General features: G+C 39.7%; 1 protein-coding gene across 2 annotated transcripts; it reads left to right on the forward strand.

The window, feature by feature from the left end:
• Positions 1 to 12,232: 12,232 nt before the first annotated feature.
• LOC136883331 (zinc finger protein 2) lies at positions 12,233 to 41,500 on the forward strand. Of its 2 annotated transcripts, none has more exons than XM_068225309.1 (4): positions 12,233 to 12,358; positions 15,656 to 15,733; positions 29,427 to 29,485; positions 40,198 to 41,500. In XM_068225309.1, the coding sequence occupies exons 1-4, from the start codon at positions 12,290 to 12,292 to the stop codon at positions 41,006 to 41,008; spliced, it is 1,017 nt and encodes a 338-aa protein (XP_068081410.1). In that variant the 5' UTR covers positions 12,233 to 12,289; the 3' UTR covers positions 41,009 to 41,500. The 2 variants fall into 2 exon arrangements, with proteins under 2 accessions (XP_068081410.1, XP_068081411.1); XM_068225310.1 differs by lacking the exon at positions 12,233 to 12,358 and adding an exon at positions 14,738 to 14,913.
• The last annotated feature ends 30,589 nt before the right edge of the window (positions 41,501 to 72,089 follow it).

Here is a 72,089-nt window from a genome sequence, read left to right on the forward strand (position 1 = left end):
AAATAATTAGAACCATGTTACGTATGCAAATGCCTTACAAGGTATTTATACAAGTATAATGTTACTGATAGACATGAAAACATTAATTTGTTTCTTAAAACAATAATAATGATGATAATAATAATAATAATAATAATAATAATATAACAAAATAATCTTAACACATTCAGTCGTTTCCTAGCAACTTCTATGCCCTCTATGAAGGTCAACACAACCTGTCAGACACATGTAAAAGTGATGACTTTTTTACATAACAGAGGAAGTATAATAATAATAATAATAATAATAATAATCATGATGATAATAATAATAATAATAATAATAATAATAATAATAAGACAAAATAATCTTAATTATAACACTGAAGGAATAGCACTCAAAATTGTTCGTTAATTTAATGTTCTACAGATTTTCAGAGTTATACCACTTCATCCACGTGACTTTCCTGGGAAAAATTAATATCCTAGTCACAGAAAATGCCAGCATTTTAGCTGGTACAATCAAGGCAGGTCTTTCTTTGGTGCTCTTTGTAAATGGCCTTCCCATATGCACAGTAAGTAGTGGTCATCCTTCTTTTACGCCATCCACAGTAGTGGCACATCTTCTTTGGTCCTTCTTGATTTCCAAATTCAACAGTGGCTTTTTTTCTTTTTTCACGTAAGACTCCCAAGATTGAAGATTTTAATTTACTATTCAACCTGGGAATTTGAAGACACGTTGCCATCGTTCACCAAGTTGCTGATGGAGCTTCAGCATGAAATTTAGTCTCATCAACGGTTTTTGCTGCCTTCTGTACATATTGTGAGCATAGGCAATGAAGGAATTGATGCCCCCAATATTTATCATGTTGTAGAAGTAGCATAGCGGCCATCGTTTGGTTTATCTAGATGTGTCCATGTGTTGACTCATTTGATCTAGACACTCAACTCCACCTTTCGTGTTGTTATGTACTTTCACCATCTCTGGTTTCTTCGTAGCAGGATCGATAGCAGCAGAATGGTGCATTGAGGAAATGAGGATTACTATTTTATTATCCTTTGGCTTGTATGACACCAAAGTTTTATCTTCATCAAAGAGAAATAGGGACGATCCGGTTCTTCGACCTTGAAACTTAAGGTCTGTCGCTTCTTTTGGCAGTTCTCTCTTGTTTCCTTTCATTGTAGCTACAACAGTCAGTTGCTTTTCCGATAGCACGTTTTGAACTAGAGGAACACTGGTGAACCAATTGTCCATAGTGATGTTCCTATTGCTTCCCTTTATACAGTCAGTGAGTTGATCGACAAAAATTAAGCAGCGCTTACATTTGGTGGGGTAGTTCCTTTTCCTAGATACGGTCGAGCATCCATCATGTACTTTGTTCCACTATCACAGATCATAACAATTTTAATGCCATATTTGTTAGGTTTTGAAGGAATAAACATTCTAATAGAGCATTTCCCCCGAAAGCCTACTAGCTGTTCATCAGTTGTGAGGTACGTGCCAGGTTTGTAATTGCTTCTACAGTTTGTTAAAAAATATTTCCCAAATCTTAGAAATAGCTGCAAGTTTGTTTCCTTCTTTGCTTTGTTCCCGCGTATCCTTATCATCAAATCTTAAACAATTAATTAATCAAGAAACATAATCTTCTCTCAGACATTGTTGCCTTGTATCTTTCACCAGAAAATGTTGTGTCAAACATGATTTTTGAGTTTAAATTGTTATCCTTTAGGGCTGCAGTTAGTACCAATAATCCGAGTAGAGCTTCAAGTTCGTTCATAGTGACATCTTCAAGACTGGCATCAGCCTATTTCTTATAATTAACCCACTGGCGCACGATTTCTTCATTCGTATGAATCAAAACTTCTTCAAGTAAATCAAATGTGAAAAATGTCTTGAATGCGTCCACTGGTTCCGTGACACCACTTGCATTTGGTGTGGGACCTGGCCTGATGTGAACAACATTTTTTTGCATAATTTTTCCATCTAAATGTACGCACTCACTAGTTTTCCACTTAAAACCGTTCTTTCTGGTGATTTCTTCTTTATCTTGTAATTCAATAATGTAAGGTCTTCCTGTATTATCTCCAGTTGGGCACTCTTCTTCCACTCCAGTATCAATGTTTCTTTCAGCTGATAGCTCGCCACTACTTTCACGTGTAGGTCTTATGTTATTTTCCCTCTTTGTGTGAATAACTTGACAGTCAGTAGAAAATACATTTTGACTGTTTTCTTGATCACTTTCATTTTCATCTTGCTTTGTCCCTCTCCTCCTTTTTAACTTCATTCTCACCGCTGACTAATGCCCCCCCCCCCTCTTCTTCATCACTGACCATTTCCGCAGTTCTCATCATACTCTCTGGAAGCTTTCTTGACCTCCCTCTTCGTTTCCGCTTACTTTCCAATTCACGAAGACGTACTAATATACTCTCTTCCTCTCGCTCTGAATCAGAACGATCAGGCATGTATTCTGGGTCTTTATCGCTGTCATATCCATCACTGTGACCAAAATCCGCTTCGAGTACATCATTTTCTCCTTTATCGTCAGATAAAAGCAAATCCAAAATATCATCATCTGCAAGTGTGATTCATTGTTTTGCACCTAAAAGAACAAAAGACAAAATCCGTGTAACGGTGATGTTCAGTGAACTATAACCCAACGACATTAAGATAGGCTTCATGCAGAGAATGTGAAATAGTAAAGAAAAACAGGACTGCATATCACTATCGATTTCTATAAGAATTCCTTGACCTCCCATAACTAGCGTTCGTAAATCTTACGATGACAATTTTTCGTGCAAAACTAGCGCTCGTTAAATTTACGACGTAGTGAATCATTACAAAAATATATTTTGGCGGACTTACCCCAAACAGAGAACTTCTCGTAACGGCTGCGGAACCATAACTGACTGTCGGAAGCATACCTGGAAGGAGAGGCAGGATGGAGGGGAGGGGAGTATCTGTCCTCGACTCGTAAGATTTACGAGTGTAGTGTTCTAGGGTTAAGCCAATACATGTCAGGTGGAAACCTTTCCATGTTCAGACCTCATCTATTATAGCATGTATCAGAATAAAAGACTTCCTTCTTACCCAGAATTGAAGTCTGGGCCTTCGTAACAGACGTTCGCAAAGGGCACATCCAATCTACTGTATATTGTACAGTGTTGTAGTGGACGTTACTATCGCATGCGAAGAAAGATTTTGAGGATTCAAATGCAAATAGCGTCTACTTAGAAAACAATCTCCTGTTCCAAATCATACCGTACCATATGCTGTAACTTATCGTATCTGTAGCGAGCAGAATCCAGTATCTCAATCAGTCAGTACCTTAGTACATACGTAGAGGTCTACAACTATAAGAAAGGTGCTGACTACTAACAAGTAGGTATATACATTAGAGAACCTGCTCTACTGTACTTACTAAGAATGTACAACCTTTTGTTGTTATAACCTATTTTAATTATATATTACAGCCAGTTGCCATTGCTTGAACAAACTAAACACAGAAAGTACGTCCTCATTGTATACAATAGGATATAAATTATCGAGTGGAAACCTTTATGACTGAAACATCCAAAACAAAGTAAGTAAAATAGTACAATGTCAACTATGTTCTGAGTGGGTATTTTTATATATGCAGTAACAATTTTATTGTGGTCTAGATTAGACAGTTTATTGTTTCCACCATCAAGTACAGGAAATGTATTTACTTACATTGGGTATTGTCAGTATTAATAAAAATAATCTATAGACAATTTCTCAGCCATAATGCCTGAGTCATTAGAAAAATTATTTTAGCTAGGCCTACCTATAATAGGTCAGTTTTTGAAATACCTCATTCTATGTACACTTCTACACTATAAAATGCCTTTTTTCCTTAAAAATTGTGACAGTACCGGTACCCTGTTAAATGCACTGTTGTCTAATGTTTGAATAGGTCGTGGAAGCTTATTGTGCATCTTAAGCTCTTAATAACAGTGGCTGTTTGTGCTTTTACTAAGCCTGGGGTGAGGAGTATCCAGATCATTCTTACATATCTTGTGTTGTGCGTGTGAACTGTAGATCTTTCTTTAAATTTGGAAAGATTCTCTTTCACATGCATAATATTTGTAAGAATAAATAAACAGGGAACTGTCATAATTTTTAGGCTCACAAAGGAAGTTTTACAGGAGTTTCTAAATTCTAATCCAGGAATTAGACTGACTGCCTTTTTCTGCCAAATAAATACATTATTTGATGTAGGACAATTGACCCATAACCTGATCCCATACAGCATATGAGAGTGAAAGAAAGCCTGATAGGATACAAGTAGCATATCCCGACTGATGCAGGTTTCAGTTTCTGCAACAGATACCACACTCTGGCCAATCTCTTACAGAGTTCTGATGTATGTATTTCCCAGGTAAGTCTGGTATCTACATGTAGGCCTAATAATTTAACAGAATTACAGCAGCCATTATTTATAGTGTACCGAGCTCGATAGCTGTAGTCGCTTAAGTGCGGCCCGTATCCAGTATTTGGGAGATAGTAGGTTCGAACCCCACTGTCGGCAGCCCTGAAAATGGTTTTCCGTGGTTTCCCATTTTCACACCAGGCAAATGCTGGGGCTGTACCTTAATTAAGGCCACGGCCGCTTCCTTCCAACTCCTAGGCCTTTCCTATCCCATCGTCGCCATAAGACCTATCTGTGTCGGTGCGACGTAAAGCCCATAGCAAAAAAAAAAATAATAATTTCATCACTTATTACCACCATCTGTTTCCTTTGATGAAGATAGGATGCCATTAATTTCAGTTCATGACCCCTCACTCCATAATAACTGAGCTTATGAATTAAGATTTCATGCGAGACACAATCAAAAGCTTTTGTCAGGTCAATTAATGTAGCACCTGTGACTGTTTTATTCTCAAAATTATATAATATGTCTTTGACGACACATTCAACTGCTTTTATCGTTGTAGTATACTTGAGTCTGTTGCTCCAACTACCATATCTTCAGTGTACATATACATAGAGATGTTTGGGTTTTGTACCGCTCTTGGTTTGACTGATGTCATAATGTTAAAGAGCAGAGGGCTCATTGGGTCACCTTGGAGCACTCCATTGAATTGTCTTATGGTTTTGGAGACTGTGATCGAGTCATCTATCTGAATTTCACTATATGCCAATATGTTCTTGCTGAGAGTTGTGACTGGATTAGAAGTGCCTATTGTGTTTTCTAGTTTTTGTAGCATGAATTTTCTGTTTATTTGATCAAAAGCTTTGCTATAATCTCTGAATACGGCCAGAAACTTTCCTTTGGGTATTCTTAGGTGTTTTCAATGACATACAGTAAGTTCTGAACGGCATGTAGGCTGCATCTTCGAAAACCGAATTGTGTGCCCGGTATATGTGGGTCTATCTCTGGTGTTAGTCTGTCTGTTAGTATTCTCATGAAGAGCATGAATGCATTGCTTTCGAGGGCGTTACCTCTGTATGAACTTCTGTTGTTGTTGTTGTTGTTGTTGTTGTTGTTGTTTCCGTTCTTGTATTAGTCCCAAGTGGAGTAGATGTGGTGTTTTCTTTTATTTTGTTTTTGTTGAGAAGTTCTTGAAAGTGTGTCTCCCAGGTTTCCATTGACACCACATTCAGCTGTTTGCATTTTCTTTGCCTGAGAGCTAAGGGGTCGGATGCTGTCTCTGTTGCCATCTTCTTTCCTTCTTCTTCAGTGTGTTCATTCCATTTCCTCGTGATTAGCTGTTTGTATGATCTGCAGGCTACTGTATACGTCTGGAGTACCTCTTGGGGTAGGCTTTCCTTCGCTTCATGTAGAAGGGTCAGAATTTTCCTTCTCTCCTCGTAGCATTCGGTATCGAACCAGGCTTTTCCGTATTTCTTCCTGGCTGGTACTATGGCCCTTTTAAATACGGCACTTCAGATAGATAATAAGAGGATAGAATATAAAAGGACGTCATAACTAATCAGAAATGATTTACTTTTATCTTTAAAATGTCCGACTCGTTGGCTGAAAGGTCAACATACTCTCCTTCGGTTCAGAGGGTCCCGGGTTCGATTCCCGGCCGGGTCGGAGAATTTAATCTTCATTGATTACTTCCAATGGCCCGGGGGCTGGGTGTTTGTGCTGTCCCCAACATCCCTGCAACTCACACACCACACATAACACTATCCTCCACCATAATAACATGCAGTTACCTACATATGGCAGATGCCACCCACCCTCATCGGAGGGTCTGCCTTACAAGGGCTGCACTCGGCTACAAATAGCCACACGAATTATTATTTAAGAGAGAATCGACTGAAGGAACTAGAATCAATAGGAATATACTAGGGTTCTGGCGTGCATCCACTGACCACTCGCGCCTGGAAGAAACATAGGAAGATTACACAAAACAGTACGTCAAGTAGCGTAGATGGGATATCCTTCCTTTCTGCTTGACAGGGATCCACCAACATGCCCTTAATTTTTTTTTATATAGAAGAATTAAATCTGAGACTGTTCAAACCTGAGAAATGTGACCATTTTCTGTGTTGTTGTTCGCAGGCTGTGATGACAATTATGCGATTGTCTCCAGTGTTGCCAGTCAGAAGTGAACAGCCTTAAATGTTACTAAAAAGAGGAAAAGAGCCAGAAATCACTGCTAAAGGGCTGATCGGTACTCTGGTGCAAAAATGATGTGTCATATTGACAACATATGGAATGACATGTTTCTTACTGTTATGAATGATAAATTATAATGCTAATGATATCAAGTTATATTTAATCTCATCGTCATCATCATCCTCCTCATCATCATCATCATCCTCCTCATTATCAGTGTTGCCAACTTAGCAGATTCTCTGCTAAATTTGGCGGAATTAGAAGACTGTCGGTGGAGAAATACCGTATATCATTTAACAGACAGCGGATTTTTGGCAGAATTCTGGGTTTATTATAATGGAATTTAGTGTTGTATGCATTTTATGTTTTTTTAAATTTGTACTCCAGTTTGTCTCCGAGCTATTCCGTATTTCTTGTCAGGAGCTAGCAGTGACATGAGGAAAACATTTTATTTGGATGTGATTTTAGGAGGTCATGGTATCATAAATTTGTAATGCGTTGGGAAAGGGTACTTAACTCTTAGTTGACGAATGACGACAGATAATGAAACTGTGAGAGAGTAGCATTTATATTTATGCTGTGAAGGAAGACCATTTAATGAACTGGCCTGCTCTGTGTGTGGCCCTTTAAGTAGAGGATTCACCTAGTTTGCACCCGACAGTAGAATGCCAACAAGTTTTAGCTCACTGGCTCACTGGCAGGGGGTTAATCCCAGTGAAACTCACAGATCAGGTGAGTGCAGACATTTACTTTTTTTGGTTGTTGCTATTTGGTATTTGCTTTATGTCGCACCGATATAGATAGGTCTTATGGCGACGATGGTACAGGAAAGGCCTAGGAATGGGAAGGAAACGGCCGTGGCCTTAATTCATTACATTTGCCTGGTGTAAAAAAGGGAAACCACGGAAAACCATATTTAGGGCTGCCAACAGTGGGGTTCAAACCCACTATCTCCCGGATGCTAGCTCACAGCCGTGCGCTCCTAACCGCACAGCGAACTTGCCCGGTTTTACTTTATTGTTACTTTTATTATTATTGTTATTATTGCTCATTATTTGAGATTGGATTTCTTGGTGGAATTTTAGAGGAATTTAAGTAGTATTTAGCAGATCTTGAAAATAAACGTTGGCAACGCTGATCATTATCATCATTCAGAGCTTTGAACACTATTTCAATGGAACTTGAAGTTGAGAGTCCAAGTTTACTTGTGCTAGGTTTACTCACATTATTCCTATATTGTTATTGGTACTTGTAACATTTTATGTCAGCTCTCTTTTGGCCAAACCAAATTGTTGGAATTCCTGACAACAAAGAAAGTTACATTTTGTTTCATTGTTTTCTAACTATGTTTGTGGCATTCAACATTCATTCTATGTAGGTACCTACCTTATTAGAATGTGGGAGTGTTAACATCGATGTTGCAAATGATGCTAGGTAATGAAAAGAGTTTCTCCCAATGGAAACTTAATAATTGAAGGTCGCACACAAGAACTTTTCAGTTGCATTGCCATTCACCCACATATTATAATAATTTAGACATTTCCAGTGGCTTTCATCATTAGATAACTCAGCAAGACTTCAAAAGAGAATTGCACAATCACTGATTGCTGATAGTTATTTCTTTTCTTTTCTAACTTTCTGAAGTGCTTCACCAGGTGAAAAGAACTTCATTTGATCTGGAAGTTGCATATTTTCTGGAAGCCTTTCCCTTAACTGGTGTATTAACACAGATGGAACCTTTAAGCACCTTTCACAAATTTCTGCTATTTGATAATTGATGATGATGATGTTTGTTGTTTAAAGGGGCCTAACATCTAGGTCATCAGCCCTATTTGATAAGTAGGAAGACTGACAATACCAACCTCAGTTTCAATAAATCAGTAAAATAATCAAGTGGAGTTCCCAGATGGTCAATTTAACAGGTTCTTAATTAGAAGATTTATGTGCCTTTCTTACTCATTGCATTTCATTCTGGTCGCAGAAAAAATCAGTAGAGATAGTTTTGGGAGTCATTCAATCAATCACTGCCGATCAGCATTTAGGGCAGTCACCCAGGTGGCAGATTGCCTAGATGTTGTTTTCCTAGGCATTTCTTAAGTGATTGCAAAGAAATTGGAAATTTATTGAACATCCCCTTCGGTAAATTATTCTAATCCCCAACTCCCCTTTTTATAAATGAATGTTAGCCCCAAATTTTCCTCATGAATTCCAACTTTATCATCATATTGTGATCTTTCCTACTTTTAAAGACACCACTCAAAGTTATTCATCTACTAATGTCATTCCACACCACCTTTCCACTGACAGCTCGGAACATACCACTTGTAATACCAGTATAAATGGTCCGTTATTGGACATGATAAATTTTCCAGCTAACTCATTCCTTGTTGCCAGCATTTCACCCCAGTGTACTTAGTTGGGCTCATCAGTTGGTAAATACCACACCCACCAAGACGCATGACTAGTGCGTACTGTGGAGGCCACTGTGTAGAATACTTCGAACCACTGGCAGTGCCAGTGCACTATGAGAGACATCTCACTACCAAAAATTGATGCTTACCTGGCCATTTGATGATATAGATATTGATTTCCATAGGGAACCTGAAATATTTGTTTGGAATGAGTAAATTTATAATACCAATATAAATGGTCCATTGCTGGACAATATAAATTTTCCAGTTAACTGATTCCTGGTTGCCGGCGTTTCACCCTGGTGTGCTAAGTTGGGCTCATCAGTTGGTATAGGTCCTGCAAGAAGAGCTTGCCGAAACTCAAACATGTGCAGGGACCAATATCTGCTGGCAAAGTTTAAGCTCATTGCGGGGCTCTTGTGTGTCACCAAAATGCTGATTATCAGGCTCATTGTTACTTCAACCGCTCACTGAGAAGCACAGTGTACATCTCTTTGTCAAGTGTATATTGAAAAGAAGCAAAAAGCGTGTGTGTATTATTAATATTTTATTTATATTTCATAGCTGAAAGTGAATTTGTTGTAGTATGATATTCAATGTATGTAGCAATGCCCCCATTTCATTCTAAATTACGGAGTGCTAAAACTTTACACAGTCAAACTAGAGAAGTTATTTGTAATGTGTATGAATTCATGAAAAAGGAAACACACCCCACTGTAAACTTACGTGCTATTCAAAATAAAGTGGCCGAAGCAGCGGGTGTGTCGGAAAGGTCCGTGCGGAATGTAATGCGAGACGCGAAGAAGATCAAAAGGGGTGAAGTGTATTCAGTGCCTGGAAAGAGAAGACCAAAGTCTGTCAAGAAGTGTGAATTAGACGATTTTGAGAAATGAGCGGTCAGGCGTACGATTCACAATTTTCACAAAATTGAAGGCGAGAGACCAATGCTTAAAAAGATCTAGGTTTTTAATGGAGGAGGATAAGACATGTGTAGAATACTTACGGAGAAGTCTGACATAAGGCTCCTATGTGTGCAGTACATACAAAGAATAAAGCAGTACCAACAAGAGGGTAGCCTATTTTTTACACTGATGAGACATATTTGCATAGTTCGCACACCAAGTCAAGTGCTTGGAGTGACAGTACTCTTCATGGACTGAAGTCAGCTATCTCAAAAGGGCAAGGATTAATAGTGGTACATGCCGGTTCAGATGCAGGTTTCATTCCAAATGCTTTGTTGATTTTCAAACGCAACCAAACTACAGGGAATTATCATGATGAGATGAAGTATGCAGGGTGTCTACCTGTATGGAAAACACACATGAACCAATTAAGGTTAAAATTCCTGACCTGGCCAGGAATCAAACCCGGGACCCTCTGAACCGAAGGCCAGTAAACTGATCATTCAGCCAACAAGCTGGACAAAACAGGAAGTGAAGAGCACGAAGAAACTCTGCAATATTCCAGTGGGTTTCTTTTACTGGCATTTTATATGAATAATGCACAGTATGCAGGTCACAAGGTCCAATGTTCACCAAACTAGGAGCATCTGGATCATCGTTTAATAAATTACCAATATCCTGAAGGAACTTTTTATTAACATATGGACAATCCATTGAAATTTTTAAGAGTTTTTTAGATTGAGTCCTTGCAGTGCTTGCAAAAAACCATTTAACAAATCCTAGGAGGTAGAGTGACCAAGAAACACAGAATCAATATGAGAATTGCATACCTCATTAGTATCAGTATTGAAACAACGAACTACAAAATTAATTTGGCCCATCTCAGAAACTTTATTCAGTGAAATGTGTTTACTCACTCCACATCTCAAGAACTTATTTATGAAAATAGGGAGCCAAACCATGAGTGATTCTTTATACAATGCCCTTTTATTTTTGTGATACAACATGGTAACCTTGGGTGCTTTCCTTTAGTCAGCCAGGGTCCATTTTTTATTTTCTGCGCAGGCCCTTGCCTTTGCTTCGTGATGTGTGGATCTCAATTTACGTCGCTTGCCCTATCTTGCTTGACATTCTTTCTTGTGGTTTCTGTGTTAATTATTGTGGCTGTGTGGGTGGTCTGCATATAGGTTTATGTGAATTGTTTTATTTATTTACCTTGCTTTTACTAAACCTCATAAACTGGGGATTTAAGGTAATGCTAAACAGAGCATTGATGTTGCCTAAATTTTCAAAGATGAATCCAATACATGTTCTGATGAACTCTGACACATATTACAGCAAGCTTGCTTCAGTCTGCTTTTTATTACTGTACAAGAGTATTTTGTGAGTCTTCTTGCTCCAGTCGTGGTCTCTGTGATGATCCTCAGTCCACAGAGTACACACACACATAGTATTCTAAGGCAGTACACACAGTATTTTGTTCCATCTCTAACGATACACTTAATCCAGCGAAACACTGACAACTGTCCAACAACAACAACCATTCCTCATTCTGACTCTGGTGGGACACTGGCAACAGCCCACAATGCTGTCGCCCTCAGCCCAACCACCGAGTTTAACTCTGATACCAACACAGAGTTCAGTACTGATTATTCGCAGCTAGCCTCCTTTTCGTAGGTTGGGTAATGTGTACCTGAATATTCACAATGTGGTTAGAGACGTAACATTCTCACTGCACCTCGCAGAAACGCGTGAGGAAACCAGGTAAAGAGAACAACACAGCGGAAGTCCAGCCATGTCCTCCAGGCTGGCTGGAAGCTTCGCAGTCGGCTGACTCCCTAGTCCCTTTCAGGAACTACCAAAAGGGGCCACAACAGAGCTGGCTGGTAACAATATGTTATCTGAAATATCTCTTACATGCTGGAAGTAGATCTTCTTAAAGTGAGTTTAAACTTTTTGACGCTAGTGTATGTCTACACACTTGAGTTCCCCACTGGCTAATTAGATGACGTCTTTCTAAACGTAGTGTTAGTAATGCACTCACAGCTTGAAGACTTCTTGTCCCAGGAGAGAAGTACTGAAGATAACTGGATATATGGATCAATAAAAGACTCTCAGATTGTCCAACAAGATCATTATACCACAAAAATCTGCAGTGAAGTTGTTATTACTCAAGTGTGTTTTTTCTTATATTCACTGAATGACAGATTTTGGCAGTGAAGGTATTAATATGTTGTGATATATTTTAGGTAAAAGAGATTACCTCTAATTTCCCTAAACCTGTCTGTTATTGACCCTATAGCTTGGAGTTTCTTCAGAACAGCCATGTTGCTATTTCCTTGCAGGGTTTACTCCCTTGTTATACTTTCCATGGACCAGTCATCAGTTGTGCGAGTAAGATACCATGAAACGTATAGAAGCTGTCAAGACTGAGCCTGAAGCTGTACAGGAAACCGAGGAGACTTTTTCTTTGGTAAGAATTTCAGATAGTCCACTGATGTCAGATTTTAGAATGTATATGCAATGAATAATTTCAGTTTCTAAAGCCAATGTTGCACTTTTAAGGATTGTTTGTATTTGCAGTAAAATAACATGTTTATAGACATCTGAGGGACTTAATAATTTTCCCACCACTGGCAGGTGTCCTTTATTGCAGAGGAAAGTTGCCCAATCTAACTGTAAATATATAACATGCATTTTGTATACATTCTGTCCGTAAATAAAATTATCTTCTATGTGCCTTGCCTGGTGTACCTGATGTTGCCAGTCGCAAAGGCCTTTCGCTCTTATGCCAGGTGAAAAAGATGCAGGGCATTACAAGTGGTTGTCCATTCCTCAAAATAACTTAGCCATGTCTTCCTTCTGTGTCTGACTCTATGGCAGGCAACCTTTGATTTTCTTGTCATTTTCCAGCTCCAGTTTCCCGGGTGTAGCGTTTAAGTGCTGACCACCTGTTCCTGTCAAAGTATAGTTTCTGTTCCTCTTATGCCTCTCACTTAGCATTTGTCTTGATGACCTTTGATTTCTGACCAACGATTCCTTGGCCTCCTGACTGGCTGTAAAAGGAGTTATTTGTTTCCTCACATAATGCATCCTAAATGTTATATATCCCATATTTTATCACTCTTAATATTTCTCACACAGTTCTTGTTCCTTGTAGTAATTCTGTATTTGAAACATTTTTTGATTCATATTGGGGCATATTTACCATTTTGTATGTACACCCTAACGGAGAGCAATTCAGTCCTGCACCAAGTGCACGTTGGCCAACACTTCAGCCACCGCCATTTCCATTACCGTGTTACCTCATTGGAGGCCTCAGGCATTGTCTGGTCAATGTGCTCAGACTGTTCGCTTTCAAGAGGACTCTGGAAGCCTTTCCTTTCTCAAAACGTCCAGATTGGCTGGCCCCGTTATAAAAGACAGGCCATTTGAGATTGGATGATTCCGCTGAGCTCATTCAGTGTGCAGGTTCAGTTGGAGTTCAGTAGAGAGTTCAGTGTGAGTGAGTCCTGCTGTGGACAGTGACAGTCTGAGTTGAGGAGGCAGTTTGTGGAACTGAGTGTTCGCTATGCCTGCTTGCCACCAAAGAGTTGAGTCTCTTAGGCTAGCTTCTGTGTATTGGACGTTGTGTCTGGAGCAGCTGGGAGAGATTGACTGGATATCGGCACGGGACACTGAATGAAATCAACTGAGAGGTATGGACAGTGTACGTCAAACGAAGCTGTGTGACTGTCGTGCACGGGCTGGGAATTTTGTCACTTGCTCTTTTTCAGTTTCTGTCTTACTATATATGACGTCTAGTTGTTAACTTTGAAGTGCTGTTGAATTTGAGTGAGAAGGTTTCTGTGTCCATGAGGCTGGAGCATAAATATGTTAGTTAAAATAGTGGTCCATTATAGTAAGAAGTCACAACGGCGAAATATTTACTCACTATAACGGATTGCCGCTATATCCGATTTTTCATAAAAGTTGAGGGAAAATCCATTCACATTAAACTCCATATGAAACTGCAATCAGTTTGTTCAAAACTTGCATTTTCACGGATGATATCCACACCATGGCTTATTCGTTTGTTATCTTTTGAAATCCGATACTATGTGAAAAAGTGTTTCATTTCATTCCGAAAAAATTATAGCATCACTCCGGAGGATTTCAGTTTTGTTCTTCAAACAGCATCACCTAATCTAACCTAACCGTATGTACATCATGTAAACATATTTCAAGTATATAACATTAAAATTAAGCAATCGTTAGCTTCAGCCTTTATTTCTAACGAGTTAACAACTCCTATCGGCCATGTCATTTACACATTTATTATGAAAATGTGTTGTCCACTTTCATTATGAATTTCCTTTTAGAGAACAGCAGTGGACGGGTATTACTAATCGACTCCAATATCGCCTTCAAATGTCGACCAGAGACCTCGCTAGTATACATAACCATAAAAAGATACTGTTCGATGATTGATCGCATTTCGTGGCAAATTTTTCAGTTTTCTTATTCAAACAGCATCACCTAATCTAACTTGACCATATCATAGGTATCATGAAAATATATTTCAAGCGCCAGTTGTGAATTGATAACATCTCGCTATAAATTTACATGGGAATAGCCTTACTGAAATTTAACCAGATGCAAGAAAATATAAACTAACCTCTGCTCTGCACTCTGCCATATCTTGAGGTGTATTGCATTCTTACTTAATTTCAGTGTAGAGTATTAAAGTTAAGCAATCGTTTACCTATCCTTTATTTCTAACGAGTTAACTGTAATCGACGATGTTATTTACGTATTTATTACGAAAACATATTGTCGTCTTTCATTTCTGATTTTCTTTACAGAACGGCAGTTGACAGGTATTGCTAATTGACTCCAACATCGCCTTCGAATGTCGACGAGAGACCTCACTAGTGGACAGACATAGCAGAGAAACAATACCAAAGATGATCGATCGCATGCAACATAATGCATAAATATTGGTACCAGAAACAAACGTGCAGCTTAATCACCCATAATAACAGATGCGTAAGTGATAGTACTCTCGCTGTAATCGAAGGACAATGCAGATTTTAATATAAGAATTCTGAAGGGACAGACAATAACTGGCATTATAACAGGGTTCTTATTATATACCTTACTTGCTATAGTGGACTTCTACTGTATTTTTACTTTTGAGATCAGTTGTCTCAAGCACTCTGTGAAATTTTGTTATGACTAGCCTACATTATTCTCCGTCTATCTGCTTACTGGAATTACTGTCTCGCAGCTGTTACGTGGGAGGGATTATATGGGGTTTTTGCCTGTTGGCTGACACTCTGGTCACCTCGTTTGAGTTCGTTGTTGGAAAATATTTCACCATCAGAATGTTGCTAGGGGGTGGTGGTATAGAATTTCTAACCACTAGATTGCATATCAAAATTCTGGATTCAGTTCCAAACCTCTCCGCGGTGTTCATATGACGCTGTGGCTGGTGATTCTTTCATCAGAGGAGTATGAACAGACCCCTTGGCGCTATTTGATTGGGGTGGGCTATGCGACGACACCCTCTCTTGCTGCCTCATTGTCATCATCATCATCATCATCATCATCCAAATGTGCAGGTTGCCCATGGGCATCAAATATAAAGCCGAGTCGAACATGTCCTCTGGCAGCCATGGCACTAAGAACCATGGGCTGAATAAACATACTATAAGGTTGTTTTATGAAAGTATTTCTGGCCACTGTCATATCCTAAAATTATCACCATCTCTCTTTTACTTTTCTTCAGGATGATGATAGCTCTGGCAAGGAAGTTCAGTTCACTTTTGTCTCTTGTAAGCAAGAAGACCAAGAGGATTCGTATAAGGTAAGTTGATCTTCAGTTTTGTTGCTACGTGTGTCAATTCTACAGAACTATGCAAATTAATGAATCAAGATTACTGTTTTGTATTTTTTCCTGTGGTTGGCAACAGTGTGCTACACATTGCTCATACTTAGGTCATGTGGTTCCTATGCATTGTATGCTTGGTTCTTAAATAGCAATTGCTCTGTGTAATGGTTGTTTTAGTAAAAGTTATTTTTATGTGTTGTACTTTCAATGAGTTCTGAGGTTATCGTGTTATATTCATATTATTATTATTATTATTATTATTATTCTGACATATTTCCCGTTCTAGGAAATGTATCATTCCTCATCCTCCCGTGATGTCTGTCAGCATTCCGTAATCCCTCCTCAGGGCATGCCCAAGCCACGATCATTTCCTCTTCTTGATAGTGCCCATTAGATTCCTCTCCTCTCCTGTCTTCTTGAGTACTTTGTTTCTCACTTTGTCTATCCATTTTATCTTCTCTGTCTTTCACCATACCCACATTTCAAGACTCTCAAGATACAGCACCTTTTTTCCCCTTAAGTGTCCGTGTTTTGCTTCTATAGGCTACATCACTGCACTCCAAATAAAACATTTTGCAAACCTCTTCCTCATGTTGACTGGTATTGCTCTAGTGATCAGAATCCCTTTCACTCTTCCAAAACAGAGCTGGATAGCTGCAGTCACTTAAATGCGGCCAGTATTCGGGAGATAGCAGATTCAAACCCCTCTGTCGGCTGCTCTGAAGATGGTTTTCCGCAGCTTCCTATTTTCACACCAGGCAAGTCCTGGGGCTGTACCTTATTTAAAGCCATGGTTGCTTGCTTCTCACTCCTAGCCCTTTCCTGTCCCATCGTCGCCATAAGACGTATCAGTATCGGTGCAACGTGAAGCAACTTGTAAAAAAAAAAAAAGGCAGGGAAAAATCTTCCAAAAGCTACAGTACTTTCCCCATACCTATCCTGCTCCTTACTTCTTCTCTATAGCTGCCATTCCACATCACCCGGCTTCCATTTCATAATCTTTGTTTACTCTGACTACCACTTTCTGCCCTGTGTAAAGCTCCTGTTTCAATCTTCTCTTTCTTTCAATGGATTTTTTTTTTTTCAGTATCATCATTACTATACATCAATCTGTTATGTCAAATTCTTTCTCCTAGTCTAGGAAACATACCTACAGTTCCAATGCATCTGCAAATTCTTCCTGCAATTACCCATAGACATCCAATTGCATCTCCTACCCTGCTTCCTCTCCTGAATCCATACTGGAATCCTCCCATGTTCTATTCAGTACTAGTCTAGTCACAGAGTTACATTGTACATGAAACTAAGTCTTTGCATTGTCTTCCTTATGCTCTGATTAATTTGCATGGCACTATACAAAAAAATTATTTTATTTGTTTACTACAATATTTACTGTGGGTTTTACTGTATCATATAATGTATGATGAAGTATTTTACTCTATGGTCTGTCATAAGGAACTTGTTTGATGAAGTTCAAAAATTTAAATGTAATTTGCCAGAGCTCGAAGGGACTCCTCTATGGAGAGCATAAACTCTTAAAAAGGAATCTCCCTATACAGTAGAACTCCAGTTATCTGGATCACCTAATGTCTTGACTGATTTTCATGGCAGCACAATGACCTATGCACTCCTCTCCCCTCCACTATTATTTCTTACCAGAACAGCGGTAGTTCAGTACACTAACGAATGTCCAGCATTCCACTGTAACATTCTGCTGCTATTATGGGTTGTGAGTGAATATCAACAAGCAAGTAGTGTTATCAGTTAAAGGTAAAGTGAGGATTATTCAAAAGTTGAATAATTGTGTTTCAGGGAAACAGTGTAGATACATATGTAATAGGTATTTATGCAACTGGTGCATAAAGTAGACAATATTTCCTTGAGAGGAAAGTGTTTAACACTACACGAGTGGAAGCATTCTATGTTTGTACCTGGACAAAATTATGGCAAGTTAAAACTCATCCAGAATTATTGAACATTAACTACAAACATGCATGTGTACGTAATATTAATTACTTACCCTGAATATTGAATATACTCCATTGCAAAGGTCCGTAGGATATTATCAAATTTTTTCATGACAACATGTTAGCTCAAAAAGGCAAAAGTTTATAAATCTCATTTTTTGTCCCATGTTGGCGTCAACTCAACTGAGGTTAGGTTGAATGGAGAATCCCACCTTCCAATACCTGCTTGTTTTTTACTACTAGTCTATGTAATAATGCAACATAATCCAGCTTAAAATCTAATTACATTATTTAAAAATGTACATGTTTCATTCCTAATGTGGAACATCTTCAGCTAAAAAGGATACAAAAACTGTCATAAACAAAATAAAAAACATTTAATGATGATGATGATAATGATAATGATGAGATAAAATGTTCCTCCATGTTGAGTTAAAACATCAACAAGTCAATGTTCAAGTTTGAGTTAAAAAATCTGATGTAAGGGATCTTCCTTCTTCAAAAGCTGGAGAAGCATTTTCTTTTAACCCTTTCCACTCAAATTATTTGTACATCCTGATTTCTCCCAACTCGCATTTATTTCTGTCAGCATTCTTCATATTTTATAACCTGGTGTTAAGTACTGGTTGTAACAATATATACATGAAGAAACTACAAAATTAATGAATGTATGGTATTTATATGACACAAAATCATGTTTTTCACTTTCTTAACGGTATGTCTTGAGTCTGTGGAAGCGTTCAAAGCAAATGCTTGGATGGAGCCCTGCTTGCTTATCCAACCAGTCTGCACTAAAATAATCCTGCATTTCTGCCTTACTGTTCATCCCCATGTTGATAATTGTACCAATAAATGCCTTCAGCTCTTCTATTGTCAGCTTTCCGAGAAAACCAGATAGATCTCTTCTGAAGTGGAGTATTTTTGCTGTAATTTCATTTTGGCAAATTTGTTTGTCTCATGGACAATAGAGGTCAACTGATCAGTAAAAAATAGCTACCAGTACTCTAGTTCTATTTTAAGTCTATTGTCACAGTTTATGAATACACTGACTAATCTGTAAGGAAATTTGGGTAATCCTGCATCTCCCGTTCTCCACGATCTCCAAGGTATGTTTGAAGTCAGCACTGTATGACTGGAACCGGGACGAGTCAATATACTGTCGCCTCCTCCATGATTTCTTGCGACGCTGATATCAATATCATCATTTGAATCACTAATAGATACATCACTTTCATCGCCAGATTTAAAATTTTCATCACTTTCATGGTCATTATAAAACAATCAGCCTAAATAGACGCAAGAATCTCAGCTTCGGTCAGACTGTGCGCCGCCATGTTGCTTCACGCAACTGCTTTCCATTGTCAAGGAAAAAACGGAGCAATTTTGCCAAGCAAAGAGAAACTAAAACACACCTATTTGGTTTCTTTCGGTTTCCGGAAGGGACCAGCACTTACGAAATGAAGTACAAAAGCCCTGGCATTCCAGGTAACCTAGCAACGAGCGGCGAAACATTGTGTCGACTCAGGGTCGACACACGAGCTATAACGCTGAGTGACGGCTGTCGACCTCAGGTCGACACATGAGCGGAAAGGGTTAATATCTCTAGGATGGACTGAAAATTTAAAATACAATAATAACCAAAATTGAGGTTAAGTTTTTTGTTATAAAGCTTTGAGATGTTGAAGAGAGTCTGTAATGAGAGAAATGAAAATTGTTTAAAAAAATAAGAAATAAAGAAAAACTTTGTAAAAATACAGTGGTGAAGTGTCAAAGGAACAATGAAAATGCTTACCTCCTGGCCGGTCCTGCTGTGTTTACTTCTTCCCTTACGTCATCAGCTGATTGAGTATATATGTGTATGGCTATGAGAGGAGCGTGAGGCGAAACAGGGCAAATGGAGGATAAAGTAGGGGAAACATTATGAGGAGTGAAGCCGACAGGAGGGAGACATATGGGACGTTTCTCTGGATCCTTTTTGATGGCCTTCCTACATTAATATAGATTGGAAGCCTCTTCCGACAATATATTTATATTCTCAGTTATTTCATTTCATTTACATTCTGACTAGGGTTTTGTTTTTGATCAATCTCAGTATGAATGTTTTCTAAAATATTCGTAAATTTACCTTTATTTAAAGTTCACAAATAAGCTTTATGCCCATCAAATTCCTTATATCAGGTAGTATTGGAAATGACCAGTCTTTGATTCTACATCTTCTAGTTGGAGGTGTTGCCTGTTGTTTCCATTGATTTCCCTGAATTACCCTTTCCTGGAGAATTATGTCAAAATTTCAGTACCATAAAATAGTGGAAAGTCGCTCGGTCAGCATGTCGAAATATGAATGTAAAATTAGTCCTGGATTAATGTTATGTATCTGATTGGTGCTTGAAGGTCCTGGGTACATGTTACTCATGTCAGTTGTTTCGTTCTCTGGGGCACTTGAGTCGCTCTTGCACTGGGAATGCTCACTACTTACCGGGTGAGTTGGCCGTGCGCGTAGAGGCTGTGAGCTTGCATCCGGGAGATAGTAGGTTCGAATCCCACTATCGGCAGCCCTGAAGATGGTTTTCCGTGGTTTCCCATTTTCACACCAGGCAAATGCTGGGGCTGTACCTTAATTAAGGCCGCGGCCGCTTCCTTCCAACTCCTAGGCCTTTCCTATCCCATCGTCGCCATAAGACCTATCTGTGTCGGTGCGACGTAAAACCCCTAGCAAAAAAAAAAAAAGCTCACTACTTAAATTTCTGTCTTTGGACTCTTCAAATAAAAATCAGTTCTTCTACGTCCATAGAGTCCAAAATTGAGGCAACCTGTTGCTCACTGACTTTCTAACAATATTGCAAACTAGCTATATAAATCATGAAAAGCCAGTCTCAAAACTCGCGACGCATGCTCAACTGACATGGTAGTCTCTCACAGCTTGTAAAAAGCTAGCAAGAAGATAACACAACTCTATTCGAGGATTCCCCCTTCAACCAGACTTACAAGTGTAATTTAGTGCCATCTGTTGAGTTCTTTTTAATATTACGTGCGCCAGTGTTGCGGGATCTCTGACCATTTAACATATTCAATTCCACTCATGGGCAACCTATTGTGGGATTTAATATATTAAATTCTGCCCTTTAAGATGTAAATTACTTGTACATACCTGCATTTTTTTTTTTTTTCCCTGTTTGTTTTACATCAAACCGATACAGACAGGTCTTCAAATAGAGAAAAGAAAGAGTTCCACCTATTCAGTACACTTTTATTAATAATGTAAATGCTTAAAACATTACGGTACTACTCTCAACCTCCACTGGGGTCATCTTCATCCATGACAACCATAAAACTGACTAGTCAAAGACATGAATATATACATCAAATTAATGTTAAAATTTGAGTTCTGTTGTAAAAACCTGAAGATTAAAATTCACAATCTTGATTACTACATATCGTCGAGTTGAGAAATTATGTCAAAGTTCAATTCTAGAAACATGAAATAAAGTTTTCACAATCTTGGCTTATGGTTGAAAACAGTTGGTGTAGAATCATACAATTGAAAAGTTACTTCTTAACACATGACTTATGGTATTTGCCTGTTTTGTGTTTGATTAATGTGAAACAATGTGATTAAATATCTGCTGGATGTCTTGATATAGTTCTTTGGAGTACATAAGAAGTGCTTGAATGGTTTTCACTGTGGATCAATTGAACAAAAGTGTCATATCATGATAATCTGATGGAAAAAGGCTTGGTCTGGAAAACCATCTTTGGGTCTACCGATAGTAGAGTTCAAACCCGTGATCTCTGGAATGTAGGCTGTTGTGCCTTGCAATGTTCAGTCTGTAAGCCTCTCTGAATTAACTAATCACCTCTGCAATTCTCTACTGGTGACCTATTTAATTCCACACTTCTTATCTTTATATCATTAAAACTGAATCTACCCATCATCACCCTGTCTCCCTCTGCTTCTCTTACCCTCCAAGGCTGAATGCATGATTTTCCTTGTAGCCTATCCCCATCTGTTCACCTCACATTACCACCAAAGCCAGTTTAATCATACTGCTTCATCCATTGAGGTCATTCCTAACTTAACCTTTATCTCATTTTGAGTAACTTCCTTGTTTTGTTTTTTTTTTGTTTTTTTTTTTTTTTGCTAGTTGCTTTACGTCGCACCGACACAGATAGGTCTTATGGCGACGATGAGTAACTTCCTGCCTTCTTTTCACCTGTTTATACCTCATACCTGCAATCATCCTTGTTATTTTCATGTCTGTTACTTCTGATTTTTTATTAATCTTGAATTAACCCTGCTTTCACTCTCATACAGCAAAATCGGTCTCAAGACAGTCAAATATGAAGACAGTTTTGTCTGACTTCTTTCGTATAGAACACTATTGATCCTATTTGTGAGCTCACTGCATTTGCTTTGCTGCATCTTGAATCGAATTTCACTTACTATATCTCTGTCTAGGGAGAATGCACATCCTGATTACAAAGTTTTTATTCTCGACTTGACATTCAATCCTCTTAGATTTCTTCCCTACTGACATCACTTTGGTCTTGGAAATGCTAATTTTTATATCATACTCACAACACTTCTTTTCACATTCCTGGATGTTAGATTGCAGTCTGCCATTGAGACAAAATCATCAGCATAGGCCAGACTGCTTACTATATTTCCATCAAACTGTATCCCTCCCTGCCACTTTTTACCTTTCAGTAAATGATCTGTGTCAGCTATCAACGTGACATGGCCACTGCCTACCAACCTCACAAAGAAATGAAAATTAGAATGTTGTTAGGGAGAAAATGGTTTGTAGTTGTAGCTAGAGATTCCGGGGATCAGCCAACATGCATATGCGAGACATCTGCTGTATTAACCTGAACAAACTACATTTCAAAACTGGCCTGTGTGGGATTAGATTTCATCAGATCAAGGCAGTATTATGATTCTCACAGTATTGGCTCACATTGGATCCTGGCAGACACTGGGTTATTATTTAATGATAACTTATAACACTCTCACTGCTTAGTATCACACACAACCAACCTTACTTACACTGTATTCATGTTTTGATAGGAGCACATACAGGGTTGGACCTACCTCACGCAGCACATCTCGTGTACTAACTTAACTACCAGGAATACAAACACGTTTGACAGTTGCCCATATCCTCCAGATTACTAACTGGAATTTTAGCCACTAACTCACCCGAGATCAGGGGGGGGAATGAAGACACTATTTGCTTCTAGTCGTTCTGGTAACTTCTTAGATATTCTGCATCATCCTACACCATTGGTGGGAAACTAGCAGCAGCTGGACTAGGGAATTACTACCCTGTGCGTAGGCTGCCGTTAACACCACAACACAAACGGAGTGGTGCCGTGACTGGGAAGCATAGACTGCTGATGAATGGCATCGCATTGTGTTTAGCGATGAACCATCTTAGATGACCATTGCCTGCATGTATGGCTGCGACCTGGGGAGAGGTCCCATTTTTTCTAATGTTTTCGAGGGGCACAGTGGTGTTACTCCTGGCGTCACAATGTGGGGAGTCATTGGATGTGACTTCAAGTCATGGCTGTTAGTGATGGAGGAACTCTGATGGCACAATGCTATGTCCTCGTATGTTACTTCTCATGCGATAGTATCTTGGTGCAATTTTTCAAGAGGGTGTCGCTCATCCACACACAGCATGCGTCTCTATGAACTGTCTGTGTGATGTTGAGGTACTCCTGTTGCCAGCACGATCCCCAGATCTGTCCCCGATAGAACACATGAGGGCCAGCTTGGATGTCAACTCTGTCCAAATGCTAGTATCCAGGATATCAAGGACCCAGTACAACTGTTGTTGACCAGCTTAACTTAAGAGAGGATACAAAGGTTTTGTGAGACCTTTCCCAACCAAATCAGTGCATGCTTCCTGGCCAGAGGAGGTGCACTGTCATACTGACAAGTTCTTTGTAAATTTGGCTCTATTTTGTAATCACAGAAATGACATCACGTGCCCTCTCAACATGTGAAGTTTCATTTTGTTTCCTCTTCTCCTTCTGGGTGCTTCAACGTTTTTTGTCAGGCAGTGCCTATAGTACATGTTTAGCTTCATTTTTCTTCAAAAAAGCTGTTAAGTTTCAATTCTTAATTAAAACGGGTGAAATGTCAACCATGTTGACTAGTATTACTAAATATTAACAAGAAAGAAACTTGCAATAATGTCTACACTAGTATGGCAAATGACAGTCACACAACAATATAGCAAGAGCTCTTCCCCGCATAGGTAGCATGTAATCAAAGTGAGCCTACACTGAAAGTCAAAATGGCTCTTCCACAGTTGGCACTACCTCTCTTTCAAAGGCTATTTTTATGCATGAGTTTCAATTAAAACTTTACAGCTTTTTGAGGTGAAAATGGACAGAATGAGGTCACATACATACCACTTATATGGAAATAACATTACTTTACACATATAAAGTATTTGTAATTCTTTAACGAAAGGTAGGTTGTTCCAGTTCATTTCCCACAGTTTACTTTGTCTCCCAGGATATCTGAGATAGGGTTTAGGCTAATTGTAAAGCTTTCAACCAGCTAACATATAACTTCAGTTTTAACTCATTGGTATATACTCATGGCTCCCTGCCTCACAATAGCATGTCGGACATAACAAATCCAATAGCTCTCAGCTGTGTGAGAAAGCTTGGTTAACTTGATCAGATTTGAGGATGTACTTCAGGTGCTCTGCCAAGAGAAGATGCAGCATGTATACTGTTTGAAACAGGAATTACTGCACTTTCTTGTCAGAAAACCTGTGTTTGATTGCCTTGACTAGATCACATTCTGTTCAACATTGAGTGTGAATGAATCCCCACTGTTCCAGTCACATACAAAGTGAGTAGCTGTAATCATGCCGTGTAGATGATGGTTGTTAGCGTGCAGTGATTTATGAAATTCTAAGCAGAAGTTTTTGTGAAAGGGAGTCAGAAGTGTCAGAATGTAAAGAATTGTTTAGTGGTAGTGGTTATAGTGGCAGATCTGATAAAAAGTGTCAGCAAGACCAAAAATTCTGAAAGTGATCAATGCAATGTAGCATAAGTGGGTTTGAGTAAAAAGCTGAAAAGTGAAGAGTGTAAATGATGGAGAGATTATGGCAAAAAAAAGAAATGTTCACTTTCTGGTACTGGTGGTACTCAGGCAACTCTGTGGTTGTGAGAAGTTTATTGTCTTCTTCTTGTAAAGAAGACATAACGTTCTATAACTGGTACCAATTTCACCTGTTGAAACCTTCTCATTTTCTCAGTATAACTGTGAATTAGGGCCTTTATATATGTGTGTGTGTGTGTGTGTGTTATAATCTTCTGGGATTTTGTTCTGGAATGTATAAATCGGTATAATAAATAGAAGTTCACTTGAGAATCTATGAATAGCTGTAACTCACATAAGCTAAATACTAATTCTAGGTATGTGAAGAGGTAGAAAATAAGTATGCCATTCAGTTCATAAAGAAGAACGGGTTATGTTCAGTTCTGTAATATTTTGCTGGTATGCCAACTTCACATTTTCATTTATACTGGCGTTGTACACTGCCCGTACCAGTCCAGCTGCGCTCTAGATATATGAAACTTTTGTTCTTTAACCTATTAGTGCGTAAAATGAATTTTTTGCATTTTATTTCAGTTTATCTACCCATTTCTACTCTTAATAATTGCAGAAACATGTTCCAACAAGCAGAACATTCACACATGTGATAGTTTTATTTACACAGGACGTCCGATTTACAATTTACAATGTAAAGCAGATCTACAATTTCCACTAAAGACTTATCACAATAATGTATACACTATTTATGGTTATGTATTTACTGGTTGTGATATCCACAGAAGCATTTCAGGTGAAATTCAAACTGGTTAGCCCTCTTGGAGCCAAGAGCCGATCTGGTCGGCTGCTCCCCATCAGCTGGAAGAGGCCAGAGCTCTGTCACCACTCTACTACTGTAAAGTGCCAGGCCGTTTTCAGTGGAAATACATGTATTTTAAAATTCGTGTATATCTACCGGTGTATAGCAAATACCGGCATGAAATTTTCTATATGACTATGTAGAATAAGAAACTGGTTTGGAGTGATATAAAGAGTCAAAGACGTTTTATTGTTGATTTACAGTTGTCGATAGCGTTTATTTTTAGGAAGAGAAAAATATTTTCGCACTTTCTCCCTCAATATCTACTTTGAAAAAATAATTTACGATACAAAAGAATATACGTAATTATGTATAATGTATTTCTAAATACAATTCTATAGAATAACTAATTTGGACGAGAAAAATAAAAACGTAAAAATTAAAAATTCAAACATATGTCACTAGTAAAAACAAGACAATTTTACTCACCGATAAAATTTGCGTGTTTGTATCGATGTTTGGCAAATACTGACAACAAATTTTCTACGTGCAGACAACACAGTATTAAAATAATTTTGAATTATTAAATAAGTAAAAATAGTAGTTGATATTATAGTTTTTTGTTTTCAGAAAAAAAAATAGTTTTTCATTTTCGGTTGTAGTATATATTAGAGAAATAATTTTTCAATACAACAGAATTTACGAAATTAAGAAAAGTATGGCACTAAAGCCGTGATTTGCTTTGATCTACTAAGCGACCGCTGCTCAGTTCGTTACTTGCAGTTTACGAGGTGTATCATGGTCAGTGAGACGGATCCTCTCAGTAATTATTCTTGGTTTTCCAGACCGGGGTCGCCCTCTCAACCTCAGATATCTCCTCAAGTGCAATCACTTAGGGTCACTTAGATTGAGTAAACCTCGAACCAACCCTCAGGACCAGGCAAAAATTCTTGACCTGGGCGGGAATCGAACCCATAACCTTCGGGCAAGAGGCAGGCACGCTACACTTGGCCCGCGGAGACCGGCATTTAGGTAATGATAGAAGACTATATGTGATTATAAGGTTTACCAGAGAGTAAGTGAAAAGTAAATTGAAGTATATGGGCGGAGAATCAGACGGTCGGGCATGTTTAGATCCAAGAACTTCCTTGAAGGAGACAGGAGGTTAAGGAATGTTGTCGGGTTCATTGGGACAAATTTCCACAAAATGTTCTCCAGAGACATTATCATCATATTCGTTATCACTAGTTTCATCTACCACCATATTCAGAGTAGCTTTAGTGCTGTTAAACACAATTAAACGTCTCTTCTTTAGCTGCAGTGATTCCGCGGACGTGTCCGGTATAATTTTGTCGCTACTCTCTGAACTAAATTCGCTATCGCTATCTGATAAATCACCCGTGTTAACTTTGCACTGTTCCAAATACGGCATTAATTTATTGTCATCAATATCTGCTGAAAAAATATCACGTGAATAACATGCCATTTTCCTGTCACAAATCCACTCACTGCAAGGAGCAATCTCTTACTAATTGGTTAGCGGTATTTGTAAACACAGGAAACAACTCTTGTGAAAGGTATAACATCCTTTTAGAACTGCCAAAGCAAGGCCAGGCACACAATAACGTTTAGCCCCTTTACTACAGGTTGTAACAAAAGTATGCACGTCACTATAGGTTGCCTCAAAATTATGTATATCACAGAATTTTAAGCCGGCCGATGTAATCGGCTCTGGCAACTTCCGACTGAATTGTTAAAGGCCGACCAGATCGTCTCTGGCAATTTAAAGGGCGGGTGCTCGCACTACCGCCTGGCACCAAGAGAGTTAAGCAGATCCACTCTTCGGATGCCACTATAGGACTTGAACAGCTTTCATTGCGGTACAGACTCTTTGCATAATTTTTTTTACGCTGGACCACCTTGATGCACCGCTCATCTCTATCTATTTGTAGTTCATACCAGCAGTGGCAACAATGTTGTCATTCCAGTGCACCAGCAACGCACCACCAAAACTCCTGCAGTCGTTTCATCCTCTTCTTCTTTTACCTCTCCGCCTTTCTTTGAACGGGGGAACTTCAGGGTCTGGTTTTCTTGATATGTTCCTGTTGCATTTATTCTCTTTGAAGCCAGATGTCTTACCAATTTCAGGATTGTAAAGTAGTCGTCAGAGAATATTGTATGCCCCCTGTTTGATTCAGCCTATCATTTTATATTGCTGTGTACAATTGGAAAGGTGGAAAGGTGTCCCATAGCCACTGGCAGAGAAAGAAGTTTATCACAATTTCACACTTTTTTGCATCATCTCATGAAGTGGGGAAGGGAGACATGAAAACAGTCAGTCACTAAATGAGATGTAGATTGTGATCTTGTCCACTTTGGGGTTGCTTCTTTTGTGTTACAATTTGACCTACTAATGCTTTTGAATTTTTTATCAGGGATATCAGAAACAGGAGAACTGGTCCAATCTTATGTATGACTATTTTCGCATGAGAGTTTGCTTTTGCATGGTTTTCTGGTTCTTTCAGTTCCATCTGTAAACTTTCAGTAATATTTTGACTAGCACTGAACCTAGCCTCCCTTTTTCATACTGTGTTGAAGCAATTTGCCCTTCACATTTACTCAGAAGTAGGTTTCTACTAAGGTAATTTGGATTAGTCATACTCATCTGTCATTATCATAAACCGTTTCACACCCGTCAATAGAAGGTTTGATAAGCTGCTCCTCTCCAAATGTCGGTTCTTCCTCCGAAGCTTCCAATACTTCACTCACCATCAAACTAGTGTATGTTCAGTCCTCAGCCCTAAGGTTGGTTGGATCCTCTACAGCTCTGCTATCAGCTGTCATAAATAGCCTATGCATCACTTTAGAGGCATACTAGGGAATGAGGAGTGAGGTAGTTTCCAGTTGCTTTCCTCACCAAGCCAGGAGTTGTGATTACATGTCAGTCTACCAAGCCCACTGAAATGCATGCACCAACTGACCCTATGAGCAACACTTTCACACCATTCATAACAGGGACTGGCTGCATAAGGGATGGCATTACTAGCATCGCTCATACCTCAGTCACTTTCATTTTGCCAAAGCCAAGGATAAAACAGAGACAGATTAATAAAAGTAACAAAATTGCTCTATCTTATACCAGAAGACATAGTGCACTGTAAACACTAGGTCCTGCCCACAAACGCATATCAAACTAGTAACAGAATACAAATGTCTGAGACAGTAGGACTCCCTGTGCAAAGCGTCCGATTTTCAGGACAGCTATATTTACAAGCCTCTGTCATATCAGTAATAAGACATCATTGACATCTTTGTGTGTCGATAGATTCATAGGAGTGTCAAAAATACTGTCCATACCAAAGTTTACAATTATTGGAAATATTTGTTAATCCATAAATAAAAATTGTGACCAATGCACAAAACTCTGTACTATCTTGCCGCCATGCTCACAATAAGTGTGATTTAACAATAAATGGTAAGGAGAAGGAATCATGTATTCTTGATTCTTGTTAGCAACAGCCTTTCTGAAGCACAAGAAAGTATCGTGGGGTTAAAACCCTTCATAAATATGACACAATTTTACTTTCTGTGGCGTCCAATTTTTCGGACGGTATCCACTAATGGGTTAATGCTGCATGTTACCATACATTATTACTTTGGGTAGTTGGAGTTCTACAGTGTTATAGTAATAAGAAATATTTTAAAGTTCATCTTCCATGTATGTCTGTTAGTTATTACCAGTTTAATATTTTCATAAATACTTACATTTTATTAATCATTTTACTGCTGAATTTAAAACATTATTTTTTATTTTATTTTTTACAGAATGTGAAAGAAGAACTTGAAATAGAGGACTGTCAGATTGATGACTATCCACCAGTTGAGTAAGTTTGAATACTGGCTTTTTCTGTTGGGATTAGAGCTCATAAATTGAACTAGACAGTTTTCTGAGATTAATTGTTCCAAGGTTGAATGGGTTGTCATTAGAAATAGATATTAGTATTGTTTATAGTATTTAGTAACATTTCAGTTAAAAGTCAGGTAAAGGATTGCATAAAATAATTCACTTAAAAGAATACACAGGTAACAGTGAAACTCCTGGATGGTGGGTGCCACTCACATCCTGACTGCTGGATACCCATCTGGAGACATAGCAGTGCCATGCCTGGGTTTGATTTCTGGCCAGACCAGAGGTTTTAACTGCAAATTGTTAATTGCTATGGCTCTGGGACTGGCTGTTTGTCCCAACATGTGACTGTTCATATTCACAACAGACTGCAGTACCAACAACCACAGAAACACGCAATAGTTATCAAATCCCTCCACATAGAGTTGGCACCAGAAAGTGCATCTGGCCATAAAACCAGGCCTAATTTACATGTGCGAAACACTTCGTACCTGTGACCACTCCAGTGTGGGAAAAGTGGTAGGAAGACAATAGTTATTGTGAGAACATCTCTTAGTCACTATGAATTGCCAATAAGGCCTACTTTTATGAAAGAAGTTTTTTTTTAAAGGAGAAAAAGTTTCTAATTCAGTGTGCTCAAGTCTCTCGAAAACTAACAGGTTGTGTGGAAATGTTATTGTGTAATATGATACACTTTCAAATAGATTGCAAGAGGGAAGGGCAAAAGTGGTGTCATTATCAAAAAGGAAGGAGCATGCTTTGGACTTTACTCTAACTTTTTCTCGGGGGCGGTGGGCCATTACTAATAATCCACTTCAAAGGTTGGCACCTCTGTAAATGATATATTAAATAAATTTCCAGAGTTTCATTTATTTCTTGCTAATAGTTGTCTTTCGTCTGCCTTCCATGATAATTAACAAGCACGCAAACAATTAAGCAAGATAATAGCTACTGTATTGAGGTAATTCACAAAATCATCCAAGGTTATGAATTTCATTATTGGTTCCGTATTGAATTAAGAGTACATATAATTTAATTGACATTGTAATGTATACATAGGCATTACAGCCATTGTGTAGTGTTGAGTAGGTGGATTAAAACTTTGCCAGTTAAATTATATATTCACAAAAGCCACACATATGTAATGATTGTTTCATCGTGATCGAGCGCATACGTGAAGCCAGCCACAGCTATGAAAATTGATTCCTTGGTGATCTGTAAAATTTAGCTTGGCATTGCTTAGGTTAGCATAGCTCAGCATAGGAGTTTTCTTCATTTGGTTGTGTAGCATAACTTTCTGTGTGTGCTGGCCTTTACTGTTGAACAAAGCTCGAGGACCTCATGGAAAACTGTAGCCCTGTCATGTTGGCATACAGTAAAACCTCAGTGCATCGTTTTTCAATGGAGAGGGGGAAAGTGACGATGGGTGCAGGAAAACAATAAATGCAGGTGACATAAAAAATAGGCAGAAAGCAAAATAATAAAATATGGGTACTGTATTTGGGCATTTTTTGTCATGTAAATATTATAATAAGCTGGGTGCAGGTCTTTCGAATTGCTGCATGATTAATCCTAATGCGTAAGTCGGCATGCATGTACACACACACAAACACAGCCCCCCGAATTGGAATTAAGCATGGAAAGTTAAAATCCCTGACCCAATCGAGACCTAAGGCCAACTCATGCTAACCATTTAACCGTGGAGCCAGACGGTATCAGAATATTGCAACCATGATATATGCAATGGGAATGAAAAGCGTGACTTTTACACCATTTCATTTCACTTCACTTTACATCTCATAATAATTCAAAACCATTAAAGTCAGTTCTATTGTTGCTAATTAATAATATACGTGGATATTATGGTGATAACCTGTATTTTGGTAAAGATTCTGTTGACCCCTCATGAACGATAGATTAAAGTTCCCACACTGCGTGCCTCGGACGATGTCACAGTAGTTAGAAATTCAACATGGCACGTCTCAGACGATGTCACAGCAGGCTAGGTGAGGCTGCCAACTTAGGAGTTACTTTCAAACCAGGCTGGTGAAAAGATTATTAGTGTGGCTACATTAGGTCCAGCTTCTAACAAGACAACTGGGCAGGTGTAACAAAGTGGTCAACAGGCCTGTAGCATCTCACACACTCCACAAGGTATGATGCAATTAATAAGCCTGTGACTAATAAAAATATACTCAGTGCACACCGTGACTATCTTAAACTGTGCAGTTTTTAATTTTCAATGAAGGGTGGCAAATTTGGGATTTACAGTGTCTCCATTTTAATTCTTGTAAATAAGAATACTTCTAGGTGTCGGTTAGTAGGTCGAGGATAGGCGTTGTTGCCAGGAGGCGTGTATTGAGGTTGTGTGTGAGTTACCTGGGCACACCATTCCAGCCTAAAAGATCCTTGCTCAAGACTAGCAATTCGGAATCACTCCTACATTCTCGCATAACAGGTTGTCTCTATCTTAGAAGTGCAGCTACCGGGCAAGTTGGCTGTGTGCTTGGAGGCGCGCATCTATGAGCTTGCATCCGGGAGATAGTGGGTTCAAATCCCACTGTCGGCAGCCCTGAAGATGGTTTTCGATGGTTTCCCATTTTCACACCAGGCAAATGCTGGGGCTGTACCTTTATTAAGGCCACGGCTGCTTCCTTCCAACTCCGAGGCCTTTCCTATCCCATCATCGCCATAAGACCTACCTGTGTCAGTGTGACGTAAAGCCACTAAAAAAAAAAAGGAAGTCAAGCTTCCACGATGTATATAGTTATTTAGTTATTTTTCCGGGTTGATCCATGTTGTTGTTTTCTGTACATTACCTACAGTTTGCCAACATTTCAAATTCATTGCAGTATTCTTTGTCAAGGTGACTGAAATACCCCCACTCGATCCCAGATAACCCGTCTCCCAGGTATCAGTCACACTCAGTAGTGCAATATATTCTAAACGTCAGCAAACTGTACATAATGTACAGAAAACAACAACATGGTTCAACCCAGAAAGAGAACTAAATTGGTTGTTGCTATTAGATGCTGTCTCTTTAAATTTAAAAAAACTTTTGTGTTTATTTCTCTTACATCTGATCAATCCATTGCGGGAAAATTGTGGGCAAGGACAAATATTTTTTTGATGATTGATGTGATAAAATGATAGTGCAAGGAATGATGGATGTGGGGAAATTTAACACTGGTTTATATAGAACATTTTTGGGACCGAATAAATTGAAAGATGAATATGGGAAAGCAACAGTTCCGGGAACAATGCATCGAGGTTCTACTGTATAGACTCAGTTATATGGGGTGATAAAGAAGAGGAAATTCTGCTATAAGTTAAGTTAGGGAATTATGAAATTGAAAGTTTTGGAATGAAGATAATCACAGCTAAATATAAGACAGTGGTAGTGACAAGGGCAAGTAGAATAGAAACAATCATTAATGAAGCCCTGAACATATTGAGATGGTGTAAATATTGAGATAGTACATTGTCAGAGCATGGAGAATAGAACAAGGAGATAAGCACATGAATTGAACAACATACAGAGTTCTACCATAGTGGGAGACAAATTGTTTGAAACAAGAATGTAGTGATGGAATGACAGCAGGTTCTCTACAAGACATACTTTATACCGGTACTTATATTTGCTCCGGCAGTCTAGGCATCAACTAAGAGAAGCAAAAGAGGAGCTGAAATCTGGTTTCTGAGAAGCATCACAAGGTGCAGCAAATGAAAGAGGGTACAGAATGAAGTGACAGGAGAGAGAGTCATTGTTGGGAGATTGCAAGGTGGGATTGATTCACAGAAGGTGAAGTGGTCTGGATGACGAAATTACCAGAAGACAGAATACCAAAACAGGCATACGAGGAAAGGATGATGGGGAGGAGGGCTAAAGGCCAACCAACACTGGATTGAAAGGTACAATGAGGGAGTTTATTAACGACAGGGTAATCAGTGTTTAAAGAGAAATAGTGGAAAGACAGAGTGAGGTAAAGGTAATTAGTATACTATGCTACCCAGAGAAAATCTTGGATGGGAAACAGGTGGTAATGATCATGCCATATTCAATTTTTCAAGGGTGAATCAAATGAAAACCTTAAATATTTTCAATTTCCTTTATTGAACAACAGTGATGAACGGCTGTCTACATATTCTCTGTTACGTTCAGTTTAAGTCCTATAGTGCTTACGAAGTGCATGCATTCCTCTCAAAAGAAATCCTTTGGTAGTCTTTGCTGCCGCTCATGCTCTTTCATCCTTCATCTGAGCAGAATGTCTTTCGTCCCAGTGCCTCCTTGAGTGGCGCAAACATGAGGCAGTCATTAGGGGCAAGGTCTGGCGAATATGGTGAGTGTAGCACTCAGACTGCAGGTTCTGTGTGTTGGCACCTGTTGGATGGGCAGTATTGGGCTGAGCATTTTCATGCTGCTGTTATGACAAACATGCATCATCATACTGTATCATCCTTCATCAGTGAATTTCAATTTATTTTGTACATTCACTGCTCAGTAGGTATATAGCAGATTGCTGTGCTCTTTCTTCCATGCCTGAAGTGGTGTGGCCACTTTGATGATATTTGCTTGTGCACATGGTGCTACTACTTATAGGATATTCAGTAACAAGACTGCCAACGGAGAGAATCATGGCACGACATTACATAGTTTTATTTCAATTTTAGAGTTTTCATTTGACTAATTCTCACACCAATCCCATTTTCCTTGTTATCTCAATATCAAGGTGTCACGTTTTGTCCTTTCATAGAGATCTAGCCAAGTGAAATAACTTTATGATTGACGGGCTTTGGTTCACGGACATGAGACAGTCACTTGTTACAGTCTTAGAGTTATGGTTATGTTGTGTATATAAATGTGTCGGAAATACAGTCTTACCTTGAATAAACTAATTTGTTGTTACTGTTTCCGAAAATAAGAAGTGCCTGCATTTTTGACAAACCAGTCTACCAGGTAGGTTTTCTGGTTTGAATGGAACATTAGTGGCGACCGTGACAGGACGGATTCGATTCGACGTGAAGAAGCTGTAAGCAAGTCAAGATGGAGAGACTCGTAAAGTCGAGAAAACCCATATGTGCAGCATTTACGAAGACTTTTGACTCATTGATGACGGAAACACAACTCGACAAGGTAAGATTATATTTAACTAAGTTAGAAAGACTGGCTGTTAAACTGAATGAAGCTAATGATAAAGTTTTAGACGTGCTTCTCAACAGTAGCGATGACGCAGATTATGAAATTGAATACAATAAAGTGCAAGAATACCACGATAAATTAGACGAAGCACGTCAGAAGGACGAGAACTCGTATGCAGTGAATGTAGCAACTGTCTCAAGTGAAGCTGTCGATGTGTTGAGTGACAATTCCAGTTCCGGTAAGAAAAACTTAAGTTGCCTAAGATCGAACCGAGGAAATTCTGTGGTGGTTAAAGACTGGTTAGGTTTCTGGAGCCAGTTCCGTAGGATACATGATGATCCGGACATAGAAAGTGAAGATAAATTCCAGTACCTAATTCAAGCTCCTACAGAGGGCAGTAGGGTGAGAGACGTCATAAATAGCTTTCCGCCTACAGCTGATAACTATGAGAAAGCAATTCAGTGTTTACAGAGTAGGTTCGGAAGAGAAGAATAATTGGTGGAGTTTTAAGTTCGCGAACTGTTAGGATTAGTTATTCAGAATTTCACAGCGACTCAGAAACTCACTCCCCTGCAACTCCATGATCGATTAGAGTCGCATCTTAGGTCGCTGGAATTGTTGGGAATGACCAGTGATAAATATGCAGCCTTTTTATTCCCCCTAGTTGAATCATCACTCCCAGAAGACCTGCTAAGAGTGTGGTTAAGAACTGCCATTTCTTTGCCTATCAGTGAAACAGCAGAGAATCTTTATTGTGAGAAATTGTCACAGCTATCACTTTTCCTGAAGAATGAAGTGGAGGGAGAACAGAGAATTTCTCTAGCCCAAGGGGGATTCTACATATCCTCACAGAAACCGGGAAAGCAGAAGAGCAAATCACCTCAACCTGAATCTATACCTACTGCTAGTAATCTGTTTTCTGGAGAAGCAAGAAGTTCATCAAATGGAAGCAATTGTGTTGTCTGTAAGAGAAACCATGATATGAATGTTTGTTTCAAGGCACAGAATATGACTTTGTCTGAGAAGAAAAGTATATTGATGAAAACGGGGTGCTGCTACCAGTGTCTGAAACAAGGTCATACGGCTAAGGCTTGTAAAGCGACTGTGCGGTGTCAGGTATGTGGGAAGAGACACCGTGTTCTTATGTGTCCAAACTTGCCATCGAAGGAGTCGAATGAAGAGCAGAAGAAGGAAGAGCGAAGTACGGAAAGACACAGTGCTACTTTGAGCAGTCAAAGGTATGGTCAAGAGGTTCTTCTTCAAACTCTAATGGTGAAGATCCTATCCGGAAGACAAGAACGCATCATCAGGGCTTTCATCGACAGTGGATCGCAGCGATCTTATTTGTTGGATAAAACTGCTGTGTCTGTTGGACTTCAATCCTCAGGTACAGAGACCTTAACTCATGCTTTGTTTGGAGATGCCGAAATGGACAGGCAGTTGCATTCGACCTAACAGTTGAAGATCTGCAGTATGGATGGAAAATATTGTTGTGAGATTCCTGTGCTCAGTCAGCCTGTGATTTGTGGTGAAATTCCTAGGCTTCAGAGGGGTCCCTTAATGAAGGAACTGAAACAAAACAACATTTTTATTTCTGATTGCGGTCCCAATAGACCTGAAATTGAACTGCATCTGGGAGCTGACGTGTATGGGCTGTTACTGACCGGGAGAATTAAAACTTTGAACTGTGGGCCAGTAGCTGTAGAAACCCGTTTGGGATGGGTTGTTATGGGAAGTTTGGCGGGTCGTCATTCCTCTTGTAGCGCTAACGTGTTTGTAACATCCTTGCTGACATTGAATTCTAGTGTGACTGAACTGTGGAAATTAGACACTCTTGGAATCAAAGATCCTGTGGAAAAGAAGTCCCGAGAAGAAATGGAAATTGCCACACTTGACTATTTTAAGAGTACCGTTACTATTAATAGTGAGGGACGCTATGAGGTCAGCTTACCTTGGAATGAGAGGTTCGAGGATCTGCAAGAAAACCTGGAAATTGCTGAGAAGAGGTGCAGGTCTACTTCAGTGAAACTGATCTGTGAAGGAAAGTATGGTGATTATGATGAGGTACTTAAAGAATGGCAACAAGAAGAAGTGATAGAAGAAGTACCACTCGAAGAAATGAATAAGAAATGCCACTACTTACCACACCGGGGAGTTTTCAAAGACAACTCCACTACATCTGTCAGGCCGGTATTCGATGCCTCCAGCAAGGGTAAGGGATCTCCATCTTTGAGTGAGTGCCTAGAAAAGGGTCCCAATTTACTGGAGCAAATTCCACCAATTCTGACAAGATTTCGCCGTGGGAGAATAGGTGTAGTTTCTGACATCAGGAAGGCCTTTCTTCAAATTTCTGTTGCTCAACCTGATAGAGTCTTTCTCAGGTTTTTGTGGTGGGAGGATTTTTCCCAAGGGAAATTCAAGGTTTTTAGGCATAGAAGAGTAATGTTTGGACTCAACCGTAGCCATTTTTTGTTGAGTGCTGTACTTAACCTTCTTCTGGAGAATACATCTGAAATGCTAAAGAGGTCTTTCTGTGTTGACAATTGTTTTGCGTCCATTGACACTGAAGAAGAATTGATCCAGTTCATTGATGAATCCACACGACTTCTTGCAGAAGCAAAGTTCGAACTTCGAGGCTGGGAAAGTAATTGCTTGGAAAGGACTATAGGACTGCAAAGTGTTAATCCTGTTCTTGGCCTGCTATGTGATAAAGAGAATGATGAACTGTTCTGAGACATTCGAATGATGACTGAAACCGGGCCCATCACCAGAAGAAAGATCCTGTCTATGGCCCAAAGGATTTTGATCCCTGTTGGTTTTTCATGTCCGTTCACTTTGATCCTGAAACTTCTTATACAAAATAGTTGGAACCTCAAGATGGGATGGGATGATCCATTGCCTGAAGAGATGCAAAAGAAATTCAAAAGGTAGGAGCAAGAAATTCCGCAGCTTTCTGAGTTGAGGGTACCAGGATGCATAAGTGCTTGTGAAACTGAAGAAACTTGGAGCCTCCACACCTTCTGTGATGCCAGCAAAAGTGCCTATGCCACAGTTATTTTCCTGAGAAGTGGAGTGGAAGGATCTGTTCTGGTGCAACTTGTCGTGGCGAAGTCGAGAGTTATGCCTCTGAAGACTTTATCAATGCCCAGGTTGGAGCTTCTGTCTTGTCGTATAGGGAGCCGTCTGGCAGCCAGTGTGAGGGAGACTCTTGGAAAAAACATCCCAGAGTATTTCTGGACTGACTCTTCTACAGCATTGCACTGGATCAAGACAAATGATTCGTGGGGTCCATTTGTCAGTAACCGTGTGAAAGAGATTAGAACACTGACAAGACAACAAGACTGGAGACACATAGCCGGCGACCTGAATCCTGCCAACCTTCCATCCCGAGGATCTTCTGCACGATCTCTGATTGACTCCCAATGGTGGGAGGGGCCAAGTTGGTTAAAGCTGGAAGAAAAGGACTGGCCCCTATCATGTATTAATGCAGACGAAGACGAAATTCGACAAGAGAAGAAAAGGTCGTCTCCATGCTTGGTTACTACTTCACACCAAGACGCAGCATGGTATCTATGACGGTTCTCCAAATTTACTCAGATCGTCAGACTTGTTGCTTGGATACTATGCTTCGTTGCCAGAACGCTGTGGCAGATAAGGTGTGAAAGCGATGACCTCACAGTTGATGAAATAGAAGAGGCTAAAAGAAGGCTTCTGAAGCTCGTCCAGACAGAAGCACTAGGAAAGGGAGAAAGTGACAGTATGAAATCACTTTGCACCTTCATTGATCGGGATGGGCTTCTAAGGCTGGAAACAAAAATTACTCGAAGAGAGGACGATGAAAACTTCAGATACCCTATTATATTACCTTCCAAACACAGAATCAGACAACTTCTGATAGAAGAGTACCATGTGAAACATTCACACGCTGGAGTTCAGATGTCGTTGGGAGGGCTAAGAGAAAAATATTGGATTTTGAGAGGCAGGAAGACAGTTCGTGGAGTAATATCAAAATGTATTACCTGCAGAAGATTTGAGTCAAACAAGACAATGGCTGAGCCTGCACCACTGCCAAAGGACAGGGTAAATGATGCTTTGGTTTTTTAAGTAACTGGAGTGGACCTCGCCGGTCCGCTTTACCTGAAGAGTGGTGAGAAGGCATGGATCGTGCTGTTCACCTGCGCTGTCTATCGTGCTGTACATTTGGAGTTGGTTCTGAGTCTCTCGACAGATGCATTCCTCCAGGGTTTGAGGTGGTTTATCGCAAGAATAGGAAGGCCTCGTGTAATTTATAGTGATAATGGCACAAATTTCACTGGAGCAAATAGCTTGATGTCCTCACTAGATTGGAGCAAGCTAAAGGAGGTTGCAACCATTCAGAGAATCCAGTGGAAATTCATTCCACCCACTGCGGCATGGTGGGGTGGATGGTGGGAGAGGGTGGTGCAGACTATAAAGAAACTATTAAGGAGAACACTTGGAAGGGCTTCTTTGAACTATGAAGAGATGTCTACAGTCTTGTGCGATGTGGAGAGTGTGGCTAATACCTGACCCCTGACCTACCTGTCCGAAGACCCAGATGACTTGGCACCACTGACCCCTGCAATGTTCCTGTAGGACAATCTTTCAGTTGGGGTGGCAGACCTTGACCATCTGCATGCTATAGATATCAGGAAGAGAGCAAAGTACGTCCAACATTTGCGGGAGCACCTGAGGAGAAGGTTTCAGGAGGAGTATCTGAGTGTTCTGGTGCAGCAGCAGACAGGGAAGGTACACAAGGAACCTTTGAAGGTCGGTGATATAGTTCTGGTTGGTTCTGATGATAAAAGAAGACTGGAATGGCCTGTTGCTAGAGTAGTAGAGGTAATCGCAGGACAAGATGGTCACGTGAGAGTAGTGAAAGTTAGGGTTGCAGGAAGAGGTAAGACCTGTTCAGCGAATTTTTCCCTTGGAGGTTTCTTCACCAGAGGATGTACCCCATCTGGAAAGAGATAGTGATGTCAACCTGAGAACTGACACTCCAGCTGTGGAGCCTTCAGTGTTGAAGACTAGGAGTGGGCGTTCAGTGAATATACCAGTTCAGTTTAGGGAGTAATCTAATGACGATAATTTTTTAGGGTGATCGTTTTGATTTTATTGTATAACAAAAAATCAAGGTGGGAGGTATGTCACATTCTGTCCTTTTGTACAGATCTAGCCGAGTGAAATAACTTTACGTTTGACGGGCTTTGGTTCACAGACACGAGACAGTCACTTGTTACAGTCTTAGAGTTATGGTTATGTTGTGTATATAGATGTGTTGGAAATACAATCCTACCTTGAATAAAGTAATTTGTTCTTACTGTTTCCGAAAATAAGAAGTGCCTGCATTTTTGACAAACCAGTCTGCCAGGTAGGTTTTCTGGTTTGAATGGAACACAAGGTAATGCTTATTAAACGACCCTACTTTTGAAATCTATAATTATGCTACTTTCAGGACTCTTCAATTTCCAAGCCTCAACTTCAGGTCTTATCCCTAAATGGAAGTATTAATGTGATGTAACTGTTCTCAGTTTCCAGACTGACCATCCATTGTGTTCTCTGTGTGGAGAATTAGCAGACCTCTTGACAGACAGTGGACATTGCACCTCCTGTAGCGTGGCTGCGCCAGAGGGACTAATTGGAAAAAAGAAGACAAAGCGCCCCTTGCTTTCGTGTCATGTATGTAACAAAACGGTAAAGTACCCCTCGGACCTCACTAGGCATCTGATGACTCACACAAAAGATCGGCCACACATATGCAAGATTTGCAACAAGGGTTTCAAATTACAAACGCATCTCGTCGATCACATGTCTGCTCATAACGATGAACAGTTCCACTGTACTTTCTGCAACAAAGTGTTCAAGCTACGTTCATCCCTTATGAAACATCTCCTTCTCCACGAGAAAAACAGCCCATTCTCCTGCAAATTTTGTGATAAGTCTTTCAAGCAGAGAGCCTTGCTCAAGAGTCATACCTGTATCAGTAGGAATCTGCGGCCTCAATGTAAAGAGTGTGGCAAGACATTCAAACGCATCTCGAACCTCAACCGACACATGGTGGGACATGTCACAGGGAGTCCGCTTTGTTGCACACTTTGTGACAAAACCTTTTGGTACCAAGACCAGTTCATGAAGCACATGATACAACATGCCTGTATTCGTATAAAACACCCAGCTCAATGTAAAGAGTGTGGCAAGATATTCAAACACATCTCGTACCTCAACAGACATATGGTGGGACATGTCACAGGGAATCCACTTAATTGCACACTTTGTGACAAAACCTTTTGGTACCAAGACCGGTTCAAGAAGCACATGTTACAACATAATATGCTTACCTAGGTGATTAACATTTGACTATAACAACATATGAATTTATTAACTTCTCCAACATGTATATCAAAAATGTTAAATGTTATTCTATTTAAAGTGTGTCCACACTTTAGAACGTGTTAAATTTAATTTTCTTTTTTCAGTGTATGTGATTTTCATTATGTATGTCGTGTTTTCAATTTTTAAAGAGTTACAATGGAATCAGCTGGAGATTGTTTGCTTATTGCTATTGCCACTCGTGTTGCATATCTATATATTAAACGAGTTTACTAAAACAGCATTGGCAAATCTGTCCATGTTCTACTAGACTGATTTGCTTCATTTGTTTTATTCTCTTTAAAATTACCTGCCGGTGAATCATGGGACATTGATAGGTCTGTAAGTTCAGCCAAGTTTGAATAATCAAAAATCAAGTCATTAAATGATAACTCCAATAATTGCAGGTGAAAGCTTACCCTAACCCGCTATATGTTCTGTACTTAGCAAGTTGATAAGCAACTAACACTTTCATTAGTATTCTGATATATGTGATTTTTATCCTTAGTGATGTCACCCATGTGGCTTGGACTTTTGTTAGAAAATCACTTTTTTTTTTTTTTGCTAGTTGCTTTACGTCGCACCGACACAGATAGGTCTTATGGCGACGATGGGACCGGGAAGGGCTAGGAGTTGGAAGGAAGCAGCCGTGGCCTTAATTAAGGTACAGCCCCAGCATTTGCCTGGTGTGAAAATGGGAAACCACGGAAAACCATTTTCAGGGCTGCCGACAGTGGGGTTCGAACCTACTATCTCCCGAATGCTGGATACTGCCCGCACTTAAGCGACTGCAACTATCGAGCTCGGTAAAATCACTTTTAGATACAATGCTGTCATAGTACTGTACACATGTTGCACTTTTTATATTGGCAGTATAATTAACAACAATTTAACATTTTCAACTGTGGGCTTATTTTGTTCATCAGTCCACTGAAAATGTACGTGCTGTTATGGCAATGTAGTACTGTTCCACTCTTAACACTTCAGCACAATCAATAAATATTTCACATCAGAGCCTGCAAGACCCCCCCCCTTGATAATACGTGTCTCAGTCACAGCCAGTACATTTGCTAGGTAACATCGCATCATACATTTTATATTGCTAATTTCGTGATGCAAATTTTCAGATGATCCCCAGCCACAAGACATATTTATGTCAGAAGCTTCTAATTTAGAATTTAATGACTCCTTCAATGTTGTTAACTTTAATCTGAGTTTTGCAAATACTCACTAGAGGGCAGACATTATAAAAAGTATATTCAAATCTATAAAAATAAAACAGAATAAAATACAAAGTGTGAAGAATTAGCTAGAAGGCTGGATGACCATAGATCCATGTATTGACTGTCAGTGAGCCAAATAAATTTAAATTATAAATATATTAAATAATTTTATGGTAGATGAAAAACAATGGAGGATCTAGCAAAACTGAATTGGAACTGGCTGAAGGGTCTCAAAAATGGGTGGTCTGCAATAAAAACAGATAATATGGTAACCCTACTTATTTTTCATCTGCATTTTCTTCATTCCACTTCCCTTAACACTTTCAGTATCCTCCAATGCTGTTGTGAGGAGACCACTTTTATTTTTTCTCTCATTCTGACACTTTATGTTGGTGAGTGCAATTCCTGAGTTTTAACTGCTCCCTTTTGCCTTTTCTTTCACTACCATTTCCCTGACACAAACATCTTCCAAGGAAATAGACTGGATGTCACGAAAGTAAACAGAAACAATGTCCTGTAGGCTGAGCCAAGAAACCTTTTCTTGACTCTTTACTATCTGTTCTGTCCTTATTAATGTTGTGAGATTTTAATATGCTGGTCACAACAGATGGCAGTGAGGTTGCTCTTGTGATCTCCATTGTCTCTGTTAGAATATCCTTGATCTGCTGTAGGAATGAGCTATTCTATTCTGTGAATTTTGCTAACCTGATTTATTGAACATTACTATTCAGAATCTGACTAGGTTGGATGCTCTGATGGCCTTCTTATTTGCACAGTATGTAAGGCATAGTTCTGGGTGGAAGGCTTATAATTTATATTTGGTAGTATCTTAACCTCATACAAAGTTAATGTTTACCTTCACGTCTATGTGGGTGTATTGGCGGACACGATAACCTGAATTGTTGTTTCCTTTTTGCATTCCTTTATGTGAGGTGTTTTAGTCATTCTTTCATTATTCAGCCAGCCTATTCCAAGTGGTGGTGTCCTTGTTTTCATTTATTTTCCTTTTGTGTTCCTTGTATCATGATTATAAACAACGCGAGATATTTTGAGAACATTTGGTTGTTTGCCCATTTCTTTTAATTACCATGCCTTACTGGAGCATTTTTTTGGTAGGCACTGTTGGTTCAGTCGTGCATGCTACCGCTGCATATCTGTCCACACATTCTGCCAAGGTAAGGTACTATGAACCCAAACTGCGTTCATTTACCTGTCGCAGAAATATGGAAATTAAGTCATGGGATTCTATCATCGTAAGAGGTGATATGAGGACCTACTCAATATTGGTGCTCTATTTACATGTGTTAAGTTTGCATTAAATAAGTTTCATTTTAAAGCACGTATTGTTGTACATATACTTAATCAAAAGATATGGTCAATTGTTCCACCTTTACAATACTAAATTTTATTTTTTATTTTTTTATTTAAATAAGATTTAAAAATAAAGGAACATGTTTCATCTATCTTGTAGACATCATCAGCCAAAAAGTTTTAGATCAAGAACAAAGGACAAGGACAAAAACACATTAAAATAATTTGGAATACCGAATGTTTCAGTTAAAATGTTGAAGATTATGTTAGGCTGTTCTGAGCACAACACTTGAATAATGTTAAAAATGAAAATTAAAGATATTGAACACATGATATAGATCAATAAAATGGGTGGTAGAGTCCTCGTTGATGTGATGATTTATTGACATACAGTTTGCCAAATATGTCGATAGAAATTTGGTGATATGGAGCACAATGTTTCATTCTAGTAGAATGAAGATAAAAATTGTTAAACATAAGTGATGGTTCCAGTAAACTAGAGTTCGTCTTGTTGGCGTGATATTGTTAATAATTATTGATAAAAAGGCAGGTAGAATATCTGATCATGATTTCATAGGAGGAAATGGGCAGTAGAGTGCCCTAGAACAAGGATGAAGGCTATTATTAATGTTAAAAGTAGGCAGTTTTGAAGCTTCTTATGATACAAAAGAATGAAATAAATATAAAATGCAGTACATCTGATTACTTACATCCATACCTGCCCAAGAATGGCTAGCTCTGGCATGTATTGATGTTTATGGCTGACTGAAAGTAAACTGCAGAGGCCGTGTGTGGTGGAAGCTGGTATGAGGGGAGTGTAGGGGAAGGAACCAGCGGGCGGGGAGCAACTGTGTAGAGGTTTGCTATGAGGCTTGTTCAGATAGGAACTGATGAGTAATGCCTCAAAAATTACAATCACAGTTTCTAAAATTTAATTTAAAATGAAAGCAGGATTGCATTTTTGGTCTATATTAATAAAGATGTTTTCTAAAATGTTGAGTTAATTGCCCTTGTTTGAAAAATAGAGAATTTTTAAATCCTGCTCTATGGAGGTGAAGAAATGATTGGACTCTGTTATATGAGTGCTCATGGTGGAATTTTTTTGTTTGGAGGCGTTGATATGTTCTTTATATCTAACTAAAATGCTTCTTCCGGTTTGCCCAACGTATCTCGTGGAACGTTGGTTGCAATTTAACTTATACACACCTGATTTGTTATATTTATTCCCAATCTTATTGATTTTTTGCTGGTCATAAAAGAGATTAGTATCATTGTTGACTCTTTTAGAGGCAATTTTTACATTATGTTTTTTAAGAATATTGGTGATTTCATAAATATTTTTATTGATATAACTGAAGGTGGCATAGTTATCTGTTTTCCTTTTTTGTCTCTCTGAATAGAGTTGAAGGGGATTGGTTAACAATTTTTTTTGACTATCCTGTCTATGAAATGCCTGCCAAAACAATTTTTTCTCGCTATAAAGTAAATGGTATTGAGTTCTTTTCTTCGATTCGAGTCAGATAAAGAGACGTTAAAAGCTCCATGAATTAAGCTGTAAAAAATAGCTTTTTTTAGAGTCCGGGTGCATAGAATTTTGTTGAATGCTGTTTACGGTTTAGGTGGGCTTTCTAAAGATAGTATGAGAAAATTTTTTCGTTGAATTATTGATTTCAACCTCAGAAGTAAACTTGATCCATGGGTCAACCGCATTTAGCTGTTCAAGTATGATATCGCCGTTGGCGATGTGATCTATTAAGGCAAATTTATCATCGACATAGGGCATCCAGAACACAATTCCTTTAATATTATGAATTTTGTTGTTTCCTAAATGGTCTAAATAAATTTATTTTAATGTGTTTTTGTCCTTGTCCTTTGATCTTAATCTAAAACCTTTTGGCTGATGATATCTACAAGAAAAATGAAACATATTCTGTTACTTTTAAATATTATTAAAATAAAAATTTAAAAGAGAATTAGTATTGTACTGGGAAAAATGTCTGTCTTTGAAACGCTGACACTAGCTTGAAGAGCATGGACTATTTCTGAGGGTGTGGCATGAAAACATTGGAGTTGGTACAGAGAGGGGTATTAGTTCATTGAACTTAGATTTTTTGATAACCTGGTTTTATTGTTCATTGATGACAAATTAATATCACCTTTCATACAAGTTGAGTTGAAGCGTCGTAACAGGCTGGAATCTCCGGACTCTGGTATGGATGCTGGGCACGGCCTGGACAGGAACCACGCCCATCCTGGATGTGAATTTCTCCACGTTCTGGAATTTCTTGAAGTTCTCGAGGATTTGAGAGTTCTCGATTCTCCAGGCGCACACGATCCGGGGTTCAATCTCCCGCGACAATGTTGATGAAATGTGAGGCGTGATTCACACACAAGTTCCCCGTACGGCATTCAACTTACTTGTAGCACTGTTAAATAGATTGACCTTTAAATTATTGCGTTCACTCATTGCAAATGAAATATGTCAAGTATTACTAAAATCTTGATTCAAACACCTCGCTGAATCGTAAATGTTCATAAATTGTCACTTGAAAATAAGACGATTGAACTGAATATCTGACCTTATGTTAGACGTTAGTCGAATTGATACTTGAGAAAATAATGTGTAATTTATAATGTCAAGTTCATGACATGAGCTTGTTAACATTGGCATGGCAGACTAGAATGTTCTTATGGGTCACTAATCATTGTCATCACAGTTCTTAATTCACTAATCTCGTCAGTTGATGATTAGAGCACAAGATGCACAATTTATGCAAGTTCAGGACACATTGGCACGTTTGTAATAAATTAAGTAAATTAAATGGTACTCGGAAACGTCCTATTGCTGCCATGTTGGAAACTTATAGACAGCATTTGAGAAACACCTTCTGATTGGTTGTCCAAAACCAAGCCAAGCAGTAAGAAGCATTCTTCCAAAGAATGGGCATATGCAATTGCGATACAAGTTCCTACTGATGATACTAGATGACATCAGCAGTCTTCTTGTACCAAAATCACACAAGCCCTTCACAGATGGCATTTTCCCCCTTTTCACTGGCCCCTCAAGTATGTGTGACTTCAGCTTATCGTTTCTTTCAAATAGGCTAGTTTATTGATGCTTAGTGTTTCATCTAACCAGTGTGGCTTTGTTAAAAACAGCAGAACAGCAGACGCCATCCAAGCACGTCATCTATTGATGGAAAGACACCACGAGAAAAAAATACAGTTCACTTCACCTTTCTTGATTTGGAAAAGGTGTTCGCTAGAGTACCACATGATCTCCTTTGGCTGGCAATGAGACTACACAGTGTACCTGAAGCCCATGTCAACTGGGTGAAAGGTCTGTACCGAAAGACCACAAATTCAGTACGGTGTGCAGAGAGAATGTCCGATTCCTTCCAACTCAATGTTGGTGTCCATCAAGAATCAGTCTTGTCGCCATTGCTCTTCATATTCTGCATGAACGCCATCACAAATGACATCCAGACCAGGCATTCAAGGACATTATCATGCAGACGATGTCATGTTAGCTAATGAGACAGCAAGTAGAATAGTGGAAGATGCATCTTGAAGAATTTGGGATGAAATTAAATCTGAAGAAGACCTGGAATGTGGTGACCGAACTGGTGGCACGGTCGCTATGGATGGGGTTCAACTTAATAAAGTGATGCAGTTCAAATAACTTGAGTCATGTATCACGTCAGACTGCAGTACGATTCCCGATGTCAAGACAAGAGTCGGCGTCGCATGGATGAATTGGTGCCAAATTACTGAAGTCCTGTGTGATAAGAAAATTCCATTGCATTTAAAATCTGAAGTCTACCACACAGTGATTAGACTGGCAGCCCTTCATTGATCTGAATGCTGGCCTACAACATTGAAGCACGAACAGGCATTTCATGCAATGGAAATGAATATGCTGCGGTGGTCCAATGGTTTGACTCGACTGGACCATATCAGGAACGATGCTGTGTGTAAGAAATTCAAGATTGTCCCATTCACAGAGAAAATGTGTGAATCGCTTCTGCAATGGTATGGGTATATACTCCGCAGCAGTGAAACCTCAGTTGCAAAGACTGCCCTTCAACTGAACGTGGAGGGTCGCCGACCTCGGGGGAGACCTGAAACACTTGGCTGGATAGGTTGAGAGATGATATGCAGCTCACCAAACTCAGCCTTCGGGACGCTGTGGATCGATTGAAGCGGAGGAAACATTGCAAGAAAGCAGACCCTACATAACTGGGAAAATGTAAAGAAGATGATGATGAGTGTAGGTCCCAAGAGCCTGGATCCGTTCTGAACCATGACCACGGACGTTTTATCTAATAATTTAGGTAGCTGGGTATAAGGTCTAATTATTACAAAGGAATCTGTACCTCTTGTTTTTATTTATTTCCTTTCAGTGAACAAAACTTGGCGGAAAACAAACAGGGATTCTGTTTGAAATATACTGGTGAATTGGTCAGGAAACTGGTTGTTCTGCATACGTCATTATTGGAAGTCTATAGCACAATTAAAAACACAATTGAAGACCTGAATGGAAAAAGAAACCCAAATCCTTGTTTTGTGGATTTTAATGTTTTTCTGCGGATGTGACCATCAATTCAAGTGCTTGCAGCCTGCGTAAAGAGTTATCCCAAGTCCAACTCCTTGTCCATGTTTCTGAACAAAATACACTGACTGACAGAGCAAATGCAACACCAAGGAGGAGTGGTTCGAAAGGGATGAAAGTTGGGAAAAAAACAGAGTCGGCACAGAAGAATAATTGATGTTTATTTCAAACCGATATGCAGGTTACACAATGCGCACGGCATCGACTCAGTAGGATGTAGGACCACCGCGAGCGGCGATGCACGCAGAAACACGTCGAGGTACAGAGTCAATAAGAGTGCGGATGGTGTCCTGAGGGATGGTTCTCCATTCTCTGTCAACCATTTGCCACAGTTGGTCATCCGTACGAGGCTGGGGCAGAGTTTGCAAACGGCGTCCAATGAGATCCCACACGTGTTCGATTAGTGAGAGATCCGGAGAGTACGCTGGCCACGGAAGCATCTGTACACCTCGTAGAGCCTGTTGGGAGATGCGAGCAGTGTGTGGGCGGGCATTATCCTGCTGAAACAGAGCATTGGGCAGCCCCTGAAGGTACGGGAGTGCCACCGGCCGCAGCACATGCTGCACGTAGCGGTGGGCATTTAACGTGCCTTGAATACGCACTAGAGGTGACGTGGAATCATACGCAATAGCGCCCCAAACCATGATGCCGCGTTGTCTAGCGGTAGGGCGCTCCACAGTTACTGCCGGATTTGACCTTTCTCCACGCCGACGCCACACTCGTCTGTGGTGACTATCACTGACAGAACAGAAGCGTGACTCATCGGAGAACACGACGTTCCGCCATTCCCTCATCCAAGTCGCTCTAGCCCGGCACCATGCCAGGCGTGCACGTCTATGCTGTGGAGTCAATGGTAGTCTTCTGAGCGGACGCCGGGAGTGCAGACCTCCTTCAACCAATCGACGGGAAATTGTTCTGGTCGATATTGGAACAGCCAGGGTGTCTTGCACATGCTGCAGAATGGCGGTTGACGTGGCGTGCGGGGCTGCCACCGCTTGGCGGCGGATGCGCCGATCCTCGCGTGCTGACGTCACTCGGGCTGCGCCTGGACCCCTCGCACGTGCCACATGCCCCGCGCCAACCATCGTCGCCACAGGCGCTGCACCGTGGACACATCCCTATGGGTATCGGCTGCGATTTGACGAAGCGACCAACCTGCCCTTCTCAGCCCGATCACCATACCCCTCGTAAAGTCGTCTGTCTGCTGGAAATGCCTCCGTTGACGGCGGCCTGGCATTCTTAGCTATACACGTGTCCTGTGGCACACGACAACACATTCTACAATGACTGTCGGCTGAGAAATTACGGTACGAAGTGGGCCATTCGCCAACACCGTGTCCCATTTATCGTTCGCTACGTGCGCAGCACGGCGGCGCATTTCACATCATGAGCATACCTCAGTGACGTCAGTCTACCCTGCAATTGGCATAAAGTTCTGACCGCTCCTTCTTGGTGTTGCATTTGCTCTGTCAGTCAGTGTATTTGTAGCTGAACGGAACAACATAGATTTTCCTTTCTGCAGTTGTGGACTGTGGCACAGCATGTGGTGATCTTGTTCAATATAAAGCAAAAAGGACAGCAATTCTCCATTTCCAAGTACAATAACATCTCTCTTCTGCAGACACCATCAGTTCTGGGAAAAATGTCCATTGCGACAGTGTCCTCTAAAACAAGGTTGTAAAAATTAATTCAACATTTTAATAGTGAAGAACATCCACCTTAAATAAATATTTGCGAGAGATATTAAAAGTGATTTTGCAGCATTTACAATAATTGCAACTTCTGGAAGTAAACATCCAGCTGGGTGTGTACCTTTAACACATTGTTTCTTTACTTTATAACTGTTAGGTTCTTCAGTCTGATGAAACTAACTTTGAGTAAAGAAATTTATGAACTACCTAAAGGAGAAAACATACGATAACAGAATTACGGAACAACTTAATTAAATAGAATTTCATATATCATTCATACTGCATTGATGGGGTGTAAGTTCTTTATGGGGATCATTGTAAGTACCTAGGCGTTGTACCGAACCCCTCCCTCGCTAATGATATACAACGCAATACATAATGCACGACGGGAGATTCGAGGGCATGGATCCCGACCAGGAAAGGCAGATAAAAGGCCTTGAATTGGAGATGTCCCTCATTGATAATGCATGACAAGGAAGTAACTAACTAATAGGAATGAAATTCGAATAAAATTGAATGAGGGTTTATTTATATAAACACATAAGAAAAGGAGAAAGCGAAGCCACCAATGAAAATTAAACAATAAGAACATACATACCTTTGTCCTTCACGTTTTCTGAGAGGTAGTAATGTAAGTCTGCAAGCACAACATATCTCAAACATCAAGAAAAATAATACCTTACGACGTGCTCACCACTTGAATGATAGTTTCACAATATATTTAAACATCTTGAAAAGAAAACAAACCACACGGACTTTGTTTGGTCGTTTCTTTCAATGAAGTAAATTACATTCTTTCTTATTTCCAAGCATTAATCAATTACATTCTTTCTTATTTCCAAGCATTAATCAAGACTTCACCATCATCACGACAACAATAGCCATTACCAAGATAAAGGATCACAAAGCATCACGGAGTAGAACGAAACCAGATGAAATGGAAGTATGCAGGTATCGGGATGGCCGAGAATGGAACATCTCTGCACCAAAGAATAATACGTAAGGCAAAGAGAATCAGGTGTGTGCATCACCCGTATTTAAAACAAGCAATAATGGCGGCCACGTTAACAAGCAGAAACGGTCAAAACATAGACCAAGGCAAGATAATAAACATCGTACTCGAAGAGAAAACCGAGTACAGAAGGATTAAAGAAAAGAAATATCAATTAACTGACCAATACGACATCTTTTCACTCGTCGCTTGTGCCCACACACTCAAACAACCATTCAGCCATTACCGGTATTGGGCAACAATAGGGTCAATAAATCATTCAAAAGCAGATCCCAAACACATGTAATATGACTCACCTGGTCATAACTAACGGCCACATATACGACGGAGTAACGTGCACAACTCAAATATTTCATAAACAGGATGATATTGCCCCCATTATTCCCGAGCTAAGCCCAGCCAGCGAGCGAGAGATCCCGAGGTGGACCGTTCGATCGTTGGCTATCACTTTCTTGAGGCATTTAAGGGAAGTTAAGGGTTGATGACCAAGCAGGATAAAAAGAAATGTTAAAACAACACTCTGACATTTATTCACATAAGCAAATAACAAATGAAAATATTCTTGATGATATTCCTTTTACATTGAACTTCCATAATATTTTATTTCTTCCTCGGTATTGAGTGACACGTGTTCTTAATCTCCAGCCTTACTGTGCTGTAATGAAAATCAAAGGAAAATTAGGCCTCTTGCCTTTCCAAATCAAAATATTTGATTGAAAGAATTTAAAAAATTAACATAGAGGTTCATAAAATAATTAAACAGCTGTCTTGCTAACGAGGGTTTTACAATAAATGAGTTCAAAGCTTTACCAATTCAGAGTAGTCTCAACACGTGGTTTTAAGATGAACTCAATAAATTTATCATTTACAGTATTTAATATTAGTCAATGACACCAACATGAACTTCAGTAGAAAATGAAAATTGATTCCAAAATTTTCAAAATTAATTAATTATTATTCTGATTATTATTATTATTATTATTATTATTATTATTATTATTATTATTATTAATCTCTCATTATTTAATTAACCAATGCTTAATTGTCACACGATCATGTTTTCATTAATTTTCCACCGCATCATTTACCTAACGATCGTCATTAACGTTCCAGAATAATTATTTTCCAATTAATTATTATGACGTATTTTCACCATAACTCAAAGTAATTATGCGGCTAACGAACTTCTACTTCTGATCTTTGTATTGCATTTCCATTCAAATTACTCTTCAAATCTTTCAAAGTTCAACTATAAATGTGTCAGAAATTTATGTTATCCACGTGTGAGCTAGTTAAATAAATTTTATTTAAAAATCGAGTGCCTTCGTAAGATAACGAGATGATCTTTCCTTTTCAAATCTCGCTAATGAAGAAAATAAATCCTTTTCTAGTCTTCCTCGACTTAAGTTGATCAAATTTTCCCTTAAGGGCATGAAAATTACTTCTTAAGGCAGCACACAACGATGAATGTAATCTGCATCACAGCAAGTGCACGACCAGATCAAATTAAATTGAACCAACATGATACAAGAGAAATATACGTATTCACACATACACACACATTCACACTAGGAAACATGTATTTCATCTGCATTATTTACACCGAATCCTGTTTTGGCAAATTTATTCATGATTTTTACGAATGGTCAGGTCACGTAATATCTAGCGGAAATAATCTGTGTACTGAAATTATTCTTCATTAATGGTGACTAGTGATCGAAGTCATGGGTATCACTTGGTAGAAACACATTTCACATATCGATGTGAGTTCATCTAACTCTTGAAATTATAATGGAAGATTCTAGTAAAATCCATAAGCACTACCATCGCTTGGGCTACAGGTTGAAACTATCGCGAGCGTGAGCCTTAATCGTATTATTTTTATTCCCTACCTGTGAAATACACTCGCAACACGTACTCCAATAATTATAATCTGCCTTGCGCTCCCAATACACAAGAATAAGTCAAGTACCATCATTAAATCATCAATCGCTGAATTATACAACAAATATCCCTCAGGATTGGCCATATTCCAGACCCTTCATGAACAGAGCACATTCAATCTCACATATAAGGACTCTACTGTAAATTTATGGCTCACGAGCATTTTAATTCTGTTTTACCCGATCTTTAGTCAATATTATTATTATTTAAGTGATTATTACATCCACTGATCCTCGTGAAATATCATAGACTTAGATGACTTCATCATAAATACAGCAAGTGATCTTGAAAGACACTAGGTTCGACCCTATTCACTCAAAATGTACACGTAAATTTCAGTCCAATAACTTTCAACATTACAAGGGAAGTAGATTTATCGCGTGGTCAGTGATTTTTAAATATTAAGCTCCTAAGCATGGGAAATCAGTCAAAGACAACCTACATGTCTACTCTAATAAATTCAAAATTTCATTCACACGTACCTAGTCTACCACGACACCTTAAGAAGTGGAAAAATGAAATATTTCTAACTACAACCAACTAATAAATCTACGACTTAAAGAAGAAAGACCCCTAGTTGTACAAAAGGTAAGACAGATAGATTAAATTACTGTAAAAGGTACTCAAGTTTTAGATGGAGTTCGGTCCCCGTCGACAGTCAATTATTCCAGCATTTTCTTCCGGTCAGTCTCCTTCCAGTTACCAGATACGCCTCACATTTTACAGCTCCATGGAGGCTTTGTAGCAGGAGTCCCTCGAAGTTGTGTTACAGACGGTTGTGGAATTGTCCATCTTGAGGTGTTCAGCTTCTAAGACGACTTCTGTAGAATTCCGGTCACAAGCTGTAACTAAGATGACAAGATTAAGTATTGGCACAAGCACACGTCGAATGTTAATAACTCGTCTACACAGTCACACTTAACTTAGTTCTTAATGCGTGTTTTACTCCATAGGAATTCGCTAATTATCTTGCTAAATTCTGGCAGAACGGGCGTCGACTGAACTGGAAATAATTTCTCCACGTGGTCGGATAACGCAGCGTCGCACATCCAAGTCTAGAGTTCAGAATAGCAGCACAGCGAAGAATATTCAGAGAGAGAACAATACAGCGAATGATATTCAGAGAGAGCAATTTACTCGTAACAAGGCCTTTTTATCTTTTCGGCCTGGGAGGTGTGATCTTCACCGAAAACGATAATTGGCTGACGGGTCTCATTTAATTGGCTCAGACTATTCCAGATTCAGAATGTGAGTTGCGCGCGTGCGGCAGTAGTCACGTGATTTACTTCGGCCTTGGCACGGTCCGGGCCATGTATCACCCCTCTGAATGATGAAAAAACTCGTTCTTAGCTCGCCACTACTTCCCCAATGACACATTGCAGCTCCAAGCAGACAATAAAACTTTTAATTTCCACTTGTTGAAAATATGTATAATATCGCCAATTTTAACGGGGACATATACGACGAAGTAACGTGCACAACTCAAATATTTCATAAACAGGATGATATGGACCTATGGTTCACGTACAAGCCCACCAACTTACGCATTGGGTACGACTCGAATGGATCTCCGTGTCGACACCCAGAGCATACTCACTTTTTGGTAGCAAAATACATCACAACACCGTGCACATAATCGGAATTTTCGCAGAGACCCAGTTACCACACCACCATCATCACAATAATGCCATCAAGCACACAGCCCATTCATATCACGGAGCAAAAAGGCGTATACCAATCAGTTACGATCTCAGCCACAAGAAATGGTCACGAGATAAACATAAACACAGCTCACAGTACCTGCAGTATAAGCTGATAAATTAAAAACCCGAATGGGAGTACAGGCAGACCTTAAACCGTATGAATAGCCATCGGTAATTTAGAAATGCCACTCCGATCATAGATGACTCCATCTTGGTATTTCTCACGTCATAACCACAACAAATGTAGCAAGTCAAGGAGATAAGGTCAAAGACTCGCCGAAAGAAGGACCATCCGTGTTCAGAGCAGGGTGCTGCCCTCTGCGGTACAGTTAAGGAAATAGTTAGGTCAGTCAATCAAGAGCCGATACAAACTCTTAGCAATTACGGGGAAAAGTTACATATTATGAACATGCTGAACGAGCATGTTTCAGTGTTAATATAAGGAAAAATTTTCGTTGGGGTAATAACATAAATGCGGTTCTAAATAAAGGGTACATATCTTTGCAAATGGTTATGAGGGTATATAGGGGTTTTAGTATGGATGTAAAGGAGAGGGCATAAAAGTCTCTTGTAAGACCCCAACTAGAGTATGTTTCCAGTGTGTGCGACTCTCACCACAAATTCTTGATTTGAGAACTGGAAAAAATCCGAAGAAAAGCAGCTCGATTTGTTCTGGGTGATTTCCAACAAAGGAGTAGTGTTACGAAAATTTCGCAAAGTTTGGGCTCTGAAGATTTGCGAGAGAGGAGACGAGCTGCTCCACTAAGTGGTATGTTTATCAAGAGCATTACAAAAATATTTATTTAGACCAACTTTTCAATACAAAACAAGTTCTTGTAGTTAAGATTTACATAATATTATTAAGCCATTATTCAGTACATGTTTTGCCCTCCTTCAGGGGCATCATCAGCCTTGACTCAAACCTTAAAGTCATTGGTCAGGAACCGAACAATTCGGCTTTAGAAATGGCCACTCTGCCCCGCAACCGCTAACCCAGTTCATAGAACAAGCGACCATTGGGCTGAACAAGCAGAGGGAAACATGCATGGTGTTCCTTGATATCCAGAAGGCATTTGATAAAGTGTGGCACGGAGGCCTATTAGCGAAACTAATAGACTACGAATTCCACCCAGGGTACATAAGACTAATTAGGTCATACCTGGAGGGCCGAGAGTTCAAAGTAGACGTTCACAACACACTGTCAAGCACGCGAGCGATTGGGACAGGCGAAGCCCAAGGATCACTAATAGGCACAATCCTGTTTGTCCCATTTACTAACAAAATGCCAACGGCGGAACTCACTACCACGCACCTCTACGCTGACGACACTGCCATCACAGTACAACACTCTCAACTAGCGTGCACCCTGAAAAGGCTACAAGTAGCGCTCCAAACTCTCGAGCCCTGGCTAACTAAATGGCGTATTAAGGTCAATGTTGACAAATACCAAGCTGTGCTGTTTACTAAAAAGAACAGACGCACACAGGCCTGCTAACATTAAACCGCTTAGGGCCGATTGTATAAACATCACTGACTGGAGATCAGTTTTGATCTAAGTTCGGAAAATGATCTAAGATCAGACCGGTGTCATGTTGTATAACACAGACCTAAGATCAACTAATCAAAGTTCAGTTTTGATCCCAGTTCATATGTGAGCGCTTGGCAAGAGCGCAGAAACAGCTGAATATCGCTGGTCGCCGCGCGCATTTTGAGACTGTTTTCCTTCGTATTCACGTGTGCTGTGGTGAAAAGAAGAAAGTTATGTCTGAATTTAAGCAGAAAAAGAACCGTTCTCCTAATTTTTCCAAGGAGGATAAGGCTTTCTTAGTTGAAATTGTTTTAGATAAATATAAAGACATGATAGAGTCAAAAATGACGGATGCGATAACATCCGCGCAAAAGCAGGATGCGTGGAAAGATGTTGCTACAGATTTCAATTCTCTTAACATACATCGGCCTAATCGGTCTTGGCAAACATTAAAGTTGCGCTACGAGAATATAAAAAAGAGAACGAAGAAAGCATTTGCCCATTATAAGGTAAGTTATAAAATCTATTATGGAAATGTTATTTTGTTATCAAAAACAACCCAAATATTAACCTAATGCATTTTTTAAGATTCACTTAAGCAAGACAGGAGGTGGTTATTTTAATAAACCAACCTTGGATGAGACGGGACAGAAATTGATTGCTGCCCTGCAGGCGCAATTTTTTCCCCTTGCCAATCCATATGATGACGACGCCAGTTTTCATCCTGAGGTTATGTCGGGTGAGCTGCATTTTACTGTGTAAGATGCTATCTTATAGAGACCTAAATAATTGTATCGCCTGCCTTTTAAACCGAAATAATTTGCTGTTACATTTCAAAGCAAGTTCCTGTTGAGGTGTGTCTATATAGCCCTTTGCTGTTTTGTTTCAGAGTTGCACGGCGGCAATGAGTTTATTTCCGTCACTACCTCAGATGAGTCGCAAGCTATAGCAGCGCAGGAGAGGTAACATTTCATACTGTTGGCAGATATACCAGCCCATACTGAGGTTGTAGAAAGTACCTGTATTGAAGAAGTAAGTGAAGAAAACTTACATTAGTCCCCTTAACATGAGTTAAATTTGTCGGCAAGCAATAGGCCTACACATCTTTGTTTTTCTATTTCAGGTTTCTGATTCCAAATCAGTAGGCCTACAAGATGATCTGCACACTGCTCTTGCTTCCACCTCAAAAACAGCTATTGAAGTCACAAAGTCAAGGTCGCCGAAGAGAAAGAAGACTGAGGACAGTGTACTTGACATGAAGAGAGTGTTGTATAAAAGAACATTGGAATGTTTAGAAAGTGAGCATAAGATGAAAATGGAATGTTTACTAGCTGAACATAGGGTGAAAATGGAGACCTTAAACCTCAATCAAGAAATGCAACAGTTAGAAATTTTAGAGATAAAAATAAAATTAGGCCTGGACAAGGAAGACTGAGTTTAAATAGTACAGTGACATTAATACGGGCAAGTGTTGTAAAATATATAAATATTTTTTAAGCTTTTGTATTTAAATTTACCGTTTTTATTGTAGATATACTATTGCAATTATTAGGTTAGTCGTATAACTGTATTATGCGCTTTTCACAATAGCTCAAATGTATACTTTCATCAATATTACATTATTAATAATTGCTATCCTCATAGCATTGTTCTCTCTTTCATGAACGTTGTTTGCAGCATGTACTGGAATTTCTTCATATGCTTTTCTTGCAGCGAACAAAAGTGAAGGAAAAGCAGATATCCGACTTACCTCTTCTTCTTCTTCTTCTTCTTCTTCTCTTCATGGGGCCTCTAAATATTAGTTCCTAATTAGCGTCGACCTCTTAGGATCTTTTGCTACCATGTTTTTCCTTCATTCCCGCCTAGATATACCTGCTCCCTTCACAAAGCCGCAGGCTGTTCTTATTGGGTCTTCTTGGATTTATTCTCTCTCTTCACCTGGTAGTCCTAGGTGGACAGTCTGATTCTACCCAGCGCCTCACGTTTGAAAAGTATGTGTTCAGCTGATCTGACTACCCTCAGCCAGCCTTTTTATTCTCTCAGCTTTTTGGAAGTTTGGATAGCTAGCTTCTCCAATTCCCAGGATAGAAAGATGTTTCGACGTAGCTGAGAACAAATAGCTTTAGCAGTTATATTTATACATCTTGGAGATAACTTCCTGGCTGTGTTTCACTTCAGTTTCTTTAATAATCTATATTTAAGGCTGTGCGAGTTATTAGCCCGCAGCAACCCGAGTTTGGTGGTGGGACTGCCACCTGAGCCTCCAAGCTTGCTGTTTTCTGTAGGGGTTGTCTCCCTTAGCCTCTGAAGATCCCTTTTCACCACAAGGCAGAGTTTCCCCTTGATTCTTTAAACCCCACGGGAAGAGGGTTGCCTCATCTTCCAGCTTTGCCATTCCAAAGGTGTCCTTTTCCGCCGCATCTGCCATTGAGGACTTCACCAGAGCCCCGTTAGCCTTCACTTTTCAGAGTTCCTGTAGGCCTTCACAGCCACCATAGTGGTCACGGGGCAATCCCCTACTTCATGTCATCGCCCACCTCCCACAACGTGAATGAAGGGTTGGGCTAAAAAGAGACATTAATTTCATTAGGTTGGAGCAAACAAAAATAAATGTCCTTGTAATATACATCAGTGGAAGGATAATGAAAGAAAGAGCGGTTAGCAGTATATGAGACAAAATAAGCCTGTCTGAGAAAGTAAGTTACATTCCGTATATAACAAACTTGATTTTATTTTTAACCACTGTGTAAAAGACTGAATATGTAGTAGTATACACATGAGTACTATATTTTAATAATTATTGACCTCATCGCACGTAAGTGCATATTTTATATATGAGAAGCACTTATTCTCCTATAAACATTACTTTTTGTGGCACAGTTGCAGTCCTTCTCAGCTCAGTATCAAACTGTACTGGAACAATTAGGAATGGTTTGTTAAACATGTGCGTCCGTAGAAACAGAGTTTTCAAATCAAATCAAATCAAAATCAAAATCTCTTTATTTGCAAATGAGGTGTCTACCTCGGTGGCAAATGGTACACTAAAATACATTATTGTCAAGCACTAAATTTTAAATTAACAAGAGAAGAAAAAAATTTTCTAGAATACAATAATATACAATTTATGCTAACAATTTTTTTCTATTAAACAAACAAATCATACTTAATAAATTTATATTGTTTACAAAATTCTACTTATATCATCTCCTATACTTACAAACATAGTCAACTCATATACAGTATGTGGAATTACTTCAAATAATACTATGCAACTGGTATAAGATTAATATTTACATTGCATTTATTTACTTTATTTTACCCATTTTGGAACCTAAGTAGCATAACGACCTGCTGTGTCCTAACCAGAGCCCCCTTTTGCCACCACTTTTCAGAGTTCCTGAAGGGCCTTCACAGCTACCGTAGCGGTCCCAGGGCCCTCAAAGTCCGCACTGTACTTCACCCCTACAGGCAGTCCCCTACTTTGGCTGTCCAAACTATGTCACTAGTATTGAGGGGTGCTGTCATCAATGTACAAAACCTGAACAATTGTACAGAATATATTAGAGATAATATGTAAATAACCCTCAATCCTGTATCTTCCATGTTTCTAACTGAAAGTAAAAATTAGTGTTGCCCTCATAGCATGAGAATGTGGTTGACACACCTTAAATCTTGCACCCTCGACAAGTACAAAGTATCTACTATGTCTATGATCTGCTGGACAACCTGTTGTTTTACATATTAAGAAATACTAATATAACGTAGATATTATGTGCTAATTACATAACATTAATATATTTTTGAGTCATTTGCGCTCCAAATTAAAAAGTAAATACTGTAAACCTGTTTATTTAAATGATAAATCATAATTATTGTCAGCATAATTGTGTTTGGATTAGTGTGGAATCACATGCGAACACTCTATTCCACATGACATCGCAAACCTGTATGATACTCCACAGCAAGTGAGTGGTACGCTCCGGAGTTAAATGGTTATGAACGAGCAGTAGAACATGAACTTCAAAACACTCTTATGTCTTGTTTGTGATAACAGTAAAATAGTTCAATTTTGCAGTTAATGTTTACCTGTCTGATATTAATGATCTACGGGAAATAAAATTCAATTTTACCATATTAGCTTTTTACGTTGTATTACCCAACTGACGACAATTTCTGGAGAGAACGCTGAACGGTTAAACCGATGAGAGCCTAGCAAGCTGCTTTACGTCTCACCGACACAGATAGGCTTATGGCGACGATGGGATAGGAAAGGGCTAGGAGTGGGAAGGAAACGTCCATGGCCTTAATTAAGGTGCAGTCCCAGCATTTTCCTGGTGTGAAAATGGGAAACCATGGAAAACTATCTTCAGAGCTGCCGACAGTGGGATTCGAACCCACTATCTGCCGAATACTGGATACTGGCCGCACTTAAGCGACTGGAGCTATCATGTTTTGAAATGTAATATGCTTATAAATTTTGTTTAATTGCACTAATCTACAGTATTACAAATTATTTCAATGTGAAAATATTATACAAGAGTGCAATGCAAACATACCAACAAGTTTGTCTTTTCATAGCATTCATTATTATTATTATTACTATTATTTAATAACAATAATTCACTACCTTAGTTCTTTGATTCCATACTGCCACTTCTCACTGGATGTGAGGAGAGAAATTAGAAGGTGTCATTCTCAGTCCAGTATTGCTCAATGGGCCTGTCTTCCTGTCAGTACCCAACCCTTGTTATACTAAGGAATGACAGTACATTTCTAACATGCCTTGTGGGCAAAACCCCTTTGTGCTGGTGCTGTCATAGCTAGATGAGTGGTGTATAGTAATTTTCGATGTGTCATGTAGATGCTGTATGTTATGATGGCAATGTTCACCGATGAAGGTTTAGGTACTATAAGATAACTTAACAACTAAAACACTAGCAAGCTTCCATAAGATGTAGGGAGTGTAGTGTTCTTTTACCAGATACTGTTACGATGTTTAATGAACCAAACACATAACCTGTAAGCATTTGAAGTTAAATTATTTAGGGAGGAAATCATTGCTGACATGCTATACTCGATTGGGGTGGGGATTAGTCAAAAGACTGATCTACAAAAAATCAATTTATGCTGTAGTCCTTCATTCAAAATCTCTGTCCCACAAGTTATTTCCTTATGAATGTGCTGATTCAAACAATCCTTCCTCCACGACTCAGATTCTAAATGTTACAATCAGTGAAAAAACAGTGTTTGCTTCATCAAAGGAAAGCTCTGTTTCTTGCTGACATAAAAAACATGGATGTAATGTGTGTTCTGTGCGCAATAGTCTAACTGTGCATGGTGTGTGCTCTAGATGATTGGTTTACGTGAATGTAATGATAAGTTTACATTTTGATGTTGAGTTGTTTTGTAACAAAGTGTAATGTACCCACATATTTAGTATAAATATATCTCAAAACCAGCAGCAGTTATTTCATACTTCTTTTGACCTTGTATCTGTCCAGTGAATCAAATTACATTTTGTAATGAACTGCTAGAATGTACAAGCAACAAATCAAAATATGTACACGAGGTCAGAAACAACATGAAACGCCAACTTCACTCTAATGTCGATATCTCGTGCCATTGCCATTTTATCTGCTGCCCAAGTTAGCCAATCAGATCGCTACGCGGATGAATTCAAATGGGCTATACGAGGCGGTGTTGCTAAATCTGCACGTGGCTTGGTCGGGCTTGAGAGCCATGCTGAAAAATGAGCGTCGAAGTTTAACATGCCGTGGGGATTAGTCAATGCCACCGTAGTACCATAGCGTGCTTACTCTGGGCCGAGTGGTGGTGATTATTGTGTTAAGAGGAGATACAACTAGGCAACCATCCTCTATAAAATACTAACCAGAGAAAAATGGGAGGGATGCGGCACTTCATAAAATGAAGATGTCATCCAAAGAAAAAAAGGGGCCACGAAGGGAGTGAAATGAAAGACTCCCTAGGATTCGCAACCCTAATACCGTTGGGGTCGGAAAAGAACAAGGGTTGACCAAGGGAGGTCGCAGAGAATAGATGAAAGTGAGGAGTCTGACCAAAGTGGAAGCAATGCCAGGACTCAGCTAAGGCTCCCGTCGTCGCACATCTACGCTCCCTAACTTTAGAGCCACTGGGGCCCCTTTTTAGTCACCTCTTGCGACAGGCAGAGGATACCGCGGGTGTTATTCTACCGCCCCCACTTACAGGGGAGAGCCTATCAGCAAGTCCCTCCCCTGTAAAAATTTATTTCTTCTATTGATGCTCGCCAGCGGCTCATAAGCCACGTCCATATTTAACAACACTGGCTCGCAAAGCCCATCTGAAGCCCACTTGAACATTTAACGAAAACCACTCATGACGATTCCTATAAACTTCTGCGTTATCACCCCCAGGAGATATTATAGGTATGTGGCTAGAAATTAAAAAATGGAAATTTTAATGAAAAGGAGAATGTTAGGTCTGGACAATAAGGAAACCTGGGTTTAATTGCATAGTACAGTGGCGTTATTAGACGCATATAGTTGTAAAGTACATTATGTTTTTGGCTATTGTTGTTGCAGGTAAACTATTCGTATAATTAATTTGAACCACTTTTTGTAATAGTCAACTGTAATTTTTTGTAAATATTGTTACCTAATTAATAATTGCTGCCCTTATAGCAGTGTTTTCTCTTCCATGGACGTCATTTGCAGCAGGTACTGGAATTTCTTCGAATGCTCTTCTTGCAGCGAACACAGCCTCATCTCTTTCAGTGACCTCATCTACTGCATTTACAGCGATCTTGTCCAAGACGAATGCTGCAACTATGATTACTGGAACACGAGCTAACTTCACTCTTAGCCCCATACTGAGACAAGGGAACCGTCTTTTCACAACCCCAAATGTTCTTTCTATTGCTGACCTGGTTGCTTTATGAGCTCGATTATAAGCTCGCCCTGCAGCTGTTTGGGCATGAACTACTGGATTCAGCAGGTAACAACAACACTGATAGCCATTGTCTCCCAGGAGTATGCCTTCTGGAAAGTCGCCTGTTTCGAACTGAGCATGCACTCGTGAATTAATGAAAATATTGCTATTGTGAGCAGATCCTGGCCATCTTGCTACGATATATAGGGACCTGAACCTAGCATCACAAATAACTTGAACATTTAATGAAAACCACCCATGACGATTCCTATAAACTTCTGCGTTATTGCCCCCAGGAGATATTATAGGTATGTGGGTACAATCTATAGCACCTATAACGCCAGGGAAGTGTTTTGTGTCAAAAAAATCACGCATGATTTTCCTCATGTCATTTTGTTCGGAAGGCGTTTTGATGAACTCGTGTTTCAGTGCAGCTAGACAGGTATGCGATGAATGGCTCTGCAGACTGTCGCTGCATTTACATGCAGTAAATCACCAACGACTAACTGAAAACTTCCCGTGGAAAAGAATCTCAAAGTTAGTAACAACATGTGCATTGGAGACAAGGGTTTGTTTCTCTTGGTAGGTTTAACTAGATTATCACGCAACCTGAGTTCTAGCTGTTCCACAGTATCTTTTCCCAAACGATACCTCAGTTTAAATTTCTTATCACTTAATTCTTCCATTGGATTTCCTCTTTCACAGAAAACACAGGGAGCCCGACGAAATTCATCATTTTTATCATCAGAAGATATATCCGAGATATACGAACGAGATAAGATGATAACGTAAGCAATTTATCGAGGTTATGTTACAAAATTATTACATTACACTGCAGTAATCAAAGAAGCGTAATATTGCCTATACACGGACAGCTATAGCTAGCAATGTATGAGGTTAGACTTCAGTGTATTTTTTTTTTTTTTTTTTACATTTATCGTCAAAACACAGGCAATATTTTATTAGCAATCAGCTGCTCTTGTATCTCAAGTAGAAAACAACTCCATGAACTAAGATCAAAGAGTTTGATCGGAGAAATTTCTCCAGACAAAGTTGATCGTAGTTCAGTGCGAATTGATCTCAGAATAACGTTTATACAATACAAATGTACGAGTTTTGCGTGAACTGAGATCAATTTCGCCTCTGATCTAAGATCAAACGGTTTATACAATCGGCCCTTAAGCTATTTAAACAAGATATAGCATGGCACGACAAAGCCAAATACCTGGGAGTAGTCCTAGATAGGAAGCTAACCATGCTACATCACATTAAAGCCATCCAGCGGAAAAAAACCACATACGGTTAATACAGCTCTATCCTATACTGAACAAGAAATCCAGTATCAACACGAAAGTAGCAACTAAAATGTACAAGGCCTTACATAGGCCAATAATCACGTAGGCCTACGCAGCAGGGACACACTGCTATGACGAACCTGGATAAGCTGAAATACAAAATAAATTCATTCGAGCAGCGGTTAGACTCCCATTTGACACACCAATACACCACCTACGCGAAATTGCGAATGTCAGCTCGATAAGACACCACATACGAAAACAAACACTCCGAATGAACACGAAGTCACGGGGTAATAAGATCAACCCACTGGTCAGTGGAATATGATGCTACGACGTCGATCTGTACACAAAATACCCCACTCCGGAACATATTCTGTTCAGCCACAGGGTTAAGAGGCCGGAGGTCAGAAAAAAACTCCTAAGCTAACACCCACTCACTATACCGCACCACTCAATATTACGCATGCATCCCACACTGCAAACACTTGTATCTATCTCTGTTATGACTATTATGTTACTTTCTGCTATGTTACAGCTCTAACCACCACAGGGAAGCAAGCGAGGAAGGACTGAGTGAAGAAATCCAAATCCAAGAGACGACTCAATCAACCTCCGCACTCGCCAGTGACTATGGAGTGGAAAGAGGGCCCAGCTCCAGAAGATACTAACAATACTAATGTGCAATTATTTTTTTAATACATTGTTCACAGTTTTAACTTTCCAGTTATTGTTTTACATTGTTCCACACTGTTCTACAGGACACGAGAGCAGCCCGCACTCTATTGAGATTGAGATGTGTATAAATGTATATAATTACAGACTGCAGTGACAAGTGTGTGCCACCAACACCGCAAGAATGGGACGTCATCAGACGAAAAAGAAGAAGCCCCTTTAAATAAGGCCCGGCTCTATTTCCCTTCTCCTTAAAGGAGACTTGGCACATGGGACCACTGGTTGCTGGACCAAGGGACAAATCTGTGGCCCATAGCCCAGACGCTAGCGGGCCCGAGCCACACCAGGCAGTGACAAGAAGGACTGATCCCCATAATAACTGACAAATGCAAGGAAAGTGGTTATGACTGCATGACACCATATTGCTAATTAACACACTCTGGACTTTTCAGCCCACATCCCTGCATGTGCTATCGAAAGACGTCAGGTTTTACAGTTAGGCTCTTTCTCTTTCCGCCTATGTAGTTTTCCCTGACCCTTAATACCATCCCTTAACACCACTTTACCAACACAAACCTTGCCTGATAACGCGTCAGACGTGCAAACAGCCAGGTACTCCTAAAGTAGCTTTCCCGCTCTTCCCTGCTATTTCTTTCTTCTTAGAAACTAGTAGAATGTCGGAGGCAATGTAGATGAGCTGATGGTGCGCTTGGGGAGTGAGCTCATTCAGTGAGCAAATGAGAGTCCAGGAGGTACGGGCAGAGTTGGGAAGTGACTAAAAGTAACCAAGTTACCGGTAAAGTTTATATCCTTAGTAATTTTTACTCGTAATAGTTACTTTTTTTACAAAACGTTATTTTTATTTGTAATTTACTTCCTGAAATAAAAATTTAATCGTTATATTCTAGTAATTGATATACATCACTCGGAAGCAGAAATATGAAAATATAAATTATTATAAAGATAACCCTTTCAGTTCTGTTACAGCAGAACAAGTAGCTAGCTTCACCAGTTCTGGATGAGATACTTTTATCTCTGCAGTGCCGGTACTTCAAAAGACACTCCAACGATGTTCTTAAAATTAAACACAGGCATTCCTTCAAGTGTCCTGTAGATATACGTGCTCACCCCCAAAAGACGTCGACCATTAGTGATGAACATTTTAAGAACCTATTAATTTATTTGCAAAGTAAGTTGAAAATCGTTGGGCTCGTTAGCTCGGACAGTAGAGCACTGGCACAATCGATCCTGGCTCAGTACGTTGGTGTTTCAAGGTGATCAAATATGTCAGCCTCGTGTGGGTAATTTCTTGCACATTAAAGAACTACCGAGGGACAATATTCCGGTACCTTGGCGTCTCCAAAAATTGTAAAAGCAGTTAGTGGGACATAAAATCAATAACATTATCAAAATGGAAAACAATTTCAAGAACAAAATATCATTAACTAATATAAAATGATGGGTAAAGATCATTTCAAAAATTCCATGTTGCCATGTTTAGTCAAGTTTAGTGAAGTAATATATTCCTTTTCCTTGTGAACTTTTGTGTTATTCCATCCAAAGGCAGGAAAAAATCACTGTTTTCCTTAAGACTAGCATTCTATTAAGTAATTCCAACTTTATTGATTTTTCAAAAGCAGAAATTTGTAATCGTAATTGAGTAAAATATTTCTAAAATAACTGTAAATAAATAAATAAATAGCCTTGTGAATCCCCTAAGGGCTATGGCCTCCTGCATTGCAGGGACAGTGTTTCAGGTGAGGTCTTGAAGAGCATTATTATATTGGTTATTTCCAAGTTTGTTTCGAATAAACGTATTACAGCATGTTGTACATTTAGGTAGTCTCACCTTCGAGTGAATGCAATTGTGTTATTCGAGACCAACAATTACAATTCGCGAAAACGCACTGTTACATTATTGACACTTGTACAGTTTCTCCACAGGGAATATTGAGATTCCTTCTTGGTGAAAGCGTACTGTTGCACACTGCGTACTTAGATAGCTTCTTCGAATGTTGTAGACGTTTCTTTTAAGTTCTTGGGTTTATCCTCCGTTGGAAATTCTCTATGACGTACTTGACAATTGCATATCTTCCTTTCACTGTGTGTTGTCTGATGTGTTATCGAATCACTAATTCATGCGAACATCTTAATGTCTATATAACATTAGTCCGAGTGATCAAAAGATGATCATCACGGTTTCCTCTTCGTGGAGGCGTACTATTGTATGTTGTATATCTCGCCCCTCTCTTGAGAACGTCCTTCAACATACTTTACATCTGCGTGGCTTCTTTCAGTAGTGTACGCGAGGATGATATTTTTATGTTCGCCACTTCATAAAAACCTCTTTTTGTATTCTTGACACTTGTACTGTTTAATCCAGGAGTGACCGGCTCCATGGGAAAATGGTTTCGTGTTGGCTTTTGGTCGCAATGGTCCCGGGTTCGATTCCCGGCAGGGTCGGGAATTTTAACCATCATTGGTTAATTTCCCTGACAGGAGGGCTGGGTGTATGTGTCGTCTTCATCATCATTTCATCCTCATCACGGCGCGCAGGTAAACGGGGTTAAAAGTCAGGTTGTGAGTTTCACAAATAGGAAAAGTCCTCTCAGTTTTAATTACTGCGTTGATGGGGTGAAAGTTCCTTTTGGGGATCATTGTAAGTGCCTAGGTGTTAATATAAGAAAAGACCTTCATTGGGGTAATCACATAAATATGATTGTTAATAAAGGGTACAGATCTCTGCACATGGTTATGAGGGTATTTAGGGGTTGTAGTAAGGATGTAAAGGAGAGGGCGTATACGTCTCTGGCAAGACCCCAAGTAGAGGATGGTTCCTGTGTATGGGACCCTCACCAGGATTACTTGATTCAAGAACTGGAAAAAATCCAAAGAAAAGCAGCTCGATTTGTTCTGGGTGATTTCCGACAAAAGAGTAGCGTTACGAAAATGTTGCAAAGTTTGGGCTGGGAAGACTTGGGACAAAGGAGACGAACTGCTCGATTAAGTGATATATTCCGAGCCGTCAGTGGAGAGATGGCGTTGGAGGATATCAGTAGACGAATAAGTTTGAGTGGTGTCTTTAAAAGTAGGAAATCACAATATGAAGATAAAGTTGGAATTCAAGAGGACAAATTGGTGCAAATATTCGCTTATGGGGAGGGGAGTTAGGGATTGGAATAACTTACCAAGGGAGATGTTCAATAATTTTTCCTGTTTCTTTGCGATCATTTAAGAAAAGGCTAGGAAAACAACAGATAGGGAATCTGCCACCTGGGCGACTGCCCTAAATGCAGATCAGTAGCGATTGATTTGATTGCCTACGGGCGTCAAATCAAAAGACCTGCACCTGGCGAGCCGAACCCGTCCTGGGATCTCCCGGCACTAAAAGCCATACGCCATTTCAGAAAGGTGACTTTCAGGTTTCCCTCTTTCTGGGAGCGCACTTTTGTATATACAACAAATAACTGTAATCGAGCCCTAATACCTTTTTTGTACTCTTCCCATCCCTGGCCATGGGTTCAGTTAAGTGCAGCTGACGACAGTGCTGTGAAGGGTGTGTACTGCTGTGAATACTGGGCAAGTGTGCTACAGCGCTACGAGTGGACTGACGGAACAGTGCATCTGAGTGACGAGGGATAACGGACGAAGACTGCCGTGTGTGCAAACACTGCTGTGTCACTGTGTTGCACGTACATAAACCGCAGACTGTGCGATCACTAAGTTCATCAGTTAATTTATTTGTGAACTGCCCTAGGGTTAAAGTGATAGTTATAGGAGTATGTGTAGTGTAACCGTTTTAGCCCATAGGTGTTAGGGTGAAATAGTCTGTGACAACTGTGAGAACAGAGAGAGAGGTAGTGATTGTGTGACTGTAATTGTATAGCAATTTGTGATGGTTATTCTATTTTACAGTAAGCACCACCAGTCATTGCACGCTCATTAGTTACTACACATACCTTGCTGGTGAGATCTCCTTGGGCACCGGTAGCTGAGTGCGTGGTACACCCCTGTCTGGATCATGTTCTGAATACGGTGGAAGGAAATGAAAACTGCACTCGTCCAAGGCTGAAGCTCTTATTATGAACAAAAACCTGCCTGTTTTATCAATCTAATTTATTTCTTGGAGGAAGGACTATTCCAATCCTCTTCTTTTCATGTGGAAGAGGATAATTTGTATATTGAAAATACCGAAATTCAAACTTCGTTTACATTTATGTGATGTCATAACGCGGTTAACTTCCTTTGATCTAACCTCCTGCTGACAAGGAAACTGCCACACTCTTCGTAGCAAAACTTTGGTGACATAATCGACGTGCTACGAGAAGACCAGCTGCCTGGTTTCACTACAAGGCTCCGAAAAGAAACACAGAATTACGCATATAAGCTATAGGAATATAAAACTACACCACTCTTCTGGATGGATTGTACAGCCCATGCTGGGACCAAGCTAGCAGTGGAGTGGTGAGTAGAAAGCCACTCCATACAGCTTGCCAGTAAGGCAGGGATGTCCAGCTGTGTCACGTTACCATCTGTTCACATAGGATTCCAGCTTTGATTTCATGTCTTGCAGGGGAAGGAAGTATGTAAACTTCTCATAAGATATTAGTAAGTGACCAAAGTTTCAAGGTACGCTTCAGGAAAGAAGCGTAAGGCGCATCCCTTAAAAGGAACAGAATTTAGTTCCCTTGTTGAACTGTGTTTATAGCACAAAGACCTCTCTCTGAAAGCAGAACCAGAATGCTGAGCACAACTCCTCCTACGAGCACGACGAGCGGGCACAAGATGTCTGCAACCTGCACATCCCTTGGTGATGAGATCTCCTTCGGCACCGGCGGCTGTGTGTACTGCTGATACAACTTACGGTAGACCCCAGTCTGGATCATCTTCTGAATCCTGTGGAAGGAAATGCACACTGCTTTGAGGATTTCACTTCACTCATCCAAAGCTGAAGATCTTGTTATGAACAAAAACCTGCCTGTTATCAATTTAATTTATTCCTTGGTTGGCTTAAATTAATACACACGTATGAGAGGACCCAAAAATAACTTGATGCCATTTTTTAAAATATAAAATTTTCATTTTGAGTTTCAAACGTTAGTTACCTTAGAAGTACTCTCCATTAACACTAATACATTTGTGCAAACATTTCCTCCATTGCACAAAACACCTTTCATACTCATCCTTTCAGATGCCTTGCAGCACTGCCTTTGATTTTCTTTTCACCTCCGGAATGCCTGCAATATATTTCCCTTACAGCTCCCGTTTCATCCAGGGAACAAAAAATACATTTTTCCACTTTTTTCATCAGTTCTGGATGTGGAAGCCTGACCCAGGCGTTGAATGTTTTCAAACGAGATGTCATCACATTTGAATCGCGAATACCACAAACATTTGAGTTCTTTCCAAGGTGTGTACTTTATAAGCTGTAGACAACATATCAACCACGTCTGACGCAATTTTACCGAGCGTAAAACAAAATTTCAAAACTGCACGCTGTTCTTGAATATGAGCCATTTCACAAAGTCATGAAAATCAAAGAGGTGAAAAACACGTTGCACGCAAAATGCCACAGGAACTCGCTACAACCGTCTCAAGCCACACTGCTCAGCATACTGACTCTGGAGGGTTTACGTAACACCCAGGGAGAAGCCCAAACTAGAAGAGTGACGCACGCAATGAATTACATTTGGTTATTTTTGGGTCTCCCTTCGTATATATACACACAATTATAATCCACCAACTAATGGCACACTCCACAAAATGATATTTACTCCAGATTCTAGACAGCTATTTAAGTCTCTGCCCATCCTCACAGTAGGTTGTCCTGCTCGCTGACATTGCCTGAGAGAGGAAATACCTTCGATTTGCAAGCCACCTTTCAGTTTCACTCTTCTACATTCAAGTTAACTCTCACAATAGCTGCTCGCAGACAGACTCGAACACGCGGCTAAAGGCCACCGGAACACACAGCTTGTTCCACGACCCAATTCGAGAGAAACTTAACAACTCTCAGACTCGGTTAACTTCTTCACCCTATCAACTAAACAGCAACAACTCAACAGTGCTGACCACAGGAAAATACTTCTACAACAATGTAACTGAATCACTGTACTCCACACAGTGAACTACTTAACACTGACAACTAAACAGCAACAACACAACAGTGCTAAACAGCAGGACAATACTTCTCAGAACAATGTAACTGCACCACTTTACTCCACACAGTGAACTACTTAACCCTGACAACTAAACAGCAACAACTCATCAGTGATGACCAGCAAGAGAATGCTCCCCACAACAAAGTAACTACACTATTTTACTCACACCAGCAATTCCGTACACAGACTGCAAGCCTGTCTACAGTAATACTATGCACACAGTACTCCAATGCAGTACACAATGACACTCTGACAAGGATGGTAGCCATGACCACTGCCACCTCAATCCAACTACACTGACTGACTTCATGATTAAGCTCATCTTTATATCCTAGGAGTACTAGAAGTACTAGCTAGAGACAGAACACTCCCACTGCATCTCCAGAAGGTCCCCAGGAAAACCAGACGAAGGAAACAATAGAGGAGAGATCATGGCATGTCCTCCGGCCCACTGAGAGAACCCCAGGCTGGCTTAGGGCCAGTTCGACCATCTGCTGGTAAAGTGGCTGGCAGCTGCCCGGGAGGTGAACTACCTGCGGGTGTAAATCAGCTGGTACTTTGGCTTTCGTGCAGCCACCTCCGTGCAAGCGCTAGGTAGCTACCCGGAGCTGGACACCAACATACGGGGTTGGCTAGGCTGATTTTCAGCGACTTCTCGCTTTCGACTGAAGTGCTATCTATCGTTAGATGTATGAAGCTCATTTCGATTGTCTTATTTTTCTGTGCTTGCATCTGCTGATTTTCAGCAAAAAACCTAATGACGGGAGCCTTAAGAGTTATGAACAACGATTTATGTCAAGCTTTCGTGATTTTATTCTATGAGCTTCAAAATCAATACTTAAGATTAAAATCTCGAGATTACATTTTCTCACGCCAGTTAAGTAAGGCAGCGTCTTTGGAAAGTATTCTCGTAGTAGATTGGTCAAGTCTCTCGCCCCGTAATAGAAGGTACGCAGGTTCTCTTCGTCTCTC

This window comes from Anabrus simplex, chromosome 1 (assembly GCF_040414725.1).
Source record: "Anabrus simplex isolate iqAnaSimp1 chromosome 1, ASM4041472v1, whole genome shotgun sequence".
NCBI lineage: Eukaryota > Metazoa > Arthropoda > Insecta > Orthoptera > Tettigoniidae > Anabrus > Anabrus simplex.

What these genes read in the sequence shown, in the direction of transcription:
- LOC136883331 (XM_068225309.1), top strand. Translation starts at nt 12,290, where the DNA reads ATGAAACGTATAGAAGCTGTCAAGACTGAGCCTGAAGCTGTACAGGAA. An exon ending in ACCAAGAGGATTCGTATAAG is followed by an intron (nt 15,734 to 29,426) that starts GTAAGTTGATCT and finishes TATTTTTTACAG; the next exon opens with AATGTGAAAGAAGAACTTGA. An exon ending in GATGACTATCCACCAGTTGA is followed by an intron (nt 29,486 to 40,197) that starts GTAAGTTTGAAT and finishes AACTGTTCTCAG; the next exon opens with TTTCCAGACTGACCATCCAT.